This window comes from Lactuca virosa, chromosome 9 (genome assembly GCF_052849685.1).
Source record: "Lactuca virosa cultivar CGN04683 chromosome 9, Lactuca_virosa_CGN04683_v6, whole genome shotgun sequence".
Classification (NCBI taxonomy): Eukaryota; Viridiplantae; Streptophyta; class Magnoliopsida; order Asterales; family Asteraceae; genus Lactuca; species Lactuca virosa.
This window is the reverse complement of record NC_136434.1, coordinates 9,341,709-9,413,797: the sequence shown is the minus strand read 5'-3', so window position 1 is coordinate 9,413,797 and position 72,089 is coordinate 9,341,709. Positions and strand designations below refer to the sequence as shown.

The window sequence follows — 72,089 nt, the reverse complement described above, 5'->3', positions numbered from 1 at the left end:
TCTAGAATACGAGCAAGGATGAGGCGAGGAGGTTAGCTTGCTAGATATATGCACGAAGAGCTCATTCTTCTTCTTCTTCAAAACACTAAAACACCACAAAAAGCTCTCAAATGACAAAATGGAGGCTAGGGTTTATGTTGAGGGTGAATGGGAGGTGATGAAGGCTGAGGGTGTGCAAGCCCTAACACTCACTTCCCTTAAATAGGGACAGAAACCCCAAAATTAGGGTTTTTACATGCAGGGGGGCTGTCACGCTGTGACATCCAATGAGATGCACATTTTACTTGGCTCCGCCACGTCGTGACACACACATGCACACGTCTTGGCCAACAAAATTCATCCTTTAAGACTTAAATTGACAAACTCAAAAGTGATGCTTACCCGGAACTTGATGTTACACAATTAAAACACCATTTATGACACAAGATGAATAGATTTCTATACGAATCATTAAAGGATGATATAAAACCAAAACTAGACATGAGGATATGTTCAAATGTGGGAACTCAAACTTATAACATAATTCCATAATCAACAAAGTTGAAACCCCTAAATTAAAGTAAGGTTTTATTATAAACGTCATAATCTCACCATTTGACAATGATTGTCAAATGGATCTTAGATTAGAATATAAATACATAATATAAGCATAAGATCAAACTCATATCATTGTTTGAAACCATAAATCTTGATATAGAACAGTTAGGGTTTGAAAATACCCAATTCATTACATGAGAGCTAAACTTGAATCAAACCCTAGAAATCTCACTATTAGTCATGAATTAACAAATGAGTCATTGATTTGAAAGAACATAGACAATCCAATAACAAATTCAAGCTCATATAATTGCTTGGTGCATAATTTCAGATTTGAGGGTTTAGGGTTTGAAAACCCACGAATCAACATTCAAATTCACAAATCTTACAACCATTTGTTGGTTGGAGCCTGGAGATGGATTAAGGAATGAAACCACAACATTAAACTTATATAAAAACCATAAATGGAACAAGAATTTCAGATTTGCAGTTCAATAAAACCCTAATTCGATTTTGGGGGGAAAACGGGAAGAAATATACATTTAGATGCAAGATCTTGAAAGAGATTGACCAAGGCTTCATTCATGAGTTCCAACCATCAAAACACTATGGATTATGAGAAGAAAATCGATCATAGAGGTGGAAGGGAAGCTGAAATCGAGTGTAGAAGAAAGGGGGATGAATTAGTGAGAAAAAGAGTAACAAATGGCGTTAAAAGGAATCAGGTATGCGACGGAGGCGCGACGTGTCGTAAAGGGGTGCGACGTCCCACAAGTTTGTCAAACTTGACAGTTTTGTTCCCTCATTCCAAATCCCTTTCAATACTGGTCTCCAATCTGGCTAAAAGCTTAATAAAATTATCTTTAGTCTATAGTTGGCCCTTCTACACCATAACTTAAGCAAACCTAGTCCGGGATGCTTATTTGGTCAAATTCTCGGGTCAACACAAGTTTCTCTAAGTTGACACTATTGGCTCCCTTTTTACAAAAGTCTTATTTAATGCCAAATTTTCTATCATATATTTATTTAAATTAACGACAAAGTTATTATTGTTACCGTTCTAAAATATTCATTTCATTTATTTCATTTCAATTTATTTTATTTTCATTTAAGAAAAGTTTTAGTTTTACTAAAAAGTCCAAAACTTTTAACACTAAAAACATGATGTTACATGAGGCAACCATAAGGGTTACTGCCTTTAAGTATGGTTAAAAGGCCGAAAATTAGGGGTTTCTCCATTCAGCTCAATCGTGCTGTGATTTTCATTAATTGTTGCGTGGTGACCAGTCCCACTGCTCATCCCGCGAACCTGCCCAAATCATAAATCTCTTCCTAATAAAAACCTCTCTAAGGTGCCACATGACATGCTTTCTCCACCTTAATTTGCCACGTGGCATTATTCTATGCATTGGGTTTTCATTTTCCCGCTCATTCAAAAAGCCATTTTTCTTTGACAAAATCCAATACAATCCGTTTTAATTTGAAACTTTCCTATGTTGTAGCCGAAAAATCAGCCACTTAATTAGTCAGGATAGTCTCTCAACTCCTCTTTCTTATTAAAACCCTAATACAATCAATAAAAATTATAAAAGACGTTGATTCTTCCTCTTCCAACTTACTTGTAAGTTTTCTATCTCTCAACTCCTCTCTGTTACTAATCCCCAAATACAATCGATAACAGTTCTTAAAGACGTTGCTTCTTCCTCTTTTTCTTCCTCTTCCTGCTTCTTCATCTTCTGCTCCAAATTTTCTAGGTATTAGGGTTTTCTACGGTTGTTTGTTTGATTTATTTATTATGTTATTCAAAAGAACAATAAAATCGCTACCTTATGTTCAAATCATCTTTAATTGTATATGATTAGGTTAATTTGATTATAAAGATATGAGTTTCATATACTTTTTTTTGAAGTTTCGGAGCCAAACCCACCGAGGTTAAAATATTGTTTTTATTTGCATTTTTTGACAAATGATAGTTGATTATTAGTTTCTTACTTATATTTGAACATGAGGGATGTAATTGTCAACTGCATTTTAGCCTTTTCTTTGTTTTTTATATCCGAAGTTTCGACTAATGAGATTTGGTTTAATAGGCTAATTTTGGATGTTCATATGGATGTCTGTATGAAGGCCTCCATATATTTATGGCGAAAAATGGTAAAAATGTAACAGAGTAACACATTGAATATTGTATATTTCAAAATAGTTACTCTACCTAAGTCCTTTAATTATGAAATTTTTATGTTGTTTTGGGTGCTAAGTACAATATTTTACATGGAGCTTCACCAAATTACCTTGGATGATCGAACTTCTTTCATTGAAAAGATTTTATGTTGTGAAGGTTGCATCTTTTACCACTTTCATGTGACATTCTTGGAAATATCGGTGCTTATGACTTATATCAATATACATATAACAACTGACGGGTTTAACTTCAAGGTCATGGTAGGTAAAGTTTTCAATTAATTAAAAATATTGATGCATTAATGTATCTTAAAAAGTATATTTTTAATATGTGGATGTTCAACCGTAATATAGCTATTTTGAACGGCCTGAATGTTTGATCTTAGACTTGGTTCATAAATATACTGAAAATATGTTACTTTAAAATCGTTCAAGCTTGAAAAGTTTAATGCATACCCATGTTGTCCCTTTTAATGATCGAGATATTTCACATTCTTTCAACTGTTAATCCTACTCTTTTAGTTTACTTTTTATATTTTGTTTTAAATGCAAGAAATAGAAACAAAGTAGCATCCTACTTCCACTTCTTTTTATTATTGTATTTTCAATATTTTTTTCTGCAAAATCGACCAACTTATAAGTATACTTAATAACTTTTTTTTTTTCTTATTAAGACATTAGACTTGAAAATATATATAATGTGTTATCATTGACATTGTCAATTATACCTACAATATTCACATGGTAGGGTTGAACAGTGAAGTGGGGCAGAGCTTGTGGGGGTGTTCTATAGTTTGTAGTATAGAAGAGATGATTAATCAAGAAAACTTAGACCTTGGACACATATAGCCACAACCAAAAGAGAAACATGCTTTATTGCTATGGTATTCTAAAAAATGTAGCGTGTTTCTTTTTCTTATTTTTTAATCAGATTAAAATGCTAAAGTGTTTTGTTTTTTTATCGATTTGTAGTAATGGAAATCAAACCATGGGTTTGACTAAAAACCAAGAGTGATTATTTTAATAGAATTGGAAATACCATGTTCATTGTTTGTCTATTTTAACAAAAATTAAATTAGGATGCTAAAATTATCAAATGAGCGAAAGTATAATGTTATTTCTTAGATTAGATGCTTGGTGGTAAAATGTTCATAGTAATGAAAGTACAATGGAAATTTGGAATAGTCAAATGCAAGAAAGCATGATGTCTTTTCCTAGGTTTGTTAGGGTCAAATGCAATTTTGAAGGTATTGTGATATTTCATTGGTTTGTTTTTAGGATATTTGATGAAATGTGATTCAGATATATAGGATACTTGATGACAAGTTATGGTTTAAGGTTGGTGGAAGACTTCTACACATCTAATTTGCAAGTGGACCTGGATTTAGTTTTGAGTTAAGTGTGGAAATGGTTAATTTTACCCTTTTATATCACATCCTATACAATAATTAATATGTTATTTTGAAGATGATGCTAATAAAGATGTGGTGATAATTTCATTCAAGCGTATATGTAACATTTAGGTATTCTGTTATTTTACTTAATTTTATAAATTAAGTAATTTTATTTATTAGTTCGTTGATATTGGTTTTTTTTTTACTTGCATTTCTTCTTTACCTTTTAAGATTACCTTACTTATCATTTCATGGATTCGTAACCACCAACGAATACATAATTTTCAACAAACATTTGAATTCGGGGTTACATCTCTTTAAATACAATTTAATCAAGTTCCATTTCTCATTTTTGGATCATCATATCCAAATGTGCACATCTTTATTATTTCGTTTATTATTATGAGCATTTGAAACCAATTGTAAGTTTTGTCAGGTTTTATTTTGTGTTAATGAACTTTTGTTCAATGGTTGAAGATTAATGATATTACTGTGCCTTAGTTTAGTGATGTTTTTTCATTTATTTATATCATCTGTATGTTCCGTAGGTCTCCTAAAGTGATTGTGTGTAAGTGATATTATTTTTATTTTGGTAGTTCTATTTAATATATATTTAGTTTGATATAAATTTTATATTGTTAGTGTTAACTCTTTATATACCCTTAAATCTACATAAAAATGAATGCTTTGGTTTACAAAGGTGAAAATTTCAAAAAAATTTAACACTTTGGTTTATAAAAGTGAAAAAGACATCTGAAAATTCAAATATATAGATAATAAAAATTAATCATATCAAACATTATTTGCAGTGAAAATGATGATTATAAATATGGTTGAATGTGAAAAAACCAACAAAACATTTTAATTTTCTATTGTTCTTTTATTGTTTTTACATTTCTCTCATTTGATTTGATTCATGTGTACATACTTCTCGGAAACTTATGTTGAAACATATGTTAATAAGAAAACTATTTTTCAAAATCAAGTATATTTATTTGCATACATTATAAATATATTTTAAAAGTAATGATATTTGACGATATATTACAAGTTATTAATATCCAATGTTCCAATGTTGTATATAAAAAGTGATAGCAATATATGATTAATAACTATGTTGTTTTATTTTGTTAACCGTGTAACACACGGGTTATAACCTAGTTAACTAATATAAAAAATTACACATCGGGAATTATGCGTTATATATATATATATATATATATATATATATATATATATATATATATATATATATATATATATATATATTCAAAGTTGAACATATAATCATGTTGTTCAATTGGTTGGCTGAAGACATGTGGGTTTGATTCATGTTGCTTGACAATGTTTTTAAACCTTTTTTATTATTTTTTATTTTTTTATTTTTTATTTTGGCTTCAAGGAATACTGAATATGGTGAGCTTGGGAGATCATTATTTACTTCAAGTTACACTTTCAACCTTTTATTTATGATTCACTTTTTACAATCTACCCCAAGTACCGAGAGTTTCCAAAAGTTACAAATTTAACCTTTAAACTTTAAATTTGCAATTGCCCCTTTCTTTTTTCAATTAACTGACTTTTTTTTTCCTAATGTCGATTCACCCATTTTAAATTTATTTTGTTTATATAAAAATTATATTGAGGGGTTCATTTTTATTTTTCGTACATGTCTTCAAAATCAACGGACCATCTTTTCTACCAATATATAATACCATCAGTCTAATAAAAAAGAGGAAATGAAGATGAAGATCTTTATAGACCATAAATAGATCCATTTGCCTAGCCACTAAGGTATGTATTCATGTAATGTACTGTTGATAATAATAACAAAAATTATTTGAAAAAAAAGAGACACAATGATGATGTTTTTAATTACCATTTATAACGTTTCATTCAACGACTTAAATCAATTAAAGTAAAATGGCATCACAATAATCGATATGATAACATTTTTTTTACCATATCTATGATCTATGATTTGTGAATAAATGAACAAAATTTTTGTGGTTTAGCGAACCAGAAGTCCAAAATGGATAGAGATCTTGTGGACATTTTTTCCCGTTTGAGACATAAATATGGGCCCTAAAGTTAAGCCTATTATCATAAGCAAGCTCACAATAGTTTTCAGGCCCATGCCAATATTCGCGGACTGCGCACTTTATCAGCAGTCCATCATGATGGATGACCGATGACGAGTCGGTAGGCCACGTGCTGCTTGCACCAGTATCCATACCCATATCGCTCACGTTAGCCAAAGCCACGCACTTCTTCTATTCCCCAAACCTACGCACTCCTAGCGCACAGTAGCGTAATCCCCTTCTTTAAACCAAATTCATATCTGTTTCTTTCCGTATGTGAATCCCCCTCTTCCACAGAACCCACACAAAGCCCCTCTCTCCCCCTTTGGAATTTTAGGGTTTCATTTTTTTTGACACACAGTGATAATCAAAACAGGATTTTTCGTGTTCTTGATCACTTATCGTCTCTGATAATCACAATTTACCTTCAAAAGTTGGGTTCTTGTTTACAAATTAAGTGTTGAACCCTTATTTTGGCTGCCGATTGATCGTTCAATGCCTGTATACAGTTTCGTTATTCGGTTGTTAGAAAACCCTAGGGAGTTCGAAGCCGCTTACTTAGCGGCGGGCGATTCTGCAGCCGTTACAGTGGAAGATTAGTCGATTAGTTTATTGTTCTTGATTTCGTAACATCGTATGGTTTTTATTTGATTTATTGGGAAAGTAGGTTTCTTTTCTCGTGTTTGTATGGCGCCGAGTCGGAGAAAAGGTGCCAGTAAAGCCGCCGCAGCCGCCGCTGCTTGTCGGCAGTGGAAGGTCGGCGATCTTGTTCTTGCCAAGGTGAAAGGGTTCCCTGCTTGGCCTGCCACGGTAGGTTTGTCGATTTCTTTTATTTTAGGAATCTTGTAGAGTTGAGGTCTATTGTTCTAATATTAACTTAGGGTTTGTTAGACTGATCTGAGTTGTTGAAAGATTCACACCAAGTTTGAGCCTTTATTGATATGCTTTCATATATTTGCTATGTTGACCATTCTTTGTTTTGTTCCCGTTTGTAACTGGTTTTCTTTTGTACTTCTTTCATTCAAACCACGTGTTTTGATTGTATCTGAGAACCTAATAGCATTAGTTTGCAACAAAGCAAAATCACTTTTGCATGCTTGGTACATCAACAATCAAGATCAGCTATTTTGTAACCGAATATATAGCAGTGCTTTGTAGAAAGAATATCTGTAAATTTGAATTCTGGTTTCTTGTAATTTGCTCACTGTATGCTTTTATGGACGGAAAGCATAGGCAGTATGGAGCATGTGCTTACTATAAATCTATATGGTGGTTGCAGGTTAGTGAGCCGGAGAAGTGGGGGTATTCTACTGATTGGAAGAAAGTTCTAGTCTTCTTCTTCGGAACCCAACAAATGTGAGTACCTTTTGCTGTTTTAGATCTAGTGTTGATGTTTATCTTAGATATGATTTGTCTCTTACAAATATGCCACAAAGTCATCATTTAGGTGCTATAGGGGGTGGGTGGGTGAGATCATCTAATACATTTTTAGTAGCTCAGACTGGTTTTCACACAACATGTGTCACAACTCACAAATAATGTGAAATGACATGTTGATGATGCTTGATTGTCTCAAGAATAGACCACAAAATAAATACCCACCATAAATGCTTTTTTAGGTTTGGTCTACATAGTCCATTTATTAGAGGGTTGAGCAGATCGTCAACTCATTATTGAGCTCTTTTGTGTTTTTTCCATTTTGTCATAGATTTTGGGATTCGTTGTTTTATGATGCTACAATTTGCCTTTGTTCTCTGATTTCTTTTTTTAGGCAAAAGATGCTATTTGTAGGACATAGGCTGACTAATTTTAGTGCGTTGTTGTACTAGCTAATATTGATGTTTGAATTCATTGAAGCTTGAAATGTTTTTTTGTTTGCTTGTTATATACACTATGTTTTCACCATGGTGACTTTTTAAAATTGGGATCTTTTGACTTCACTCTTAGTGTGCCATTGAGATGTTTGCACTAAACATGGTAATACTAATTTGATAGTATTTAGCATATCCAATAACCATGATCATATTAACAGTATGAAAGCTGTAGTACATACTAGGCAGTAATTAGTTTTACATTCTCAACCAAAATAATCAACCCAGTTTCAGCCATTACTCATACTTTCTTTGACTTTTGAAGGAACCACAAGGAAATACAAATTTATAGGATCTTAACCTGTATATGTGGTATGTAATTTCCATTCTGGTATATTTGAAATCCAAGAAAAGATCCGACTTTGTGGGGACTAGATCTTCCATAGGATGTATTGGCAATTGCTATTCATATTGGTCAACTATAATACGTTTACGGCTATAGACACAGATACGTATATCCTCGTCTTCTTGATGCACACATGTCTAGGAGTACATCTAGAAAATTCGTGAAGGGGCGTTGAAACTTGTGTTATCAATGATTTTACACTAAAATCTATAAAACACTTATACCAACTATAATAATTGGGACCACATCTGCAGATCTGCTAACTCTTCCTTGACTTTATCCTGCACATATTCATCTCCCTCAATATTATTTTAACTTCAATGTCCATAAAAACTATCTTAACTTCAATTAGAAAGCCTATGAGTTGCCATTGGAGATTGGGAACCATCTATTCAACTAAGGTATACCATATTGATTCTTGAGGCTAGACACATCGTCTTTCATCAGTAGCATGTGCCCTTAAAAGTTGTCTTGAGTGACCCTGTGTGAGATAGAGAGCATCACTATAAGTTTTGGATAACCATGTTGGGATATTTTTGATGTGAGGTTGTAGGCTTTGATGTGTACAGAAACATGAGTATTAGTTGAACCTTGTACAACTCCATTCATGGCTTTTGATATTGACTTAATAGACTTTGTGGGAGATGACTTGATGCAATAAGTTGTAGACTTAGCCGGGAAGGCCATGGATGGTTGAATTAAGTCCCAACTTTTTCATGCTTTCCCTTTCCAAACATTAGATTCATATAAGCTCTGCTAAGGCTACCCAATGTGTTGATGAAGTTAAAGATGTCTAAAATGTAACTTTTATTTGAACATGATAAGCACCTTTTTTTATCTCAGTTTTTTTTAGTTGTATTGTAGTTTTTTAGGTCTCGATATTTATTAGTTACATGATAATTGTTTAGTTGTGGATCTGTTTATCTGCATTTTATTGGTTATATGGTTGGAAATTTGAATAAGTTCCACTTCACTTTAATCTGATTAAATATCATTGAATTTATATCATTATGATATTTTAAAAATCTTTTTTAGTAAAATAGATGATAAGTTGGTGCTTTTTTATCATTTAGAATTATAAATTAGACATATTATTGCTTATTCTTTCTGGAGCTGGAGCCAAAGCTACTCCTAGCCCGACTACTATCTGATAGTGAATTAATGGTCATTTATCTTCATTCAGCTCTATAGATGATATAATGGTCATTCATTGTCATTCAACATACAGTACAAACAACGATTTTCATTTACTAATTACTTTAGACCACGCTTAATAAGAAGAAAGACAATCAGGCCATTCACAACCTAACATCTCTGAGTGCTGATATCTTTTCATGTCTAGTATGCTATCACCTAATCTTTATATTGCTGTAGTTGTTTTATCGAACCAAGGAATTTCATTAGATAATGATAAGGGTGCAATATGACAATTGACATGATGCACTTTTCATCTCATGACAAGTAGCAACACCTGGAGCTGCTTTTTTCTTTGGGGGTACTTTATTGTGCTCAACTGAAATAATAGATTCTCAATTGTCAACACCAAATTTGTTATAGGAGCCTTGATGTTCGTTTATCTTTGTGATCACTCAATTACATGAACTATGAAAGTCCTTCAAGTTCAACTTTAGTGGTCAAAAGTATTTGCTGGTGTATATTCATCATAAGAAGGCACACCAACATGATGAATATTTTTGCATCTATTCATGATGGATGTTTAATGTGTGAATCTGTCTAATGTAATTGGTTCATTTTAGATCATTTTCTTCGTATAATGACTTACCAGTTTTACGAGGAGATGAGGTGGTGTATTTTGACACCTGCTGATCATACTTTATCCGGCTCAATGACTTAGTTCTTTTTTAATATGTGAATTTCATTAAATAATTCACTGTGGGGACTTGATGTACTGATTAGTCTAATTAGGTTGTACCGAATTTTTTTTTTTGGATCAACTGTGTTTCTTTTCTTAAGCCTATCTTTGTTGTAACAACTGTTTATTTGAGCTAATCTTTTGTAGTATGTACAAGTACAACTTTCAGCCAGAACTAGTCTTACAATTATCATTATTTAACATCAAATCTGGGGGTACCTGCACTGCTTAAATTACTATTTGCCAAGTGCATTTATGTTGATAGATAAGCACACATTTATGTGAATGATTGGCAGGCGTATCTATGTTATCATACAATGGTTGCTCTTGAGTTTAAAATATGTCAAAACACACTCATTCTATAATTTGTTACAGTCATAGGCTTTGTTGCACACTTCTTGATTATGGCGACAATGTTTGTTGTCTGTGAGTTAACAAGGAAAGAGTTTAAGATTTATGAAAATGAACAAAGAGATAACCGTATATAACAAATCTAATTGGTCCAAGTATACCTCTCTATGCAGAGCATTCTGCAATCCAGCTGATGTTGAAGCTTTTACTGAAGAGAAGAAAGACTCTCTTTTAAGCAAACGTCATGGTAAAGGTGCTGATTTTGTTCGTGCTGTAAGAGAGATAATCGATAGCTATGAGGAGCTCAAAAAACAGGTCCAAGTTGATGATGTTAATACAATCGGTCCAACAAATGGTGTCAAATCAGAAGAATGTGTTGCTAATTCTAAGAATGAGGCTCTCACACCTACCATTGATTCAAACCCAAGAGTAGCAGATTCTTCAAAACCTAATGGCACTACGTGTGAGGGTGATGCTGCTAATGTTCATCACACAGAGGTCAAAGTGTCCGAGACTACTGGTAATTCGGAGGCCACAAAAGCACCTGTGCCCACCACATACTCAAGAAAGAAATATTCTGGTACTCAGACCTCAGGGATCCATGGAAGGGTGCCATCTGCACGGAGATCTGCAAGAACAGATGCTTGCAGATTTCCAAACCTCACAGAAGACGTGGTGATGAGTAATGGTAATTTATCCAGCATACCACAAAGGAGGACGAAAAGGGTGAAGACATCACCTGGTTCACCAGATAAAGATTTACCTGTTGTTTCAAATGCAAGCCCTGAAGAAAACGGTTCTGAAATTGTCACTGCTGATTCTGATACCAAGAGTTTTAACGAGGGAAACTGTGTACAGTCTGGTTATAAGCTTATGGAACAGGATCATGTCATGGAAGACGTGCAGTTGAGTCAGACACTTGAATTTCAGACTAATTCTGTCATTGTCAAGAAGAAAAGAAAGCCCAGTAGAAAACGGGCCATCACCGTTACAACCGAGTTCCCTGATAGAATCGACAAGCAATCGGGCTCTGCCATTGAGGTTCTTAACATTGATTCTGAAAAATCTGTTGTGAAGTATTCTAAGGAAGATGGTGATGAACATTTGCCATTGGTGAAAAGGGCCAGGGTCCGTATGGGTCGGACATTATCTAATACAGAAGAGGTTGAAACTGCAATCAAAATAGATAAACTTTCAGAACCTGCAAATAACTGTGCGGTTTCAAGTGATGCAGAAGATATGTCTGCAGAGGGGAACTCTTCGGGTGGTAGGGAAGAAGTAGAGCAATCTTTTGCATTGAATAATTGTAGTGTTAGCAATAGCAATAGCAAGCCTCCACTATGGGAAGCTAACAAGAATAAGCATTTTGGTTGTCTGGCTGATGGTGAGGCTGCTTTACCTCCTTCTAAGCGACTTCATCGTGCTCTTGAAGCTATGTCTGCTAATGTTGCTGAAGATGAGCAAGTTTCTAATGGAGGACCTTCTACCATGAAAACCATTATTAATGGATCTCTTTCACCAAGAGACTGCTCGAAAGAAACAGATGAGTGTGAAGTAGAAAAGGAGAAACCTCTCAGCAATGGTGATTCTCAGGCTTGTACCATTTTAGCTCCAGAAGTTGAACAGAATAAGTCGATTGATGAGGTCAACAACACCTGTAGTCAACCTTCTAGCCCAGCAAATGGGATTTTGAAAGACGAAAAGCCAGTGGAAATTGCTGATTGTAAAGATTCTGTCATTTTGACTTGTTGTACTGAAACTGTTGAATCAACTGATGTCGTCGTGAAAAGCCCAGAACCTTTGTTGGATGCTATTGAGAAGAGAGAATCTGTTTCTGAATGCAATGATACCCCTGTTGAGTCTAAAAATGAATGTGAGATGGTAACTTTGGAGTTGACTGAACCTAGCAAGAAAGACCCATCAGATGTTTCTGGGGTGAGTTCAGATCCTCTATCAAGCAATCTTGAAAACGGGGTGGTTTCACATGTTAATTTGGTGCTGCCTGCATCTCCCCAGAAAAGCTGCAATGTGGTAGAACAAGAACATCCATTTGAAGAAGATGACAATGCAATGTAAGTAGTGTTTGTTGGTTTTTTTCTGTTGTGATGGATATAGTTTTTTATTAACTGGATAGTTGGAATGATGTTTTGTTTTAGACTGGAAGATGGGGAAGGAGTTAAAGAATCAAACATGGAAGTAGATGAATCTCCATCTTTGACCACCGAGAAAGAAGCGTTGAAGACAGTTGACCAGACGGGTCCCACACTCGAACTCTCTCATTCAAACTCTGTTAATGAAGATGGCTTGAGCGATAAAAACGTGTCAGGTACCCTGACATCTTCTCCTCCTCCTCATCCGAATGATGATGCGTTTGACTCAACTGCACGAGCCTCTCCACCCAATACTACTACTACTTCAATTTGCAACAACATATCCACTTCAGATAATAGTAATTTCCTTGAAAACAGTGGCTGTTCTAGTCCCTCAGCTGTGCATTTATACAATGATAAACAACAAAAGCAAACTGGCAAATGGAGCACTATGTCAGAAGCAAATGCTGCTCTCAATTCCTTTGAAGCCAGTATTGGGGCACTAACACGGACAAAGAAAAGCATTGACCGAGCCACACGCATTGCTATCGACTGTGCAAAATTCGGCATAGCTGTCAAGGTAATTATATTAGTCAGTCATTTAGCTATCTCTTTTTAACTTTTTTACTGTGTATTATTTATTTATATAATATATAATATATAATATATGGAATGTAGGTGGTGGAGACTATTGCACGCAGTTTGGAAGCTGAACCAAGCTTACACAAAAGAGTGGACTTGTTCTTCCTTGTGGACTCTATTGCACAATGTTCTCGAGGGCTTAGAGGTGTGTTTTTTAATCACACTCGTTAGTTAATATAAGATTTATTGTGTGTTTTTTAATCAATGATGCAAATTGATTGTGTTTCAGGTGATGTGGGTGGTTTGTATCCTTCTGCGATCCAAGCAGTGTTACCACGGTTGCTGTTGGCTGCTGCTCCTCCAGGGAATAGTGCTCTTGAAAACCGTAGGCAATGCTTAAAGGTATGTATGTCTTGTCTTTTATATGTTTGCCCTAAACCGTGTATGCAAGAGTTATTAGAATTAAAATATGTTTATTATTTGGTAGGTTCTGAAGCTGTGGCAAGAAAGAAAGATTCTTCCAGAACCGATGATTCGTCACCATATTCGTGAGCTTGATTCCCTCAACAACATGTCTTCTAGGATCAGTAATTCTTCTCGCAGGCCCTTTAGGAATGAAAGAGCGTTTGATGACCCAATTAGGGAAGTTGAGGGTATGCTTGTAGATGAGTACGGAAGGTGTGATTTTGTTTTAAATAATTTCTATTCTTTTTTTTTTTTGGTAAAGTAAGAATCTGAAATATTTCCTTTTGGTTAGTAATTCGAGCATACAGCTATCAGGTTTTGATATCCCAACGATGCTGAAGGATGAAAAAGAAGGAAGCGATTCAGATGGGGAGGGTTTTGAGGCTGTTACTCCTGAACATAACCATGAAACATCTGAAGAGCATGATGGGGTGCCTACACCTGCCACAGATAAGCATACCCATGTGTTGGAGGATGTTGATGGCGAGCTTGAAATGGAGGATGTGGCCCCTTCTCGTGAATCTGACATAACTGCCCTTACTGCTAATAATATCACCTTTCAGGAACCATCCCATCCACATCATCAACTTGCACCACATTTGCCCTTGTTTGCCCCTCCACTCCCCAGAGACTTGCCTCCATCATCTCCACCACTGCCAAGTTCTCCTCCTCCACCCCCTCCAGCCTCCCTTCCGCCACCTCCACCACCCGCCCTTCCTCTGCCGCCGCCGCCGCCTCCTCCTCCTCTAGCCACTTTACCTCCGCCTCCCCCTCCTCCAGCCACCCTTCCTCCTCCTCCTCCCCCTCCTCCTCCATTGCCGGACGTTTATGTAGCTAATCAGGTGAGTGAGAAACTTGTTTTTTATTTTACAAATTGCTTTGTACTTTAGTTAGGTATTTGACACATGCAATGCAGAATGGCAACGATGATCCACAGCCAGTTCATTATCATCCTCCTGAAGGCAGAATGGATATGCAACCACCAGAGTCGTCTAATTCTTCTTTCAGCAATTTACCTGTCCAAGCCACCAATAATAATGTGCATCTGAGGCCACCTCACCCTGCTCCGTCATCACAGTTTTCATATTTCCAATCAGATCAGGCGATTCCACCTCCTTCCTACCCTGGCAGGTTTCATTTTGTCAATGGTACAGATACTGCCAACTTTCATAGCGATCATGACAGAATGCAGCATGTGCATGATGACAGCTGGAGGTTTCCACCCCCTCCATTCTCTGGTAAAGCTCATCAAGATTTATATAGATAATACTTCAGTTATTCTTTTTCACATGTCATGTTCATCCATCCAGTTCCAGTCTCATTAACAGCTAATCATCTTTGTTAATAATATCTCTATAACAAACAGGTCCATGTCATCCTGATGGGCCTAGAGGAGTACATTATCCCCCAAATATGTATGCAGCTCCACCTTGCGATCCACCAATGTCCAACACCTGGCATTATCCCGTCCGACCTGCAAATCATAGAGAAATGCCACCTCATAGACCATACCCTGAAGCACCAGTTCCCATGGCAACTAGAGGTTCTTACCCTTTGTTTAATTTTCTAGTTTTAAACAAATGTTAAACTTGTCTTCTTTTATTGCAGGCCCTAACTTTTGGAGACCTCGATGACCCTTGTCAATTAGAACTCCTTTTAACCTACAAGAGACCAAATTTTCATTTGAATGACAGTTGTACAACAATCATCAAGCAAGACCCTATTGCTGATTAAACAATGCACAGAACATTTCCATTCTAAAAGATGAAGATGCATAATGCAAGAGTGTACATGAAAATATTTCAATATTGAGGATGGCTCCAAAGCTACTGACATTTCTCTATGTCTGCAACATCCTGTCATCTTTGGATTTTTTGCTGTTTTGTTCTTTGAGGGCTATCAAGATGTTGTGGTTCCATGTTTAAGCCAAATGTTGGTGATGTTTTTTTAGTCGTTGGTTGTTGGTTATTTGAAATCAGGCTAAAGTTAGAACTTGGTCTTGGGTGTACATTATGGAGATGTCTTGGGTTCAAATTTGAAATATAATTGTTGCTTCTTTTCACCTTGATGTTGGTTTGTTTCTCATCTCAGGTGCTATGTGATCAAGCTGAAACTTGGAGGGATCAAGTAGTGCCCTAATATTTCTTTGTGCTTTGTTTTATGTTCAGGGGGCATTTATTTAAATGGTCGACCTGTAAGGAAGCTCAAAGCCTCGTATATTTCTACCATTTTATCACTTAAACAAAAAAATTGTCAAAGTATGCTTGCTTTTAGTCAATATACATGGGAATAAGTTTCATGTACATATTTGCATTGGGAAACAAAGGTTTACATCACATCTGTTACGGATTTGCACCATGGTATCTAAACAGGGACTTCACAATTCATCCACATCTGGGTGTTACAACTTACAAATCCTTTAGGTTGGACCTAGTAACCACACATACTTGTCTTTTATATCAAGAGAGAATAACTAATACGCCACCATTCAAGAAACAGTAAAAAAAAAGTCTTATCATCATAATAGCCACCAATTTCGTGGATGTCATCTTGCACAGTGAAATTTATTGTGTCGATATTCTATAAATTTCATGGATGTCATCTGCAATATATATATATATATATATATATATATATATATATATATTAAATTTATTTGTGGTAGAAATCTATAGACCATTTTCATTATAATATTAAGTTTTCTTTTGTTGAAGAAATGGTCTTTCCTATGGTTTCGTAGTTGGCATTTGCGTTTTTTTTTCTCACAACGACAATTGTTTTGAAGGTGGTCTTTACTGTGCCAATTTCGCAATGACATCTATGCATTTGGTGGCTATTTTGTTTATTAGGCTAATTTTTTACTATTGTTTTTTTACGAGTTCACACAAGTAGGTTATTGACATGACAAGACTTGAAATTGAGAAATGATAGGTGAATTATAGCAAAAACTAACAAAACTATTTGCTTGCAACCCACAATTCTACTAGCATTGTAATATAATGTCAACAAATATGTTGGGAGACCATGTGGACGTGGATGTGGATGTGGATTTAAATGTGTGAGATCCTGCTTACTAAATAGTAAATTAGTTTGGCGTAATAAGCTTTTTTTAGTGTTTGGATCGTAAAAAAATAAAACTGCTTATTCCAGTATGGTACCGGTAATAAGCATTTTTTCATAAGTTGTTTTATTTTAACTTATTGAAATATGCTTATTACGGGTTAAACTCAAATTATATTTTTACCCCGAATTTAAAAAAAAAAATCAATATGAGGAGTGCAACGAGCCGAGCCGAACCCGAGCCTGGTCAGGCTCGGCTCGGGCTCGTTTAAGTTATACAAGGCTCGAGCTCAGCTCGATTCGAACTTCTTGTACTGTGCTCGGCTCGAGCTCGTAAGTAATTATACAAGATCGACTCGGGCTCGGGCTCAACTCGTTTTTTGTCCTGACGTGCCTAAATAAGCTTAAGCTCGGCTCGATCTCGGTAAGAAGCTCGTTTACTAATATCCTAAATCCCTAATCCTCAAATATGTTTTTATTTTAATATATAAAAATAATAATAAATTATTTTATATAAAGGCTCGTTTAGGCTCGCGAGCCTAATCGAGCTTAGTGACATAGGCTCGAGCTCGAGCTCGTTTAATAAACAAGCTTAATATTAAGCTCGAGCTCGGGCTCGTTTAAAATCGGTTTCGAGTCGAGCTTTTAACGATCCGATCCCGAATAGCTCACGAGTAGCTTGACTCGTTTGCACCCCTAATCAATAATATATAAATGTCCTTTTCGGTAATTTTATACGTATAAACAGAAATTATCAAACACTAAAAAACAACTTATCAAACTTATCGGCTTATTGCGTTTTGATATTAGATAAGCTAATCCGAACAATTTTTTTATAAACTCCGTTTCAACACCGGATAAGCTAATAAACACTTTTGAAAATAAGCATAAGTTGCTTTAAATAAGCAATCCCAAACACCCCTTAATTATCAAGTTTCTACACAAAAAATAATGTCTTTGTAAAATTCATAATTCATAAATAAATTGAAAATTTTGAACAAATATACATGGTGCATGATGTTGGTATTTACCATGGGCTATATGCAGAAAAACACAACTAATTATACATGATATGCAGAAAAACCCTTATATTATATTTATGTTCAGAAAAAGCCTTATATATTAATAGATAACATTCGAAAAAGACCAAAATATGGGGTTTTAAGAGAATTTGACGACTACAAATATGATGATTACATTTTTGTTTTTTAATATGATATTTGATGTTAATTATGATAAAAAACAATTTGTTAAGGAGGGAAAATCAATCGTATAATTTCATATATGGAGAACACAATAGAGCAAAAGTAATCGAAATAACTATAGGTTTTGACATGTTTTCACATACAATCAAGGAAATATAAGGGGCATGTATGTCATATCATATTTTTAGCCGGTCATTTCTCTTAAAAGTTTACAATTTGGTTTTATTTGAAACGTAAATAATAATATAATGGTTTTTCTGAACATAAAAATAATATAAGGGTTTTTATGTATATACATATATAATTGGTTGTGCTTTTGTGCATATATCCCAACCAAATAAGCAATAACCAACACCCTCTAAGACTGCCTACCTAAGGCGAACCTGGTCTTCAAACTCTTTCACATTTCCTCTGGGGTTGCCTTCAAATCTTCCAAGCTTAAAATGCTTGATGTCTTCGTCAAGTTGTTCTGCTGCCGCCTTCCCGCCGATGGCCAGATCCGTCAGTATCCTCCCAACTAATGGAGCCATCTTGAATCCATGGCCGGAGAAACCACCGGCAACCACCACATCCTCATTGAACCCTCCTCCTAAAAAATCAATAATGTAATCCTCATCTGGTGTCATGGAATACAAGCAAGATTGAGTAATCACTGGCCCATCTTCCCAATCAACTCCATCACCAAACCTTAATTTGATCCATTCTTTAAGATGTCCGATAACTATTGTTGCCCCTTCTGACCCTGTAGCAGCCCACCATGTCCTCTTATCGGGATCACATTCCCGCCCACCATGAACAGCAACTTTGATCAGATCAGGGAACTCCAAAGCCGGTGTTCCATAGATATATGGCTCGCCATAGCTTGCAAATGATGGAAATCCTGCTTCTATGGTGTAATCAAGTTCATGACCCTCTTTGATCTTCCAGTAAAACACAGTTGTTTCCACTGGCTGTATCGGCAAAATCATGCCACCATTACTTACCTTTTGAATCAACTTACTCACCCAAGCTCCCGCTGTGACCACGCATTTCCTCCCCCAAAACTGTTCTCCCGATCTGCTACTCACCAGAACGCCACCGCTATGCTTATCACTCACCAAATCGACAATCTCCGTCTTGTCTTTAAGCACTGCACCATGTTTGATTGCGAGTGTTTGAAACATTGCAACTGCTTTAGTAGGTTTCAGGACACCTCCGAGCTCCGTCACAACCGCAATCCAATCTTCCGGAAACTCAATCTTACGGGTGAAATGTTCCTTCACTCGATGACGATCGAGAATTTGGTGACTAAGCGTGTGTTTTTTGCAATTGGCAATGAGAGCGCGGAGAGAACTATTGTCCACCGGACCTAAATCCAGTTGTTGTGTTTTGAAGTAAACTTTATACCCGATTTCTAATTCTGCTTCTCTCCACAATTTCTCCGATTCAACAACCATTGGAGAATAGTAAGATTCAGGGTAAGTTGCTCGGATTGTTCGAGATTCGCCGTGAGATGATCCACGGTAATGTAGGAAGTCGAATTGCTCGATGAGTAGAGTTTTTTGACCACGTTTAGCTGCTTGATATGCCGCCGAACTCCCCATCACCCCCGCTCCGATCACAATCACATCAAATCGTCCCAAATTCTCCATTTTTTACTAGATTTTGACGTTCACCAAAAATACCTACAAGAAGAATTACAAACTTCGTTTTCAGTAATTTCTCTATCTATTTAAACTATCAGGCGAGAAAGTCATAAGTCATCTAAACTTCCATTTTTTTATTCTTTTATTTTTATTAGAATAATAAAATTTTTGCCAACTCAAAAACTTTATCAATTTATTTATTGGGAATGCAGAAAATAGGAGAGTATTTAGTAAAAAAAACGGAGACCAGTCCATATGAAAGCCAAGAGTATGCTGCAATTTGCCATATCTCACTAGCCCTGAGTTCCCCGATGCCCTATTGGCTTACTACTTGTCACCACCCAAAGGATACCATCAACTCTCATCAAAACCCTTTTTTTCTTCTTCTGAAACCGCCGTTCCTAAATCATACCTGCTTTCCTTTTTCTGCCATCTCGCACTCACACTCACACTCACACTCACAATCTCTTCTCTATTCTTTCTTTTCTTTTCTCTCTCTAGCTGCTCGTACTATACATGTGGTTTTAAAATTTTTGCGTACATGTTTAAAAGTTTGCATCTTGCCTGATTTGTGTACAAGTTCTGGGTTTGGTGTTTCAAGTTGTTGGGTTTATTTTTGGGTGATCAGTAATTCGACAGTCATATTCATTATGAAGAATTGAAGATAAAAATCAGTAATTTGAAGCAAGTAATTGAGTATAGCAAGTAAAATCGGAAATTCGCTATGAAGAATTGAAGATAAAAATCAGTTAAACTTAATCAGGGGCTGGTGGAATGGAGATGATGGTCCGATGGAGAATAGAGAAGAGAGAAATAGAGAAAACACTGAACATACCTGATCAGCACGGAGGTGAGAGGTGGAGCTGTCAGCGGTGATTGCAGATTACCGATTGGGAGGTGCCGAGGTGGACAGGTGCTCCAGCGAACAGCGAAGGATGAAGCGACTGAGCGAGGGTTAGAGGGTCGATGACTTTGGTTCAGAGTTACCTTATACAACTCCATTCGGTGCTTTTTATTTTTGGGCCTAATTTGTGTAAAATTTATTGGGCTATGACTACTTGTATGAAAAAAATCCTCCTGGCCCTAAAGATGCTGTAGTTGAACCTTATACAACTCCATTCAGTGCTTTGTGATATTGACTTAATGGACTTTATGGGAAACGACTTGATGCATTAAGTTGTAGACTTAGCCGGGAAGGCCATGGATGGTGATGCATTCTGAATTAAGCCCTGCTTTCCCTTTTCAAACATTAGATTCAAATAAGCTCTGCTCTTCTTTAAGGCCGTCCTCTTTGTTGATGATGTTATAAATGTCTAAAATATAACTTTTATTTAACCATGATAAACACCTTCTTTTAGATCTCAGTTGCTCTTAGCTATATTCTAATTTTAAAGGTCTCATTATTTTTTGGTTGCATGGTAATTGCTTCGTTTTGGATTTGTTCATCTGCATTTTATTAGTTATATGGTTGGAATTTTGAATAACTTCCACTTCACTTTAGTCTGATTAAATAACATTATGATATTTTAAATCTTTTTATATTAAATAGTTGATAAGTTGATGATTTTTTGTCATATAGTATATATAAGGCATTTTATTAGTTATATGGTTGGAAATTTGAATAACTTCCACTTCACTTTAGTTTGATTACATATCATTATGATATTAATTTTTTTTATATTAAAATAGTTGATTAGTTGGTGATTTTTATAATTTAGAATTATGAGCTGGTCATATTTTATTCTTTGTGGAGCTGGAGCCAAAGCTACCACTAGTTACTCTAGACAACACTTCATAAGGAAAAAGACAATCAGACCCTCTCATAACCTAACATCTCTGAGTGCTAATATCTTTTCATGTCAAGTATGCCATCACCTAATCTTTATATTGATGTAGTTGTTTTATCAAACCAAAGAATTTCATTAGATGATGATAAGGGTGCAATATATACATGACAATTGACATGCATGATGTCATTTTCAACCCAATATCTCATGACAAGTAGTAGCTTTTTCCTTTGGGGGTACTTCATGTGGCACAACTGAAATAATAAATTCTCAATTGTCAACACCAAATTTGATAAATTGATAAAGGAGTCTCAATGTTCTTTTATCCATATGATTACTCCTTTAAGTTCAACTTTAGTGGTCAAAAGTAATTGTTGGTGCAAATTCTTCATAAGAAGGCACACTGACATGATGTATACTTTTGGTCTAACGTACTAACTTTAAGTTCAACGTACGTTAGACCAATTCACCGCGTACTCACCCTCGAAGCACAAGGTACAAACTGTTAAAGCATGTCACCCTCATTACGCTGAGCGCACACCTGTATGCCCAACGTACTCTTCAGAAGGCCAAAACCCCAATAGAGCTCTTAATGGTTAAGACAAAGGCTTCCAAACTCAGATATGACCTCTAGAAGATGTCTTAACACGTAAAGTTGGCAATTTTACTCCTTTGCATGGCTTAATGGGACCAAAACCTTAATACAATCCATAATAAACACTCAACCTCATGCATGCACCAAAATAACTCATCAAGATGACATTTTTATGAATAAGGGACCTCCCAAATGCCAAGATCCAGCATACTAAGCTGTTGGAGTAGCCCATACTCACAATGATGACTCTAAGGACCAAAATGAACCCAAAATACTCCTTAAACTAGATCTAACACCTAGAGTCATCAAGTTAGAAACTTTATACCTCCAGAAGATAGATCAAGATATACAAAGGCTGGATCCAAAAACTACAAGCAATCCATACTTCTCCAAGAAGCTCCTTCTTCTTCAAAGATCACCAAAATGCATGAAATACCACCAAAAACTTAAAAACCACACCAATGGAGGCTAGGGTTTCGATTCTAGGGTTTAAAGAGATGGAGGCTGAAGATAATAGGGTTTGGTGTTGAGTTAAGGAGCTTAAATAGGGTCCAAGACCCTAAATTAGGGTTTGAGTCTGACTGGAGTACGCCATGCGTAACTCTGGTACGCCTAGCGTACTCCAGGGAGCAACTGCGATACCCTTGCCTAGTACGCCCAGTGTACTTCCCAAGTACGTCCCACGTACTAGGCTGGCCCTTAATCCTTCAAACTTCCGAATGACATATCTTCTTCGTTCTAAGTCCGATTGCGACGATCCTTATATCCACGGAAAGGTAACGAGAAGCTCTACACTTATATCAACTCATCCTTGCATTAAAACTTCCTGAACTAAAATCCAATATTCATAAAAGCCCGAACTGCCATTTTACGGTTATACCCTTGGGCTCCAAATCACAAACCGGACACCTGGATCATCTTACTTACATTACACATACCCAAATGGGTCTAAATCTCCCTTTTCCAAAGGCCCTAAGCCTCATGATAACCGATATTCGGGTCACAGCCCCGAATTAGGAAACGATTCGGAACAGGGTGTTACAACTCCCCCACTTAAATTAGATTTCGTCCTTGAAATCACTCCTTACCACCCTCCTGGAAACCAACGCTCCGAACAAAACCTTCTGGTGTTGAAGAACTCACTAATCCCATAACTGTCGATCCAATACGTTACTTTTATAATTCTGAAGCCCCATAACTTGTCTGACCTCCACATAGGTAGAACCATTTCGAAACACAATCACAAGGGCCTCCTTCTACCATCAGAACTGAAAACATCATTTTGACCTTGAACCTTCCAACTGATAACCCGAAATACAGATTCCTTAATCCATAACTTGTTGAAGTGAAGATCTTGCATATACACACTAACGAATCCCAACGTGAGTCTCGACCAAAAGCCAATTAGGCACATAACTCATAACGTGAGATCCAAGGACTTGTACTTGCATTTCACTCGAAATCTTCTGATTCATGGCTATCTTTCACTAAAATGGGATATAAAAATCCCCAATCCACCACTGAGACTGTCAGTCTCACACCTGGTCCAGCCACCAGGTTCCTGAAAGTCCAACTGGTAAGGCTACCCTAGCCTAAGCATTACTCTTATGCCACTCACTGACCACATAGTCATCCCATTCTAACCATGATCCAATACCTTGACCCAATCGGTCCCTATCGGGTGTCACCCGCACTGTCATAACCATATGGTCCTCGCCCATGGGTCTCACCCAGTATATACCAACGAACGGGCCACGCCCACGAGTCTCACCCAATCGAGAGCTACTCAGGCCTAACCTTGCCTCTGACCCCAATGGTCTTCCTCCTATAACAGAGAGATACCCTCCGAAAATACTGTTCGCCTTGCCCTAGGCACGAGCTGATCCTCCTTTATACCAACGACCACCCCACGATGGTCTAACTCAATCTGGAAAATATTACGATCCCATCGCAGACTTACAACATTTCCACAACTGTCTATTATCCTGGTGAATGTTGCGGCTACCTTGTAGTCTTACAACACTTCCATTGGTAACATGGTCCCACCCATGGTCTTACCGTTCATATACTATACCGACCACATTCATCATGAGTCGATCCCGCATCCGACTATACCTAAATCAGGTTTTCGGGTCATGCTTCGAACCCCAAAGCCTTCATCAAACAAGAACAGGAAGAGAGGCTCTAACACAACCCTCAACCTGGATCCATCCACATGCATGCTATACATCTCAAATAAGGCGCCAACCATCTGTTGAAATTTTCCTGAACTCCCAACTTACACAACTTCAATCCAGACAGCCAGTTGAGTCGTCCTCCCTCCCGACTTGGATGTGAAACTCTCCCTAGTTCCACACCTGATTCAACTCCCAGAAATCTGAACGATTCTCCCTACTTGGATTCGTCGAAGATCTCCCAACCCATAAAGTTTGATGGATTCCCAACCCATCTTACATCCTTATAATTCAAACCGTCGACGACCTAAGCTTACCAATACTAGCGTTCCATTACTAGCCAATATCAATGATCGCGTAACCACCCAAAATCCAGATGAACACTTTCCGAAATCTCAGCAACTCCAATAACCCCAATCGTTCCCCCATCGCCAAATCCATAAGTCCTTGATACTAGTGACCAAGACTATATTACTTAACCGGAACTGGCGAATCTTCACTCCAACTTCTCACTCTTCGAAGATCTCTACATTCTAACCATCTTTATCCTTGCGATTATCATATTCGCCTGGCACCTCCAATGTCCAAACAAACTCATGCGACTGCCACCTTCATCTTCTTGCTACCGCTCCTTCCTTAGCAACGTTATTGATTGGGCCCAAAGGTCCTTCCATAGACGACTGCCAATCCTACCTAAACAAAATGACAACACGTCCAAATTTCCGACTTCGTTGATGAACTAATCCTGCTAACTCGTCCATAGATTCTTCCAAGCAATACCCCTGAATTGACCCCCTCAAAGAACCGGACAACAACCAATCAACTGAATCCGGCTCAGCAAGATACGACCCTCTAATAATTCTTGGCATGCAAAAATGACATATAATAATTCTCGATGATACAACCCAGGCAAAACAGAGAACTAAACCCAAGATGATGCTTACACATACCAATACAAGATTCCAAGGCAAATATAAATACTGGCAATAAGCATGAAGAAAGCAAAAGATAGCATACACATAATAACATCTAATGAAACTCTGTCCTCCCCTTACCGTCACTGTAATGCTCAAATCATGTCCTACCCTCACGACCGTTAGTGATCCTCAAAGTAACTGGAGTAGGCGCACTCACTGCTCCACCCCTCAACATCGGACAGTCGTCCTTCTTTTGGCCCACCTGGTTGCGGTGAAAACACATCGGAACCGACCCACGGGGGCAATCCCTACTAAAATGACCCATCTGACCACAACTGAAACACCCTCCGCCTGTCTCCCAACATCCTCCCTCATGGGTCCTCCTATACTTGGCACAACGACCCCGACCCTGATGGCCTCCCAAACGTGAATCTTGAGTCTTGGGCCTCTTCACCTGGCCCACTAAAGTATGAGTCTGCTTTGACTTCCTCTTCCCAAGGTGCTCCAAATCAATCTCACGTTCCCAGGTGTTGGGTTTTGAGCATAACATCATTCCTATGGTGCACATGCAACCCTAAAGCTTTAGATCTAGGTTTTTCTCTAGTTATACATACAATAAAAATATCCAAAGCTATGAACCCTAAACTAGCATGCCAATATCGAAATCTACATTTAATACAAAGTTAGAATATTACCTTTCAATTGTAGCTAGCTTGATCTTTTCCTTTGAAGAGCTTAGTACCTCAAGTGTGATACCTCTAATAAATCACAAACACCACAAGCAATGGAGGAATGATAGAGAGAGAGGGAGAGGCACAAAATCGGCTTATGATCCTTCTAGGGTTTCTAGTGGCCAATTTTGGGAGTGCCTTAGGGTCCTTATATAGCTGAGTTGTTAGGGTTTCAGCCAAAACCCTAATCTGATTGCTTAGGCCTTAAGCAGACGAGTGGATCCTTCCAGAAGGCCCCTTATGGACGAATTCAATATGGGCTTCCATAGAATTCGTCCACCTCCTTCTATTAGGAGTCCACAACCCATCTTGTAATTATCTTATAATTACAATATCAATCCCCTTAATTTAATTAATCTCTTTTGATTACAAAATTAATTCTTGACCAATATCAATTAAATAATATGATTTCTCAATCAATATATTATTCCTATAATATATTAATAAATCACAAAATAACCTCTTTCTCCATTATTCATCCACTCAAGTTGCTATGGTGAAGGCAACCCAAAAGGACCATGCTACTATCGGGTCAAGTACATACCAATTATAGTTATAGGCTTAGACACCTAATCCAACAGTCTCCCACTTGGATAAGTCTAATAACTATAACTGCCAATGCACTTCAAAATCCGATTAACAATCGTAGCTCTTAAAAGCCGCTGTCGAACTCTGACCTAGTCAATAACGCGTCCTTTAGATAAGGGATCATGTAATCCTCCGTTCTCAAGATATCATGTGGAAAATACATGGAACATAGTCATACTTATTGTCCAGCAGTTTGTTTCCCGATTTCCGATTCGTTTGACATATAACTTAATTGAACACATCAACTTAGTCCTGACCGGGACCGACACATAAAAAAAATCATCGAGGGGCCCAAGATATCACTTTTAATCCTCTTAGGATAAAAGGAACAGATAAAATTCGACTTATATGCTTGTACTATTTACTTATTAAATCGTACACAACAATATGTTTTATAACATCAAGTTACTGATGTGTTTACGCATTATCAATGCACAATCAACTTGTAAACAACAACTCATATATCTAGGTTTAAAGACTATATGATATTATCGTCTCACAATCACTCGTGATAAATTCCATGAAGTGATTCATGTGAGCGTGGGTTTAATCCAATACTCAAATCTTATTTCAAGAGCACTCATGAACGTTGTAGCAAACTTTTGCAATGTCTAACTCCTTATACAATCTTACAAACCAATTCATGACAGTCTAGCCTCATTACTACTTCCAAAGTATAATCGACTGTGGATAGTTTGAATAATCTTATTATTCTGGAAGTCGAAACATACAAATGTGAAACAATAGTAAATAATTAACACAAGATAGTAACTTTACTCATAAATAAAACTCCTTTATTTAATCATCAAATGTCAATTACATTTTATCTATTACAAGTTTCTAAATACCTATCTAATCACTAAAACTAATATCGTCCTTCAGCCCAATACTCCTAGCATGCTGCAAGTGCTTAACCCTACTCAGTCCCTTCGTAAGGGGATCTGTTGGGTTCTCCTATGACGATACCCTCTTCACTACGAGGAGTCCTTCTTCTACCCGATGTCTAATGAAGTGATATTTTCTGTCGATGTGCATGGATCTGCCATGATCCTTTGGTTCCTTGGTTAAGGCGACCGCACCCTCGTTGTAACAAAAAATCTCCATAGGCTCCTTTATAGCTGGTACAATTCCAAGGTCTCCAATGAAGTTCTTTATCCATATCGTCTCCTTCGACGCTTCGCTCGCTGCTATGTACTCTGATTCGCATGTTGAATCAACTACGGTCTCCTGCTTGGAACTTATCCAGGTTACTGCTCCTCCATTCAGGGTAAACACCTAGCCCGACTGAGAGCGGAAATTATCTCAGTCGGTCTGAAAACTGGCGTCACTGTACCCTCACACTCTCAAGTCATCACTGCCACCGAGGATAATGTGACAACCCGAAACTTTTCCCGTTATCCTTACCCAGTTTCCGTTAATAAAATTTGGGTTTTTATTTAATTCCGTCAAATTTCTTAATTTGGGAAGGACCTTAAGTTTTAAATAAATAATATGTATTTTATACGATTCGGAATAAACCGGGAATCACGCGAAAAACTTGAAAGTTCCTCGAAAATCACCAAGTTCACGGTCAGGACGAGTTTACGACCGTAAACTCGTGTAGACCGTAAACCAGTTTACAGTCAGGTGGACCCCCTTTTTGTCCGAGAACTCGACCCTATATATAGAGTATTTGGCCTTCATTTCACACTTTAAACACTTCAAAGACTTTCTCTCTCTACTCTCTCTCTACCTTCATCGAGTTTCCTCTAAGATCTTCAAGTTATCTTCAAGATCCTCAAGAACACGGTTGTGTTTTGGACCGAAAACACCTTCTTTGCCTTCAAAAAAAACCGTAAGTATCATCTTCTCTTTCATGAATCGAGTTAAAATCCTTCATTTTGGACTTAAGATCATCACTCTTTGCTTGAACAAAAGAGTTTACGGTCCTATGAATCTTCATAGACCGTAAACCCTTATAAAGGGTGTTCTTATAGCCTTTACCCTTCCTAAGGCTAATGCCTTTGAATGAAGCCCTTGAAAACCATCATTTGTGCAAGATTGATGAGTTTACGGTTGAATCTCCTTAGACCGTACACCCTTCAATGACCGTATATTCATGGGCCGTAAACCCATGAACCGTAAACCCATGAACCGTAAACCAATGAACCGTAAACCCATGGACCGTGAACTCCATGACCGTAAGGTCATTGGACCGTAAGGTCATTGGACCGTAAAGACTAAGACCGTAAACACCTAAGACCGTGAACACTTGGACCGTGAACTCCAATGGTCATACCTCTTTGACCGTAAACTCTATAGGGTGGCCATATACCCTAGTTATGCAATCATATGTGATTGTATCCCATAAATCTTATCCCATAAATCTTAGAGTTTCCTAGCCAATAAGGGTGTTACCCTTCTTATTTAGTCGTATATACACTAAATTCACACACATACATGTCTATATGTGTCTATTAGGATCATTGTGTGCTCAAGGTTACACCTGACACTCTGCACTCCTCTTCCAACCACACGTCAGAACCACTCACTACAGGTGAGTTCATACCCCTACATTTTCCGTGTTTTAATGTTTTCAGGGGGGAATACAAGCCAAACTCAAAGTATTTTATTAAGTTTTAAACTTATTAATACAATTCAATTATTTCCATGTTTAATAAAATATTCCGATATTTTATCCCTTTTGTATTATGTCGAGCATAAGGGAAGCTTTTATTTTGGCAATCTACTTCATGGTTTTCAGAAAGGTTTTACAAAACATTTTCCATGTCAACTCTAATAAACTATAATGGGTATAGTTTGGGATAACCCTCTAGGCAGTTTTCACCAAATCAGATTTCAGGAATAAATATGTATAAACTATGGCAGATTTAGTTTATGTTATATATTTTCTCAGGAGTATAAAGTACTATTATTCAAGGTTAATTATTGTTTTATACTGTTTCTCGCTAGTCAACTAGATTATACAGAATTGTGAGACTCTACTTCAAAACTGTACCCTTTAGTGTACTGAACTAAATCCTATCATAGTATAACCAGAGTCTCCTGGTGGGAGAGCGTGAGATTTGTGAATAGATCTATTCGGGACTGACAATCCCACACCAGAACTGCTAGCTACAGTTAGGCAGACATGCCTGTGGTGGACAAATGTCATTTAGCATAAACGCCTGAAGAACGTTATAAAGGTCTCTAGGTCATATCAAGTATGGTTATACGACTCGCAAAATAAGTATAAACTAACTTTGGTTTACGGACTCTACCCTTCATTTGTTTTATTTTTAGTAATAAAACTACCTTCATATATACACTGATAGTAATCAGGGATTTCTAAACTTACATCTCTACCTCTAGGACGGATAACTTGTTTTTAGGGAAAATATGGGATTTTCCCAGGATAACACTGGCATTTCTAAAACTGATGATTTATCTTCTACTAATAGATACTCTTTCAACAATACTTTTCATAAGAAAATATGAGATTTTCTTGAGGAACACTTTTCAAAAGAATCAAAGAACCTCTTCCACCAAAACTAAATGCTTATGAACTCACCAGCTTTATGTTGATATTCTTTCAAAACTGCTTGTATTCTCAGGAAATCAGTAGACAGGTGCCTGCTGGATTTTGAGAAGCTGGAGCAATAAGAGTCTTATGTTTATATTTTACATACTTTTGATGTACCTAAAACAAGATTTCAAACTGATGCAAACATTTTACTTATATATGTATCCACTGTATTGGTTGTGTTGCTATGTTTCCTATTATTCATTGGTTGTGATGCTAAACATGACGTCCTCCGCCCCTGAACGTTTCCACCGTTTCGGTTTGGGGGTGTGACAGATAAGGACCCAATCCTTAGTCCTTCGCAGGTACTTAAGAATGTTCTTTACCGCAATCCAGTGAGCTTTACCAGGATTCCCTTGATATTTGCTGACCATGCTCAAAGCGAAGGCCACATCAGGGTGAGTACATGTCATAACATACATGATTGAGCCAACTGCGGAAGCATATGGTACTCGGCTCATCTCTGCTATCTCGGTATCGGTACTCGGGCTCTGAGTCTTACTCAACTTGGTATTGCTCTTGATTGGTAATTCTCCTTTCTTGGAATTCTCCATGTTGAAACGTTTTAACACCTTGTCTAAGTAGGTACTTTGACTAAGTCCTATTAGTCTCTTACTCCTATTTCTCATAATCCTTATCCCTAGGATATAGGCAGCTTCTCCGAGGTCCTTCATAGCGAAGCACTTCCCAATCCATGATTTAACCTCCTGCTAGGTTGAGATGTCGTTTCCTATCAGAAGTATGTCATCCACATACAACACCAGAAAACTAACTATACTCCCACTAGCTTTGACATATACACAGGACTCATCCTCGCTTCTCGAAAAACCAAACTCTTTGACTTTCTCATCGAAACAAAGATTCCATCTGCGAGATGCTTGCTTCAATCCATAGATGGATTTCTCAAGCTTACACACTCTATTAGGGTACTTCGCATCGACAAAACCCTCTGGCTGACTCATGTAAACATCTTCAGCTAACTTCCCATTAAGGAAAGCGGTTTTGACATCCATCTGCCATATTTCATAATCATGAAACGCATCTATGGCTAGCATAACCCTTATAGACTTGATCTTCGCTACTGGTGAGAAGGTCTCGTCATAGTCAACTCCAGGAGTTTGAGTAAAGCCCTTCGCAACCAATCGCGCCTTATATGTGTGTACTTTCCCATCCATGTCGGTCTTCTTCTTGAAGATCCACTTGCACCCGATCGTCTTACGTCTTGGTACATTGTCAACTAAGTTCCAAACTTGATTGTCATACATGGACTGAATCTCGATGTCCATAGCCTCCTTCCATTTCGCAGACTCTGGGCCCGCCATGGCTTCCTTGTAGTTGTTAGGTTCATCAATATTTATTAGTGTACTATCACTAATAAACGTATCACCTTCAGTAGTAATATGGAAACCATAAAACTCAGGTGGAACGCTAACTCTATTGGAACGTCTAAGAGGTTAGGACTCGTCAACTGGTTCAACAAGAGTTTCCTCATCGGGTTGATCGCTAGTGTTAGAGGTTCCTTCATCGCTTGACTCTTGAAGCTCTTCAAGGTCAATTTGCCTCCCACTGTCCTCTTGGCATATGAGTTCTCTCTCTTGGAAAACCCCTTTCCTCGTAACAAAGACAACATTATCACTCGGTCTATATAAGCGATATCCAAAGGAATTCTGCAGGTAGCCGATAAAAATACATCGCTCACTACGAGGTTCGAGCTTGTCGTGAGTCTCTCGTCTTACGAAAGCCTCGCAACCCCAAACCTTGATATGTACCAACGAGGGAACCTTCCCTGTCCACATCTCATGAGGTGTTTTGGCAACCTTCTTAGCTGGGACTAGATTAAGGATATGGGCGGCAGTCTCTAAGGCATACCCCCAGAATGAGATAGGTAATGAAGCACGACTCATCATGGAACGAACCATGTCCAACAAGGTTCGATTGCGCCTCTCAGACACGCCATTAAGTTATGGTGTCCTAGGCGGTGTTAATTGTGAAACAATTCCACATTCCTTAAGATACTCGTGGAACTCGATACTAATATACTCACCACCTCTGTCAGATCTGAGCATCTTTATCTTCGTGCCCAATTGATTCTCAACTTCTTGTTTAAACTCTTTGAACTTTTCAAAGGTTTTTGACTTATGTTTGATTAAGTAGATATACCCATATCTGCTATAATCATCAGTAAAAGTCACGTCGAAGCGATTCACATCCCTTGTGGTGGATCTGAAGGGCCCACATACATCAGTATGCATGAGATCCAACAAACCGTCACCCCTTTCACAAGAACCAGTGAATGGTGACTTGGTCATCTTTCCAAGTAAACAATACTCATACGTGTCATCTGATTTTAGGTCAAACGACTCCAACAATCCATCCTTTTGGAGTTAGGCTATGCACTTCTTGTTGACATGTCCAAGACGACAATGCCACAAACATGCTTTGTCTAAACTATTAAATGAATCAATATTCAACACATTATTTCCTAAGTTGTCTACAACCATCACAGTTTCATATATTCAATTACAAGGCAATGCTTCAAAATAAAACTTATCATTAAAGAAAGCATTTATAGAACCAATTTCATTATTAAACAAAAATATGAAACCTTTTTTATACAAACCATGAAAAGAAATAATGTTTCTCGCCATTTCAGATGAGTAGCAACAATTATTCAACTCTAAACCTAACCCACTACTAAGCATTAAAGAATAAACTCCAATCTTGGTGACAGGCGACACTTTCCTATTCCCCATGATCAGGTTCATCTTCCCATGCTCCACATCCCTACTTCTTTTTAGACCCTGCGAATCAGAACAAATGTGAAAACCACATCCTGTATCAAGGACCCAAGAATTAGCATGTGATGAATTGTTAGAATGAATAGTGTATATACCTGCGAAGGTGGGCTTTATCTTCCCATCCTTGATGTCCTGCAAGTACTTTGGGCAGCTTCGTTTCCAATGCCCTTTGTCATAACAATAGAAGCACTCTGCTTCCTTTGGGTTTGAAGAAGGAGTAGCAGAACCACCTTTGGTCCCACTAGAAGAGGATCCATCATGTGGCTTACCCTTGTGGCTCTTAGAAGGAGCCTTCCTCTTCTTTCCTTTCCCTTGTCCAATTTCCAAGACAGGGGCAGCAACAATAGGAGTAGACACAACAAATTTTCCTTTTAGACTGCTTTCAAAAGTCCTCAGAAGGCCTTGAAGCTTGCTAAGAGTGACTTCCTCTTTGTTCATATGATAAGTCATTCTGAACTGGTCATAACAATGAGGTAAAGAGTGTAGGATTATGTCAATCGCCAACTCTTCGTCGAAGTTCACATTCAACTTCAGCAAGCGGTCCACAAACCTTTGCATTTTCTGCAAGTGGGTCGTGATGGACTCTCCATCCTTCATCTTTGTTGTGATCATAGAGGCAATGATTTCATACCTCTCTTGTCGAGCACTTTGATGGTACCTCTCCATCAAGTCTTGGTGTATCTCATAAGGATAGAAGTCCTCATAGGACTTTTGGAGCTCAACAGTCATAGTGGCCAACATGATGCACAACACCTTTTCGCGTCCTTCTCATGGGCCCTAAACTCAACAATATGTTAATGAGTGGCAGTGTTTTCATCAATTTCTTTTAGCTCTTTGTCGAGGACATACTCTTTATCCTCGTATCGAGTCACCATGCGAATGTTAAGAATCCAATCGTTAAAGTTGGTGCCATCAAAGATCACTCTCCCACAAAGGTTCATGAGAGAGAAAGAGCCATAAGCGTTTGATGCATAAGCGTTGTTTGAAGTAGACATCTGAAAAAGAAGAACAAGTTTGATTAGATAGAAATCCTTAATATAACACCCAAATGAAATATTAAGGCTAGGACCCAAACACAATAATTCACAATCTAGAAAAGGGATGTCGTAATCTAATTGTAAATTATTTGAAGGGAGGTAAATGACGATTTACCAATTTCACCACCAAAAACAAAATTTGAAAGAATTAAGTTTTATGAAATTCCTAGTTCTTTGAGATTCATTGAACTTTTCAATGACATGTTTAAATCTCGATCATGCCCTTCAAGTTTGTGTCTGGGATACTGAGGATCACAAACAAGGTGTGAATAACCATGCAAATGTGCTTGGTACTCTCGATGTCATTTATCACCTAATCAATGTGCCGGTTAACCACACACGCTCCATTGATCTATGATAAACATCGAGCTATCCTTTGCCACCCTTGTTAGTTACAAATTAGTATGTCGGTTAACCACACACGCTCCACTAACGACTTGGCAAGGTGCAAAGTGCAATTTCATGGAATAGCATCATTTTCACATTTTTACCTAAAGTAACTAAGATTGGGAATTTTTGAAAACATTTAGTTACTTTTATAATTATCATTATATCTATTAATGAGGAATTAATGTCCTATCCTACCCGTTCGGCTAACGACCCTCCACTAGTCAAGAGTGCCGTGGGTAAGAGTGGATACCCAATGACGGTCATTTTATAGGCCACTTCCTTAAACACCCCTTATAGACCAACTTCGTAAATGAGGCCTACTAACGGTAAGACTGAATCATCTTATACATATATATAATAAATAATCTTTAAATATTATAAAAGTATAAGGGTTGAATTTTAAACTTTTAAAACTCTAGGGTTTAGAATTTAAACATTTCAGAATTAAAACTTTTTAATTAAAATTTAAATTCCAAAACTTGAGGGCAAATTTTGAAAATTTTCAAAAACTTTTAGATCAAGTTTGAAAAACAATTAAATAACCATATTATTAATATTTATCACAAAATTTGACCTTATCCATATTTATAGTAAGATAATTCAAATCAAATAATACAAACAATTAAATTATCATATAAACTAATAATTATCTTAAAATTTGATCATTATCTTTTAATTTGATTAGGATATCCATTACCATAACAGAAAAATCAGATTTTAATTTGCTGTCAGAACCGTCTTCACGTCGTGGCAAGCTTTTGCCACGTCGTGAACATGGTGCAGAACCAAAAAAGAATTTTTTTCAGCTTTGAAAACTTTACTTTTGCATCATATAACAGAAAAACTACCCTAGTCTTTGATACCACTGTTGGGTTTTGAGCATAACATCATTCCTATGGTGCACATGCAACCCTAAAGCTTTGGATCTAGGTTTTTCTCTAGTTATATATACAATAAAAATATCCAAAGCTATGAACCCTAAACTAGCATGCCAATATCAAAATCTACATCTAATACAAAGTTAAAATATTACCTTTCAATTGTAGATAGCGTGATTTTTGCCTTTGAAGAGCTTAGTACCTCAAGTACGATACCTCTAATAGATCACAAACACCACAAGCAATGGAGGAATATTATAGAGAGAGGGAGAGGCACACAATCGGCTTATGATCCTTCTAGGGTTTCAAGTGGCCGATTTTGGGAGTGCCTTAGGGTCCTTATATAGCTGAGTTGTTAGGGTTTCAGTCAAAACCCTAATCTGATTGTAGGGCCTTAAGCAGACCGGTGGATCCTTCCAGAAGGCCCCTTATGGACGAATTCAATATGGGCTTCCATAGAATTCGTCCACCTCCTTCTATTAGGATTCCACAGCCCATCTTGTAATTATCTTATAATTACAATATCAGTCCCCTTAATTTAATTAATCTCTTTTGATCACAAAATTAATTCTCAATTAATTCTTGACCAATATCAATTACATAATATGATTTCTCAATTAATAAATTATTCCTATAATATATTAATAAATCACAATTAACCTCTTTCTCCATTATTCATCCAGTCAAGTTGTTATGGTGAAGGCAACCCAAAGGACCATGCTACTATCGGGTCAAGTACATACCAATTATAGTTATGGGCTTAGACACCTAATCCAACACCGGGATCTAGCAATCATATCATTCAGGGTCTCGCACCCTGAAAAACTCACAAACTACTTGATGTCGTCCCTCAACATGTCATGGTACCTTACCTTCTTCATCTCCTCGTCCGCTGCATACTGCGGAACCAACAAAGCTCTCTCCCGGAACTTGGCAGTGATCTCTGCCACAGTCTCAGTCGTCTGGAGAAGGTCCTGAAACTCCCTTGCCAACTGTTGCACCTCAATAGCTGGTGAAAACTTGGTCCTAAACCAGGTCACAAACTCATCCCAAGTCATCGTCTCCAGGGCTTCACCTCCCAAAGCGAAGTCTACCTCCTCCCACCAATCTCGGGCTCTGTCTTTCAGAAGACAAGATGCAAATCTGACCTTCGACCCCTCGGGGCAGAAACTTATTCGGAAAGGGTTCACCATGTCCGCTGACCATCTCCTACTAGAAATGGGAACCTTCTCCCCAAAGAACTCGGGATATCCACAAACACGGATCTCACGGAAAGAAAGAGTGCGAGCTCCAACAATAGCCATAACCTTAGTACGGAATGCGCCTGGACGCTCATCCAAAATCTCCATAATACCCTCCTTGATCGTACCAAAGATCACATGAGTCTGCTCTAAAATATTACGGGTAATATCCGACGAGATGAACTCCGGCATACGCTTATCGATCGGCTAAGTACCTACACCTGAGCCTGAGCCAGAACCCGAACCTCCTTCCTGAGTGCTCATCGCCATTCTAAAAACAACCATGCAAATGATCAACACATAACCATGAATCCTTATCCAACAGGATTCCTAGACTCTCCGTGACTTTCCTCGATTCGAGTATAGATCCTGTGCTTTTAGTAGTACGGGCCCATTACTACCTTCCACACCTATCCATACTTTCCTCAAGAATCATCCAGAATCCTCCAAGTCACCTTCTCAAAACTGATACTCTACCTACTCACTAAATAGCATAACTAGGCCCACTGAAGCACTTCATAGGCTTTCCTAGGTTTCCGACCTCACCCTGCCATCAGCTGCTGAAGAACTCCCTATAATGTAAGTTAACCACCTCATGAATACAGTCACATGCAACAAAGCTTAGATAATCCTTCGGGTAAAAGACTCATCCCTATAACGGTTAGACTCAAACGAGAGTTGTGCAATAGGGTCAAATCCATCACTCTGAGACTATTCAACCTTTGTCACATGTGACTTAACATATTCACTTAATAGCTAACTCACATCACTTAAGATCTCCATAAAGCACAAAGCAAGCAGCATTCGTGCCACAGCACTCCAATCCATAGAATAACCAAAGAACATTCAAACTCACATGCTACAACTCATGCTAGGAACTTCTACTCTCACTACCGGTTGCCTTATGCATGCAAATTATATACAATATAGGATCAAATAGATTGTCAAATAAAAGACTCTACCCTAGAACCACAACTAAATGAGGAACATGAAATAAGGCCAAATCAATCATTCTAGGGCTATATGATCCTAACCGTATACAATTTTGAAAGCATACACTTAGCAATTACTGATACCAATACATATTCCCAATCTAGCATGGCATCCAATGTTTCCTAGGCTACAAGGCATCACATATCAGGCCAATCTATCATGCAATTCCTAAAAGTATCCCTATCCTTATCCTAGCATATGATTCTCATAACATATAATCATAACAAACATGTATGGGTATTCTGGGAATCACTTACTTGAGCTCAACCGATTGCACACATCACACCCCCTTTGTCTTTATAAAATACCTTTAGAAATTTATTCCCTTTTACAAAGTCTTTTTAGAAACTCAATTTCTTTCAAAAGATTATCAGTTCCTCAGTTTGAGTTCAGACATACCCGAGAGTGTGCCTGAATCCCTCAAACCAAGGCTCTAATACCAACTTGTAACGTCCCAAAAATTATGAGATAAAAAATTCATTTTTAATTCAATCAAAACACTAATTATCTTTATTTTCAAACATCCAAAAGTATTTCATAATAAAATAGTCATCAGAGTATAATCCCAAAATCGTCACAATGCGAAAACATGGGTGGATGTGTTGCAATCAAGCCGTGCCCTTTCCTTTCGAACCAGAAGTACCTGAAACCATAACCATAAAACCGTAAGCACAAAGCTTAGTGAGTTCCCCAAAATACCACATACCATACATACCAATGGGCCTAGCCCTCACACTGGGCCAAGCCGTATATTGGGCCCAACCCTCTATAATTGGCCTAGGCCTGCCAAACCAATGGGCCCAACCCAATTATACAAATGCAAAAGTCACAAAGACAGTTAGCACCTACATAACATACAATGGGTCTAGCCCTTCCTGATCCATGGGTCTAGCCCAACATACAAATGGGCCTAGCCCTTCATACAATGGGCCTAGCCCAGAATACCTATGGGCCTAGCCCAACATACCATGCAAGAGTCACAAAGACATCTAACATATCATAACCTAGTGGGCCGAAATTGGTGCCTTCGACCCACGAGTACAGTGAGGAGACTCACCGCAATCCGCTGATAATCAAATAACTGCTTGGTCGCCGAAGCGGATAACCTCGCACCAACTGACAAAAATACCATCTTAATTAATAATTAATCCGAGGCCCAATCCATAATCCAACTTCCTAAAGGGTAAAAGACCATTTTACCCTTTTCTTACTTGGCCTAAAACCAAGATCCAACCCATTTGTACAAAAAGCCCAAATCTCTAAATGGCAACCCAAAGCCCAATATGGCCCAACTTCCTAATTGGGCCCAAAAACCATCATGGGACCAATACCAAGAAAGCCACTGACTATCCATGGCCCAAAGTCATAAGTTTAATAGCCCACCAAGGCCCAAATCTTTAAAGGCCCAAAATGACATTATGTGGAGTACGCCCCACATACCAGAATGGTACGCCCCGCATACTCACCCTCGAAGCACAAGGTACAAACTGTTAAAGCATGCCACCTTCATTACGCTAAGCGTACACCTGTACGCCCAGCGTACTCTTCAAAAGTCCAAAACCCCACAAGAGCTCTTAATGGTTAAGACAAAGGCTTCCAAACTCATATATGACCCTAAGAAGATGTCTTAACACGTAAAGTTGGCAACTTTACTCCTTTGCATGGTTTAATGGGACCAAATCCTCAATACAATCCATAATAAACACTCAAACTCATGCATGCACTAAAATAAATCATCAAGATGACATTTTTATGAATAAGTGACCTCTCAAATGCCAAGATCCAACATACTAAGCTCTTGGAGTAGCCCATACTCACAAGGATGACTCTAAGGACCAAAATGAACCCAAAATACTCCTTAAACTAGATCTAACACCTAGAGTCATCAAATTAGAAACTTCATACCTCCAGAAGCTAGATCAAGATGCACAAAGGTTGGATCCAAAAGCTCCAAGCAATCCCACACTTCTCCAAGAAGCTCCTTCTTCTTCAAAGATCACCAAAATGCATGAAATACCACCAAAAGCTCAAGAACCACACCAATGGAGGCTAGGGTTTCGATTCTAGGGTTTAAAGGGATGGAGGATGAAGATAATAGGGTTTGGTGTTGAGTTAAGGAGCTTAAATAGGGTCCAAGACCCTAAATTAGGGTTTGGGTCTGACTGGAGTATGCCATGTGTAACTCTGGTACGCCCAGCATACACCAAGGAGGAACTGTGACATCCTTGCCTAGTACGCCCAACGTACTTCCCAAGTACGCCCCGCGTACTAGGCTGACCCTTAATCCTTCAAACTTCCGAATACCATATCTTCTTCGTTGTAAGTCCGATTTCGATGATCCTTATATTCACGGAAAGGTAATGAGAAGCTCTACACTTCTATCAAATCATCCTTGCCTTAAAACTTTCCGAACTAAAATCCAATATTCATAAAATCCTGAACTGTCATTTTACGGTTATACACTTGGACTCCAAATCATAAATCGGACTTCCAGATCATCTTACTTACATTACGCACACCCAAATGGGTCTAAATCTCCCTTTTCCAAAGGCCCTAAACCTTATGATAACCGATATTCGGGTCACAACCCCGAATTAGGAAACGATTCGGAACAGGGTGTTACATTTTTGCAATTGGCAATGAAAGTGCGGAAAGAACTATTGTCTACTGGACCTAAATCCAGTTGTTGTGTTTTGAAGTAAAATTTATAGCCGATTTCTGATTTTGCGTCTTTCCATAATTTCTCTTATTCAAAGACCGTCGGAGAATAGTAAGATTCAGGGTAAGTTGCTCGGATTGTTCGAGATTCGCTGTGAGATGATCCACTGTAACGCCCTGTCCCGAATCCTTTCCTATTTCAGGGTGGTGATAAAAAATCGGGTATTAGCAGGTTTGGGACCTTTGAGGAATTGAGATTTGGACCCATTTGGATGTGGGTGTCGTAATTTAGATGATCTGGGTGTTCGGTTTGTGTTTTGGGAGCCAAGGGTATTTTGGTAAAGTGTCAGCTCGGGCTTCTATGGAAATTGGATTTTTGTTCAGGAAATTGTAAGGCAAGTGTGAGTTGATAAAAAGCGTACAACTTCTCGTTACCTTTTCATGGATATAAGGATCGTCGAAATCGGATTTATAATGAAGAAGTTATGGACTTCGGAGTATTATAAGGTTTAAGGGTAACCCAAGTACGCGGGGCGTACATAGGGAGTATGCAGGGCGTACTAGTGCAAAGTATAGTATGCAGGGCGTACACTGGTGTACGTTTAGCATACCAAGAGGGAATGATCACGACGCCGAGACCTCGTACGTTGGGCGTACGAGGAGTACATTGGGCGTACGAGGGTTTAATGAAACCCTATTTTGATATGTTGCACCCTATTTAAGCTCATTTAGTCCCTAGGGCTGGCCTCTTTACCAACCTCCATACCTCCTAAACCCTAAAATCGACCTTTAGCCTCCATTGTTGTGTTTTTGAGCTCTTGAGAATAAGTTGGTGTTTGTTTTTCTCATTTTGAAGAGATTGAAGAAGGTTGAAGGTTCATAGCTTGGTGGGAAACTTAGAGATCCAGAATCATCACTCATTTTGCAAGGCTTTTGATGTATCAAGTTCGTACCTTGGCTTTTGAATGCTTAGATCTCTTGATGTCTTGATTTTTATGCTTTTGGTCCCTTTTTGGGTTGATTGATGAGTTAAGATGTTTGTGGGGCTTGTCCTTTTAGACCTGAGCATGTTTTGAGGCTCTTAAGCATAAAGGTGCAAGCTTTATGGGTTTTATGGTCACATGCATGAATCAAGTTGTCTGTTAAGTCCTTTTTAGCTTTAAGATCTTCATTAAGCCATGCATGCACGTAAAGGTAGCAACTTTACGTGATAAATCAGCTTAAGGAACTCATATCTAGGTTTTGGAGTAAAGTCTTTATGGATTAAGAGCTGGAAATGAGATTTGGCTGAATGGGTGAGTACGTTTGGCGTACAAGCTCGTACGCGCCGCGTACAAGCCCTAAAGCGTGCACGCTTGGCGTACAAGCTGAGTACGCCCCGCGTACTCAGCCAGTTGGGCTTCGCAAATTGGATCTTCGGTTTGGGCCATTATTTTGGGCTTAGATGCTTAGGGTCTTGTTGGGCCATCAAGTGTTGGGTTGATGCTTATATTGGGTTCTTGGAAAAGGCCCATGAAAGGGGTTGGGCCCAATTTGGGAAATTGGGCCATGATTTGGGCATTGGGTGACTAATTAGGTTTTGGGCCTTTTAGATTGTAAGTTTAGGCCTTAGTCATGGAGCAAACTTAGTAAGGGGTAAAATGGTCTTTTTACCCTATTTATGGATTTGAAATCCAATTATTTATGGGATGTTATTTGGTATTGATAGCTCGGGGATCTGTCGGACCAGCAACTAGAGATCGTTCAGTGTGATTCAGCAGTTCGAGGTGAGTTTTCACACTGTATCAATGGGTAGAAGGCACCAATGTTGGTCCATTACTTGTTTTGTGGAATGCTAGTTGTCTTTGTGATACTTGCTTAGAAGACCGTGGGGGTAGCCCATGGCATTTGTATGGAATACCATGGGGTAGCCCATGACACTTGGATGTTAGACCATGGGGGTAGCACATATCATTTCAAGGAAAGACCATGGGGGTAGACCATAACACTTGGATGCCAGATCATGAGGGTAGCTCATGACATTTCAAGGAAAAGACCATGGGGGTAACCCGTGGCAAATATACGTATGGTATGTGGTATTTGGGGAACTCACTAAGCTTTGTGCTTATGATTTTCAGTTTATGTTTCAGATACTTCAGTTTTCAAATGGAAGAGCTCGGGATGATTGCAGAGCACACACCACCTAGTTCCGTATTTTCTTAATTACTCTGATATGATGTGATGATTGACACATTTGTTTCATCTGGATTTTTATGATGATGTTTCTGGAATACTGGTTTTATTAATTTAAAAATGAAATTTTTGGGTCTTATTTTTGGGACGTTACATCAATGGTAGTGTAAGAAGTCGAATTGCTCGATAAATAGAGTTCTTTGATCTCGTTTAGCTGCTTGATATGTAGTCGAACTCCCTATCACGCCGACTCCGATCACAATCACATCAAAGCGTTCCAAATTCTCCATTTTTTACTAGATTTTGGCGTTCGAAAACACTAATGTAATCCTTTATTTTCTCTCTCTTTCTCGCCACATAGAACTGAAGATATAAATTGAAAAATTCCACAGCGAGATTTGGCGTTTTCTAAAGGCCGGACACATGCTTACGGCAACCGGTGAAGAAGGAGACAAAGAAGAGAGCGATGAATCTTTAGTTGGTTAATGGTTACTATTGTTGTTGACGCTAATGTACACCTAGTGCGTGTAGGTTAACAAATCTATTACGCGGAAGTAAACTTGGCCATTAAAGCGTGAGTTTGCAATATTTTGAAAACAACCCTCTTATTTTATAAGCCCAATCTACTATGAGTTGTTTATTTTCCTACTGACCCATGGGTCGCGGAAGTTTGGACACATAAACGTAATAATATTATAAATATATACATATTAATCCACAAAAGCTTATGAAACAGTATACTTTAGTGTCTTTGGGATTTCGCCACAACAGTTTTGCAAATGTTACACTCTGGGTCCCTTACCACATGTGTTCTACAAATTTTGTCCTTCTTTCAATTTTGACTTTCCATTTGACTATTTTGTCTTCTTACTCATCATAACTAGGATGTGTAATATATTGCCACGAATCATATCTCTTTACCATTTCATCATCCACCTTCTACAAAATTAGTATTTTAAAGACCAAACACACCCTCCCCTAAGACACAACAATAAAGGTGAAAGCTTCAATATAAAGTTTTCTTTTGTTGTGGATATGGTATTTCCAGGGGTTTCGTAGATTGTAGTTTTTTTTATAGTTTTTTTTTTCTTTTCAAAACGACATTCTGATGATGACATCACTTCTTCATAGATATTGTGCCAATTTCGGAATGGAATATGCGTAATTTGAGGCAATTTAGGTGATTAGACTAAGTTTTTACTATTTCTTGGAAAGTAGTTGACGAATTACACATAGTTGTCTTTTATGACTTCATACATCAATGGTTAAGTGTAAGTTCTTCACAAGACTGTTGAAGTTGAGAAACTATAGGTGGATTATAGACCAAAAGCTAACAAAACTACAGGTTGCAACCCACAATTCTACTAGCATCGAAATACAAAGTCACCAAATACGTTGGGAGGCCATGTGTATGTGGGTTTAAACTTGTGAGATCCTACGTACTAAATAGTAAATACCAACATCATGCTCCATATATACAGTATACATGTTCAAAATTTTGAATCACAACTGAAATTATTACTGAATTTCACAAAAACACTACTTTTTGTGTAGGAAATTGATAATTAAAGAGTGCCTACCAAAGGCGAACATGGTCTTCAAAATCCTTGACATTTCCTCTGGTATTGCCTTCAAATCTTCCGGGCTAAAACTGTTTGATGTCTTCATCACGTTGCTCTGTTGTCATCTTCCTGCCGGTGGCCAGATCCGCTAATATCCTCGCAACTAAAGGAGTCATCTTGAATCTATGTCCAGAGAAACCACCAGCAACCACCACATCCTCACTGAATCCTCCCCCTAAAAAATTAATAATGAAATCCTCATCTGGTGTCATGGAATACAAACAAGATTGAGTAATTTCTAACACCCCATTTTTTGTTATTCGATTATTTAGCGCAATTTAAGGATTTTGATCTTTAAAAATTAATAATAATAGTTTTATATTGGATTAATAAATACAAGGAACTATAATAATGCATGTTATGATCAAATAAATCTTAGGGACTAAAATGGGCACTTAAAAACTTAAGTTGTAAGATTAAGGTAGCAAGGGACCAAATATGTCAAAGTTGGAAAAGTATATCTATGGGTCATGCATTTCTCTTGCTGCATACGCGATCATGTAACCCAAAAATAATAAAAATAAAATAAAAAAAGATGGCCCTTCCCTTAGCCCCTTAGTTTTGCTTCATACGCAATCCTACTTTGCGTGTTTTGCTTTGGGCACAAGAAAAGAGATCGAAGGAGAGAATAAGAGTGGGATTGGATCATCGGGAGGGAAGGCAGGTTCCAAACTTCATTCTAGCTATGCATAAAGCGATATCCAGCCAAGAAAATTAGAAATATAAAGGGTTACATGAATGAGAAAGAGAGGTAAAACCTGGACTTCAATAACAGAATTTGCATGTCACAAAACGGGACAAACGATGAATTTAGATCTGCATTTTTTCAAAATCTCCCTAGCATAATTCGTACTTCATAAGTAACACTACGTTTTGGAAGTTTTTGGAGGAAACAAGGTGGAGAAAATATTGAAAGAGACGACGAGAGAGAGAACATATCCAGAGAGATGTTGGGCTAGAAAAAAGAAAAAGAAAAAGACAAGAGGATTGTTTTGACGTAAGGTTTTCTCATGGAATCTGTGATTCCACACATCCTAGGTATGAACTTTTCTCCTTTGTATTTGTCCAAAAATGTACTCATATGTGTTGCCTCTCTATGTCTTAATGGGTTAAGCTAAACCCTAGACAAAGTTATGATTTTATTTCATTAAACTCTTGAATTGCTATATACAAAGAAAGATTATAGATAGTTGTAAATGATGGAAATTTGAACCAAAAGACACCTATTAAGGGGGTGTTTGGCTTAGCTTTTTAGAAGCCAAAAGTCATTTTTGGAAAAAGTTGCAAAATGTCAGGTTTTCCTGACTTTTCCAAAAAGTTGATTTTCCTTATATCCAAAATCCAAAAGTAGCTTTTAAAAGTGTTTTTACCAAACATCTTTTACCTTTTATCTTTTCCTAAAATGACTTTTGGCCTCTCAAAAGCTAAGTCAAACACCCCCTAAGGGGTAAGTGGGATCACATAAGTTTTTTACGGTTTTGCTGCATATATGGCGTTGTAGGGTGTGCTTATGTATAATTTACAAAGTTTGCTTTTAACTGGGATGCTCTACTTCCTGCCTATTGGATTTTCTTCCATTGAATGACGATTTTGCCCTTACACACATCGCCTCTGCTGTTATGGACATTTCAAAATGAAATGTTGTCAAAGAAATTTATACGGACCGGTAGATGTTTGGATTGAGATATCATTTTTACTCTTTTTATTGTTTGTTAATAGTAATATGACTTTTGTTATAAAGCTAAGTTATTGACTATGAAATCAAATTTATAATATTAATATATATCAATATAGTTTTACGTTAAAGATATAATTTAAAACACAGTTCAACCTTAAAAAGATTTATGATGTCAAAAAGTTTAAAAAATAAATATACCTTATAATAAAATAAGTTCTATACTTTTAACCTTTTAAAATTAATCGTAGTTCTTTGTTGCTAGATGAAATCAAAAGATTATGATTAAATTAACCATATTCATATCATATAAACGTTTGTATTATAGAAATTCTAAATAACTATTGGTTAGATTATTGTTTGATTTTGATTGAAACCCAACCCAAAATGACAATATATATATATATATATATATATATATATATATATATATATATATATATATATATATATATATATATATATATATATAGAGAGAGAGAGGTAGGTTATATTGAGAACATGTAAAAGGTCGAGAACTCGAGAACAATTCATAGCCATCGGATGATTAAGATCAATGAATGAGATACTAGGATCAATTATGTAGTTTTTTTAAAGATATGGTGCAAAGTGTAACATTGTTATATATGTCACAAACCAATAAGCGTACAAACAAGATTCCTAAAAATCTGCAGTATTAAAAAGTTTTGCATAACCTCATCAATGTTCTTACGTGAGGAATCAAAAAATATCAAAACTCATATAGATTAATTCAAGAACAACATCGTTCTCACGGAAAGTCAAACAAGAAAGGTACTCCTCCCTTAATTGGATATATGATTAGAAAACAGCTTTACGTAAATTTCAGCAACAAAACATATGCATCCTATTTTTGCTTTATAATTTCATTAATAGAACGTTATATTGTTGAAGAATATATTATTTTATGGCAAATTCAATCTATTTGTTCCTTATATTTATACATGAACATATGGTTTACGATTTTTTTTGTTTGTCAAAGACTTATGATTTTTTATACTTCTAATTTTTTTTTCTTATTAGGTCGTTATTCTTTAAAAGTCGCTTATGGTTTCAATTCATGCTTAAGGTGTACATTAAACATCAACATGCAATCTTCTGTAATTCAATTTCAAATGAATTAGAGCTTTTGAGTGGGGTCATGCATATCCTACATGAAGTTAACATTTTTGGATTCATCGATGACGAGAGAACTTTTGACATCCGATATATCACCTTGGTTATAATCATCGGTACCCTTATCTCTTTGGAAAAGAAAACCGGAGTACTAAAGGTCTTTAGTTGTATTCATCGATGATTATATGCATTAGAGCTTACCGAAGAGGATAAACGGTGATGAATTCACACATATGTTGTAGTCATTGATGAATATATATGTTATTCATTGATGATTACATGGGAAGTTGGGAAGTTATGAGGTTGAACTATAGTCGAAAACTAGGAAACTGTATAATATTCGATTGTATTGATTGTATTTATAGATGATTATATGTGTTACTCATTTATGATTATATGTTTTATTCATTTGTCATACAAATGTTTGCTTGTAATGATCGGTGATTATATGTTATTTATTTATGATTAATTGTAACTATTTTATGTTATTCCATTTATAAATAGATATACATATACTAGTTATTTATGTAATGTATTTTATAATTTCATATTTATAATGTATTGATATGAATATTATCTTTAAATAGTGTTTTATTATTTTAGAATTACAAAAGTATTTATATATGATTACAAATATGTTTTATGCATTTAGGATTATAAATTTATTTTATTCATCTATATTACCAAATTCCTATGAAATGATAGATTTAAAAAAATGCACTAAAAAAACTTACAGGATTAAGAAGTTAATGTGTGTCATTTATTAATTAAATAAATGGTTATATTCACTCATAAATATACATCAAATTTTATTTAACATATAAACATTAAATTTCAATCTAAGAAAACGTTATCATACACTAATTTGTACATATAATAACTTCAGACACATGTTCCTTTATTGAATCATGTTTAATACAAAAATGACTGTTACATACACACCAAGAAAACGTCACAAACCTATTTAATAAAGATATGTTACTTTCCTATTAACTAATTACAATTAATGTAATTGTCAATTTTTTATAATGCCCTTTATAAAATGATTGATCTATAATCGTTCTCGAGTTCTCAACATTTTTCCGTTCTCAATATAACCTCTCCCTATATATATATATATATATATATATATATATATATATATATATATATATATATATATATATATATATATATATATATATATTACTGATAAAGCTAACTTATTTATATATTTAACAAAAAATAATATGACAATATATCTATTTTGGTTGATAAAACTAACTTATTTATATATTTAACAAAAAATAATAACATGTTTATATTAAATTCAGAAAGTAATATTGTATATGTTAATTTTAATTAACCATTATAAACTTACCGATAAAACATCACATCAACAAAACATTTATCGTTACAAATTAATAAATATTTTGTAAATATTTGATTAGTCATTACAATTTAAAATTATATTGTCTTATTTAGAGTTCAAAGTAAAGAATAATTAAAATTGTTAATTTCAGATAATGATGGTAGTATTACAAACAAAACGTTTAATGTTGTGTGTAAGGAAGTTTTTAGAAATTTATAAACAATTTGTAATTTTAAATTAGTAATTTATTATGTTATATTTAATTATTTTTATTACGTTCCTTTCATATTTATTTTTTCGTATATTAATGTTATTTCTATGATTGATTGTGTTTTCTTACACTCTAATTAAATTTATATTATGTTCAATAAATCATAATTATATTAAATATCTTCACATATATAATGTACATCAGATATTCAAATAAAAAATATATATTAATTTAAAATAATAAATATAAAAGTCTAAACAAAACTTATATCTTATTAATTTAATAAAAATTTATAAATCTTTTACTCGTGGTTTCTACGAGTTTTAAACTAATATAAAATATTTTAAAGAAAAAATTGCAAAAATGGTCCCTATGGTATGCATTTTTTTGGGGGTTTTAGTCCAAACCACGACTTTTTTTGATTGATGGTCATTTTGAGGTAGTTTCGTTGCGTTTTTAGTCCCTCGGTAAACTGAAATGACTGTAATGCCCTTATGCTATTTTTTTATGTTAAAAAGAAAATAAATAATTAAATTGGACCCACATTTCTCTCTCTCTCTCTCTCTCTCCTCCTCCTCCTCCTCCTCCTCAAGGACATCTTCAAAAATCTTTATCCCTAGGATGTCTTCTAATCAACAACACCAGATTTTCATTTACAGAATTATCAAGTGCAAAAAGACCATATACTTTTTCCCTAATTTTCCAGTGGATTAAATCCAAAATTAATCAAATAAGAGTAAAGACATCAAGTGAAAACAACACCCCTGAATTACGAAGGATCCAACACTACCAGCATCATTAAGAATAAGGATCAGTTGACCTTGAGTGAAATTGTCCCTTCCCAGATCTACATATGTAATCTCAATTGCAAGAGGAAGAGCAATAACTTCTACAAACCACTTCTAGATTTGCAACTCCGCGTCTCCTTCCTCTATTCTGAAACCTGCAACTCAAACCACCATCACCATTGGAGAGTGTCGCCTCAAACCTGCAACTAGATCAAAAAACCCACCATTCCTCCGATCTAAATCCCTCAAACTGTAGAAAAAAGAAACACGAAGAAATTATAGATCAAGCGTATAATAGGGGCAAATCGATGGCATCAAGCGATCCCTTAGTTGTAAGACATAAGGGTTTTTGTTGTAGGGCCTCTGTTTCCATATCATCTTTAAGGTTTATCCGATTTTACCCCATGTGAAAAGAAATCGATAAACATCTCATGCCAAGCTCGGATTTTTATAAACCTTGTCTGCTTCAGTCCACGAACAGAAAAAATGAGTTTTTTTTTCTAAAATCCCGACTGCTGCTTTTCTTCTTCGTTGTCGGCGACTGATGGGTAGCATGACTGGATGGTGGCAGGGGGAGGAGATGCTGAGACAAATTGCTCTTCTTATGCATGTTCTTTTTCGGGATTCTGGGGAATTTCTCCCAACCAAATGGGATGCTAAGATATCGAATTGTTGTGGATGAGATAGGATTTGTGACAAAAGAATCATCAAATATCGAGTTTCAATTTGGGGTTAAGGGTAAATGAGAGAGAGAGAGAGAGAGAGAGAGAGAGAGAAAGAGAGAGAGAGAGAGAGAAGGTGGGGCCCTTCTTATTTAATTAATTATTAAAATAAATATATTAGTATTAGATTTAAAAAGAAATGAAAGAAAAATAAAAAATAAAAAACTCAAGGGTATTACAGTCATTTTACTATTCAGAGGAACCAAAAACGCAATAAAACTACCTCAAAAGGACTACCAATCCAAAAAAGTTATGGTTTTGATTAAAACCCCCAAAAAATGCATATCACAGGGACCATTTTTGCAATTTTGTCTATTTTAAATAATCGTATGCCCTCCATTGTCATTAATCTCAAAAGTTTTTTTACAAATACATCTTAAAGACCTCCTATAACTTTAATACCGAATAAAAAAACGATATTCAAATTATCCTTTATCTTAAACAATATGACAAATACTATTATATGTTAAATCAAAGTGGAAAACACCCCTGATATATTATATATAGATATTAAATTTATCCATCCTTAGCTACAGTAAAGTAAAGTGGCTAAGGAATGGCAAAAATGGTCCTTTAACTATAAGTGAACAGCCACTTTTCTTTTGTCTATTTCGGCCCTCTCCTACTTGCAATTGTCTAAATTGGTCCCTTATATTTGAACTTTGAAACTCATCTCATTTATTTGAACACGTGTTGCTAGTAATTTTTCTAAGCAAAACCTCCTTTTTATTTATAATTTTCTAAACAAAACCTCCTTATTATTTATTCATTTTCATAAATTTCTTTTTATGAGCATTTTATCATTATTTGTTAGCTCGGAATGATTATGGTGTACACGACTCTTGCTTCCGCTACTATAATCGTTTTGTGGTATAAGTAGGTCTAGTATCATATCATTATTTATTGGTTTGGATTATAGAGTCCATTTAGTATAACTTTTACATAATAAATATATTATTTTTATGATTTTGTGAAAATTTTACATATACTGAATATTTTTATATTACATGAGATTGATAAATCGATGTCTTACGCTTTCTTTTTAAACTTACGCTTACCTTATATAAACTAGAAAGTTCCCCCCCCCCCCCCCCCCCCCGCGTCGCGGGGGGCGGAAGGTGTTGCTTTTGCGTCAAAGTAAAGTACATTGCCTAAGTTGTTAGCCACAATAAAATACGTTGCCATTGTAGGAGATTTGTCCATTTACAAACGTGTAAATGTTATAATAAGAAAATACAATCCAATAATTGGATAGAATTTCCACAGGACAATGTGTTAATAAGAAAAGATATCAAAGTGTTGCAGTATGCTATAAAAATAAGAATAAAAAAAAAGAATGTACATTAGCACAACAATCTCCCTATACGGAGATTTAATGACCAGATTCACATTATTAGAATTATAACAAATTTTCTTACCTTGAAAAGCTTAGGAGCATAATATTTAGATCGGTAACATTCTCTCTTCTCGGAAGATTGCACTTATGTTAGTTCTACTTACGTTAGATAAATAAAAAAAAGAAAAAAAAGAAACGTAGCTCCTTGCCCACCCTCGAAATGGCCAAGGCTTTATAATCGGGTATAACTTGGAAGCCGGATTGTGCTGGATTCCTGCATATATAAGCTGACCATACCATTATAAATTAATGCCACAACTATTAGATAACGAAATGATGTATATTAAGGAATTAAGGGCCAGAAAAAGTTGGAAAATATTACCTCATTGCGTTTAATCCGGACAACATAAACTCTGCTACCTGACCTGCACAGTAATTACATGAAAACATTAGAAAGCAAAAACCCATGATAAAATCTGAGCATACACATTCATATCATATGACACACACATACAAAGTGGATCAGACATACACACATCCAAAATTTATTATGCATCAATAAGTACTTTTCAACATCAAAATTCAAATAAATTTTGAAAAAAAGGATCATTAATCATTTCAACTCCAACTCACCCAATAAACAGGATAATCTGAGCGGTTCTCTCTTTTTCTAAAAACACATATCCTTGTCAAAATTGAAAAACATGGATGTCTTGCCTGCAATATATAAATAAAAAGGTAAAACGAATGTTTATATAAAATTAGAATTCAATTTAATAAATATTAAAAAGTAATAAAACAAATCTATCTTGCGGCCTTGACATCATCCGAAGGAGTGTCCCCAATCATGCAAGCATTGCCAATATTTATTGCGATATCACATGGGCGGATACGACTTTTCAACATTCCTATCTAAACAACAAAGATAAAAATCATGATTTAATAGTTTACAATACAAACTTTCATAACATGGACATACTTGTCGTTTAACCTTCAAATGCTCCCCACGACCTTAGAACAACTCAGGCGGCTCAACCTTAAAGTTTCCAACAGGGACAGAGTTGTCATTTCACATTCGCCACTCTTGGTTAAATGTTCAAATACCTTTGTGAAAACTACCACCGAATTCAACGTCTTTTCTTCCTAAAAACATTTGTGAATCAATTTTAAGTAAAAGGAAATCGAAAATTGACCATATAGTAAAATACAAAATTTTAGTGTTATTTAACATTTTCTAAAACCTGTAAAAATATTTCATATCGTTAGTAATTTATTATACTTTTACCATTTTATATGACCAAAAATGAAAAAAAAATCAAATTTAGACTAAATCATAAGGCATAAACCGATACACATATGGTTGAAAATATTTTCTTACTATGCCTTGTATATAACTTTGATGTTGTAAAATGGTTGTCTTCTAAGTTTCTGCACGCACACGGTCCTGCAAAACTATAATAATTAGCCTAAAGTTTAAAGAATAAGACCAAGTGGAAGTAGAAAATTGTAGAAAACGTAAATACCTTGATATGTTAAAATGTGAAACATATCGGTTTCATAGTATTCTAACAAACAACATTTAATATTGAAGTGCGACATATATACAATAATGTTGTAAAAAGAACATACATGTATCTCCTCAAAGATATCCGGCCATGTGATATTCTTCTCCCGCATAAAAAAAAGGTTTGATGTTACTTTTTTTAATGCAAAAGACAGAATATGAAGCCGACTTCTGAGTTTTCTTCAATTGTTGCCTGCCACATTGCACTTCAGATCTGTAAAACTATGTTCCATACGGTGTAAATGTATTCTACAACAAAATTTCAAAGGGTGAATTTACCTTTTTACATGATTTTCACAGCAAAATGGCCAAGATGCTCTGTTCATCCTGTTGAACTAATGCTTTGGAGGTCCCGAGAGTTTGAATTCCAGCTCTTCTTGCTACCTCCTTCCTCATGATGCTCTCTTACTTCCCCTGTCTCTAATGTGTAAAATTCGAAACATTAAAATTGATTAAGAGAGAAGGCGGAAGATTGAAAGTAAATAATATCAAAAAACTTTAGGATTTCCTTCAACAACTTTTCGTCCAGTACCCAGAACCTCACAACAGAACCTCTCTGTGAGGTTGGAAATGGATTTTTTTTTTCAAAAAGCCATGAAACTACGTTAGTAATAGAGGCGAAGTTTCAGAAGAATTAAGAAATCGCTGACCACGGGGTAAACGAAACTTCGATTGACATCCCCAAATGTTTATGATACAACACAGGTAACGATTTTTTTTCCTTTAAATTCCCCAAAATTTACAGAAAACAGGAAAGAAAACATGGATAAAAGAAGAGAATAATAAAAAAATCCAAAACTAACCTTCATGAAATTGAAGAAATTGAGGTGTACATGAACTAATAGGGATTTAGAGTAGTCTTAGGATAGCAAAACCATCGATGGAATCGTTTGGCCTATCCAGAAAGCCGGAAAATGGAACCATAAGATAAAAGATGGAGAAAGGCGGTGGACGGTGAAGGGGGAAGCCGACTACCAGAGCGGAAATGGAAGAATAAGCGTCGGTTTTATCCCACCGCCTTATAGCAACAGGAGTAAAGGTATGGAGAGAGTGGAGGCGGTGGATTGGATGGCGGTGGCGATGCACGTTAGCAAAATTGATCGGTGGGGTGGGGTGGTTTTAGGGCTTCTAGACGATTTTGATGGGAGAAGAAAAGATTGGATAAGAACAAAGAAACTGAACGACGGATATTTCTTACCATGGTCGAGGAGCGAGCCCGATGAACAGTAACCTAGTTAAAGTGACACACAAACAAAAATAAAAGGACCGGAAATGTAATTTAAGGGACCAAAATTGGCCAAAATGTCTCAGGTTTACTGTTAAAACTTTTCACAACTTTAATATATATATATATATATATATATATAATAATAAATAAATAAATAAATAAATAATCAAGAAGTAGCTCAAAAAGTGCAAAACATCTCAATATCCAAACAACTACCCCATTTTGGGAAACCTCCAAAGAATCAAACAATCCGTTGATACATATTCCTTTTTGACCTTTTTTGTCCACACAGGTCATCTACCCTACGTGTACCCCAACACAGCCCTGCACGTGTCCCATACCACCAGATATTTTCATCCACGTGGTAACCCACAGCCTCCTAGACTGCCACGTTACCCCTTAAAAAGATATTTCGAGCAACCAACTTTTAACATCCTCCTGGACGCGTGGCTGGCAGTCACTTGATAACCTACTTTCTTTCCTTTTAAGCACCAATTAAAACCTCCACGTGTCCATTTTTCACAAATTGAAACCGCCCACGATCATGATTCCAGGAGCAATATCCAATAGAAAAGTAATCATCCAATAATCACCTGACACATTTGGACTAGTATTCTAGTCTCTAGAAATGGTATTGTGCAACTATATATAAGCGTGTAATACCCCTTTTTTCGCCGGAGATCGGATAAAATGAGTGCGAACCAGAGAGTGAGGCTGAGCACGTCCATTAGCGGTGGTTCCGGTTCACACGAATCGGATTTTTTTAACGAGAGAGTGCTTCTGTTAGTTATGGAATCAATGAAATGGGACGTTCAGGTGCTTTGCCGGACGGCGTCAGTGTGCCGGAGACTCCGCGCCATGGCGAAGCGGTTGTTATGGCGGGAGCTCTGTTTGTTCCGTGCGCCGAGGATAACGGAGACACTATCGAACGGTGTTCACAGTAGCCGGATGGGCGGCGGTTGGCCGGCGTTAGCTAAGCTGCTGTTTTTTTGCGGCGATTGCGAGTCTAGTCGGAATTTTGTATTGAGCCGGCCAAAACCGGGGCACTTTGTTACAGAGACCCGGTTCTCGAAAACGTCCGGTCGGAGCTTCTTGATGAAACGGTGTCGTGGGGACTTGTTGTTTGTGAGCGACCCCTGTGAACACCGGGTTGGTGATCAAGAAGATGACTTGGGTGTTTTCCGAGGGGTATTCCGGGGATTTCGCGAGTCGAGGACACGTGCTTGTTTGATAGCGAGACAGGCGGCGTTAGAGGAGCGGGAGAGGTGCCCTTATTGTGGGGCCCGTGTTTGGAGTATGACCACAGCCGGCTTAGTTCCTAGAAATGCAGCTAAGCGGCTCGGCTCACACGACGGCGCACTTGAGTATTTTGTGTGTGTGAACGGACACCTTCATGGCACGTGCTGGTTAGCACCGTTGTCATCTGATGAAGGATTGAACGGTGAGGATGAAGAAGAGTATGCAATGGACGGTAGTGATGGTACCGGAAATAGTTCTGGTGGGGTCACGGATGGATATTATGATGATCCGACGGTCACCACCAATGGTTTTGGAGATAACGGTTTTATTTGATGACATCTGTTGACTTGATCTACGCTATCATTTCGTGGTCGATCTTTTATGTGCACGTATTCCTTTTTATACAGAGCTGAATTTTTTTGTTCCAGATCGATCTATGACCTTTACAGTATTAATGTAAAGTGACTTTGTATTGTTGCTCTGATTTAGCAACAATTTCCCCTGGAAGAGGAAATTCAACAAGATTTTGATCGACGAGTGCAATTATTGTTAGGTTTTGCATTGTTTGGTTGTACAAATTTTGGTAGAAAATTGTAGTTTGGGTTGTGTTATTATGAGGTTGAGACCAGGGAATGTGATGCACCCAATTGCTTTAGTTTTTCTACTTTTTGTATCATTCCACTTTTCCAATTTGTTTTGTTGGCCCTTATTTTATTGTTCCGTTTCATGTGGTGTACCGTGTACGTTTTTGAATTCTCACACTGAAAAAATAATTGTCGTGTTCCACAATTTGTTCCTTCACATATGCACGTTAAGCAGATAAAATCTATAAATAAAATTTTCAAGTTTAAAGTTAGAAATTATTGGTTTTATGAAAATATCACACCATCCTTATTCCTTTCGAATATCGATGACTTGACGACGTCTAAAAATAATGTTTCATCCTTAAAGTAATGTTATTATAAAAATTAAAAATATTATAGAAATCTATCATAACATTTTATGAAAACATCATACCATCATTTCATCGCTCATTATATCGAATATCGATGACTTGACGACATCTAAAAATAATAAAACCAAAAGTTAATATTTGCCATTATTATTATATATATATATATATATATATATATATATATATATATATATATATATTAAGATTGTGAAAAATTTTAAGTGACACATTTTTGGTCTCTTTTCGTCCTCCACTACTTACAACATTGACCATTCACCTTTATGCTTTTGTTCACAAACAACCCTTTAACTTTGGTTTGAATTTTTCATAACCCTCGCATTTTATTACATATTATTAGTATTTCTACTTACAACATTGACCCTTCATCTTTATGCTTTTGTTCACAAACAACCCTTTCACTTTGGTTTGAATTTTTCATAAACCTCGCCTTTTATAACATGGTGTTTTTTTGGCAGAAATGATCCCTCAACTATATTTGGGTCATTTTAAAGTTGCTTCCTTTTTGTCTTTTTCGGTCCCCGTGGTTTACCAGATTTAACACATTGAGGACAACGATGGAAACCGAAATTACTCTTTTACTCCTAATCCGATTTTTTTTATTAATTTATATTTCTCTTTTTCGTTTTAAATTAATTTTTTATTTATTAGAAAATACCCACCAAATACCATAAAGCCACCCACCATCTGCCATCACCACCACCACCACCGCCAAAATTACATAAATGGTCCATATGGTTTACCCGTGGTCACAAATTCAGTCCCTACTATCTGAAAAGACCAAATTACTTTCACATTAACGGACAAAAAACAACGGTCTATATTTTCCGGATTGGTTTTCCGGCCGCTGCCATACATGGCAATAAAGTTCAATTTGTGACATCATTTCTTTATTTTCCTCATTTATTGTAAGAAATAATTATTTAGATTTCTTTACTTATGTAATTAGATGACATTGTTTATCTTTCTTTACTGAATTATCTCAATTCAATTCAACATGCTACTTTACTTTACAAAACAATACCTTCCGACCCCGGCAACGCCGGAGAATCCTTTCTAATTAAAGACATAAAGTGATGTGTTAAAGGAATAAAAGGCATTCTCAACGACTATGATTCATCGTAGATTAAGGTGTTGTTTGTTTTTTCTGAGGTAAAATGTTTCCAGTCTGTAGGCCATATTTGTAGACCTCTGCAGTAGAAAACGTGGACCAAACGTGTGCAGTCTGAAAAAAGAAGACTGTTTGTTTTTTTAACATCTGTATGCTACTAAAATAAACTAAAATCAGTTTAAACTTCAAAGTGTTTTTTTAACATTTTTATGACTTTGTTATAAAAAATAAACAAATCTAGATCTACTTTTATGTATTATTATATAAAAGGTGAAAAGAAAATTATACAAATTAACGTATATATTTGATAAAAACCAACAATTTTGGTCGCAAAGTTATAAATAAACATTGTAATTATCAACCAAAGAATTTTATACATAAATGGATGGAAAATAAACTTTGATTTTTTCAATTAAATCAATTAAAAACGTACCATAAATATTTTCCCAACAAATTGACGATATTTTATTAAATAATGTTTTATAAAATTTGACACAAAAAATATAAGAATATATTATGACTTTTTTTTCATATTTATATAAACAAGTTCAACGACCATTATTATAATAAATCTTTATTTATAAATTTATCAAAAGTGTTATATTTGTGTCGTCGAATCTTTTTTTTTTAAATATTGTAATTTTTTTTAAAAATTGTTTATCATTAATAAAGTTGGAATAAATATAAATTAAAAAAAACAAAAAAAATTAAAGATATATATGTTTTTTTAGGTTAGAAAATGTTAAAAGAATTTGGTCCACATCTGCGCCAAGAAGAGGGCGCGCAGACATTTTTATGTCTGCAGTGTTCAAAAAAACAAACAGTCTGTGAAGGCTAATGTCTGCACGTGATCTGCGGCGCAGACAGAAGAGGCCAAGAAGATGTGCAGACAAAAAACAAACAACATCTAAAATTCATAAAAATGGTTCATATTGCTTCACCATTTTTTTTTGTAAAACTAAACTAAACCATAAAAAGTCGGTTTTTTCTGTTTTAAAACTCATATGCATTCGATTTCTGCATATGTCGGTTTTCCGGTTTTAGTTTATGAGTTTTCAGTTTGAAACCATGGGTTTTGTCGGTGAACGGTTTTATGGTTTTTTTGGGTTTTCCGGTTCAAATCCACTAAAAGTACATTGATACCCAATTTAAATATACTAAAATAATTACGTAAGAGTAAGACGGGTAAGTGTATTAAAGTAACTTTAATTTTATCTCGAAACATAAAAATTAAACATAGTAACATAGTTAACATTTCTTAAACATAATATATATATATATATATATATATATATATATATATATATATATATATATATATATATATATATATATATATATAGAGAGAGAGAGAGAGAGAGAGAGTATAAATAATATCTAAAATGCAATAAATATTAAATAATAAATATATTATCGGTCGGTTTTGGTCAGTTTTTAAACCCATGAGTAGGTTTGGTTTTACTGGGAGAGTTTATAATATAAAACCGAACAGAACCGCTAATATCGGTTTTTTATAAAAATTCAAACTCACTCCGTCGGTTTTTGTTGGGGTTTCATTTTGGTCGGTTTTCGGTTTCCGGTTCGATTTTTGCTCATCCATATATTCCGTCAACAACTGAAATTCAGTTACATTTTTCTTTATGAACATTTTACCTTTATGTCTTTTTTTTTTTTTTTTTTGTCTTTCTTTATGAACCTAACTCTATGGGCTAGGTTCAAATGTGGATGACATCTATTATGCGGATATGTGTGACAAGTTATTTTGTGAGAATGACTAAGAGAATTGGTTGTTTGGTAATTTGAATATGTTCAACCTTACATAATTATTGTCATTATCATGCATTCTCACTAATTTGTATTCATTCTTTTTCACACACATAGTTGTACATTCGTTATCTTTCTTACAAAATACGATTATCAAGACCACATTCTGATATAATGAGAATCATATAAAAAAGTCCATACTACCCTTATAGATGATTTAATTAGTGAGAATGCATGATAAAGATAATATTTAGGCAAGGTTGAATGTATTCACATTACCAAACAACATATTCTCTTAGTCATTCTCACATAATAGCATTGTCCACACTGTAACGCCCCGATTCTCGAATACCAATTTATGGTTATAAATTCTCATGAATTCAAGATCTACTCGACGAGTTGGTTGCCTGACTCGTCGAGTAGCAGCGGGTTTGGGCCACGTGTTTAAGTGACCAACTCGCCGAGTCGGAAGAATGACTTGACGAGTTGGAGCTGGAGGGTGAAACCCTAATTTCTGGGGTTTGGCACCCTATTTAAGGGATCATTAGCCTCCCTTAGTCCCTTTGTAGCCTCTTGAGAGTCCAGAAAACCCTATTTCGTGAGAGAGCTTCATTTAAGTGTGTTTTTGAGCTTTGGAAGGTGGAACTTGTGAAGGGAGCTTGAAGGTCAAGTAGCTAGCAGCAAGGGACTCGTGTGGATCTGCAAAATCTATCTCAGTTAGCTTCATTTGAGGTATCAATTCATGATCTTGGCCTCATTCCTTTTCTAGATCTCCTTGGATGAAATTAGGGCTTCTTGGTTTGGTTATGAAGCTATTTTTGGGTATGAGCTCAGATTTGAAGTTGTAACTTCAGATCTGAACTCTCTTTGATTTGTAAGTCCATAAAGCTATCAGCTTTGGCAAGTATGAACCCCTCTTTAAGTGTAAAACCCCATTTCAAGCTTGGATTTGGCATTTTGAGTCATTAGAGCCTTGCATGCACGTAAAGTTTGCAACTTTACGTGATAAGCATGCCTTGGGAAATTGGATCTGCAGTATGGAGCCTTGGCATGGCTTAAAAAGCATCTGTATGGATGAAGGACTGAAAGGACTCGACGAGTCGCATGGTAGACTCGGCGAGTCATATGAAGATGGTCTTGAACTCGACGAGTTGGATGAACAACTCAGCGAGTCCGATGAAGATTGCCTTGGGCTCGGCGAGTGGCATGGTAACTCAGCGAGTTGGCACGTTATGCAAGGAACTCGGCGAGTAGCTGAGGGTACTCGACGAGTTGAGGTCAACATGGACCGTTGACCTTGATAGTTGACTTTGACTTTCACCAAGGGTTGACCATTTTGACTTTTGAGGATAATTGGTAAGCGGGTATTTATGAATTGGATCATTGATGGTTATAGGTGTTGGAGTTTGGGGCAGTGTTTCGGGAGCGTGGTTTCGTGGTTCAATCCGACATTGCAAGGTGAGTTATCCTCACTATATCAACAGGGTCTACAGCACCAAGGCCGACCCTTTATCGGATTTGTATCCGGGTATTTGGATGATATGTTTACTGATCTGTTAGATCTGCTTCATGGTAGTTAGGACGGTATTATGTTTAGTGACCTGGTTTAGGTCGGTATCCTGGTATATAGAAGGATGTTATGTTTAGTGACCTGGTTTAGGTCGGTATCCTGGTATATAGGATGATGTTATGTTAGTGACCGGTTAGGTCGGTATCCTGGTTAGAGGATGTTGCTATGCTATATGATATGTTAGATCGGTTTGTTTGCCTATAGACTGTTATGTGATTATATGTTATATGTGCACATGGTTGTTGATTGGGGGTTGGGTTGAGGCGGGTCCTGCTTCGTGCTGTAGACCAACATACCCAGGGCGAACCTGATAGACTGCAGACCCGGGAGGGCACATAGTCAGGCCGAAGGCCCGGCGAGCGGTCCGGATAGGCTGAAGGCCCCGAGAGGGCGGTCCAGACGTGTCGAGGCTCGGAGAGTGGACCAGATAGACTGAAGGCCCGGTGCGGGCGGTCTAGTCAGACTGTAGACTCAAAGAGTGGACCAGGTGGACTGAAGGCCCGGTACGGGCGGACCAGTCACACTGTAGACTCGAGATGCATGTCTGTTCTGTATTTGTTGATATGATATGATTATGGTTATATGAGGTTGGTATTTTGGGGGTAACTCACTAAGCTTTCGGGCTTACAGTTTCAGTTTATTGTTTCAGGTTCAGCGGATGGCCGCGGGTAGGCAAAGGCGTGACCGTACACTTCCTCGATTGATGATTATGATTTCTGGGAACTCTAATGTATAAACTCTTTTGAAAACTAATTGTAATAATTGAATGGTTTTAAATGATTCAAAAAGTTTAAATTGGCTCGAATTTTATGGGTGTTACAAGTTGGTATCAGAGCCTTGGTTTGAGTGAATTGGAGGAACACTCGTGTAAATCCAATCTCAAATCAAGGAAAGATTTTCAAAATGATTTTAAATGGTTTTCAAAATAAGTAAGAGAGGATGCGAAGTGTACGATCAGCCGGAGCCAATAAGTAGACCCCAAAATACCATACAGTTATTTGATATTGTGTTATGTTAGAACAACATGCTAGTACTAGGCTAGGGATCTTCAGGAATTGCATGATGGGTGGGTAGGATTGGATATTCGAAAGTCTATAGGGTCCAGCGTTATGTATGGCTAGCATACACTAGTGCTGCAGGGGTTGATGGAAGTTTCATGGATGGGTGGGTAGTGAGAGGCCGGGAGGCCAGTTATGAGATATTTAGCATTCCTCTGGGAGTGAGGATTTAAGTGCTCGCTATGTCTATGTATATTGTTAGGGTGTTGTGGTGATACTTGAGACACATATGGGTAGGTGTGGAAGGTAGTATGGGCTCGTACTACTGAAAGCACAGGACCTATACGTGTATCAAGGAAGTCACAACCCCTAGGGTTGGGTTGGGAGTCGGTTCCCAGTTATGGTATGGAATATTCAAGACGTCTTGAGACCGGATCCAGGTTAGGATCGGGAGCGGGTAGCCATGATAGGCCAGCATTTTCAGGGGATCGTGTTAGTGAGATCATCCGGGAGTAGGTGATCAAGATTGTCCGGGGGCAGTTTCCGGAGATGTCAGGTCTATTAAGACCGCCATGGTTGAGTATTTCGACGAGCGCTACGCAGCCATTGCCGAGACGGTTGTCGCGACAGCTTTAACAGCTGTAACGACGGCAAAGGGAGGAGCTGGTCGAGCTTCCTAGTTCTGGGACATATTCTGATAAGCAGAGGGTTGCGGTTATTTGGGATCAGGAAGATGATATGTACTCGTTATATTTTCGCGGGTGGAGCGGGAGAGGTTAGCGCGCAAGTTTATAGATTTGAGGCTCAGGGGTTTGCTCGAGGCCGGAATATGGGTCGCGGGAACTCCGGAAAGGAGTGATGATTATGTTCAGCTGGGGTTTTGCAGTTGGAAGTGGAATGCTTAATTGATGGATTGGACCGTCGTTTTGTAGGGCAAGGATTGCGCGCTCTCAGTTTTTCGAGCTCGAAGGAGTGAGCAGGCTTGTGACCCCAGGATCAGGTTGTATTCCAGCTCGGGGTCAGTTGGTTGCAGGAATAGACAACATTATTTCCGCGCCGGTGAGCGCAGGACGGTCGACGTGGCATAAGTATTGTGAGGTCCGGTTTGCCTTGGATCTCTTGTATCGGACGGAAAGTAAATGTGATGTAAGAGGAATATAATAGTGAAATTTTGAAAATTTTGAAAGTAAATCAAGTTAGGGGTTGAAATTTAAGAACATTGTAATGCATATATGACACAAAACGACGTAGTATTGTGGGTTTGTGTACCTAAGTTTATATACTTTGTAGAGCATATTCATTTTTCCCATATATATATATATATATATATATATATATATATATATATATATATGATGCTACACCCTTTTTTCCGATCATCGTTAAGATTATGTTGGGTACTCCTTGCATGTAATCTGTGAATATAAAAAGCTATACCGGGGTTGCCCCTGATATTGCTCTCTAATGCTTAAGTAAGATGGGGATTGCATGTTTTAAGTATGGAAGTTAACAATGTATCAGATACAGTCAAAAGAATAACTAGAATAACATAACATAATGTATGTTGGCGTCGTCTTCACCATCACCATCTCTATTTCTCTCTCTCTCTCTCTCTCTCTCTATCTATCTCTATCTTTATTATATATATATATATATATATATATATATATATATATATATATATATATATATATATCTATCTATCTATCTATCTATCTATCTATCTATCTTCTATCTATCTATATTTATCTATATCTCTCTCGCGAATCAAGTTATCCTTTGCCACCATTATATCATCCTTCACCACCTGCTACTACCAAATCCTACCATTGTTTCCTCCGGTAACCACCTCAACCATATCCAATCCTTCTCCAGCAAGCAACATCTCCATCGATCAACAGAGACCTACAACTCGATTTGAATGAAATCTATCAACAGAATATCAAGCATCATCGCCATCTATCAACGTCTCCATCGATCAACATCTCCATCTCTCTCGTGAATTAGGTTCTTGTTAGTCAGCTTACCACCATTGCAATTAAATATATCGATTGTTGATTTTCGAATGAAGATATTGATGATTAATTTCAATTAATGGTGAAAATTATTTCATGATCGATGGAGCTGAAGCAACAATATGTGAATTCACTGAAAACATATAAGTTTATGGAAGAATATGGCATGCACAACATATTTTTTACTAGAATGCTTTATTGGAGCGATTATTACTTCATACATTATCTTCCTCCTTCTCTAAAGGATCACAACAGGCGCCATGCACAACAGATGGGCTTGGCTTATTCAAATAATCACCATGGCATACACCACCAACAATCAGACTAGTAAATACAATCATGGACTATTTTTCTTTTTTTTTATCGATCCCGATTGCATAGATATAATAACATCCTCGATTAGTTATCAGGAGGCTTATAATGCTTCTTATGTGTAGTGACCCTATTATGATGACATGTGCGGAATAGTAAATATCAAGTGAATCAATCAATCATTAAGAACACAAAAGAGTAAATAAAATTGTTTAAGCTTCATTAGAATAGAAAGAGTTTACAAAGTGGGTATTGTAATGGTTTCTTTCTCTAAACTAAATCTCACACCAAATGGGTTTCATAATGGTTCTTATATAATTGGGAGTCACTCACTTCCTATTTATAGGAAAAACTCAACCCATTACACATCACAAGAGGGTAAGCCACATCCAATGAGAACTTTGCACCCTAACATTCTCCCCCTCAAAGTTAGGATTGGATGTCCCGCCTTCAATTTACAAACGAGCTCGCGATCAAGACCAACTCCCCCTCGAAGTAACATCGGTCTTTAAATCTGCAAAATGAATATCCAATAATCTTTGAATACCCATTTCATCATTCTCCCCTTTTTTATAATCAACAAATGATTATAAAACCCACAAGGGTATGAGAAGGGATCGAGGAATAAACATGACGAAACTCCCCCTCGATGTGTGACAAAAATAAAACCACGAAAATCTTGCACGACAAACAATCACAAAAAGCCGAGAAAATTTTCCAAATTTTGTGAAATTTTTGACTTTTGGATGAGAGTTGCAAGAATTTCGAAAATTGGGTAAAAACTGTCAATTTTGCAAATTCTGCAGGGACCCGTTGCAAAAAATCAACTTCAAATGCTAAACTTTACCCCGAATGCGAAATTGGGCATAAAGTGTCAATTCACATCAACTGCAGGGACCACATTTGAAACTTCTCCTTACTTCACAGAATTATATTCCCAATTCGAAACTGGGTATAAAGTGTCAAAATTCTTAAACTTCAGGGATTCGAAGTGAAACATCTTCACTCTTCACAGAATATTACCCCAATTCGAACATGGGTAAATTCCGTCAAAATGTTGAAACAATAAGGACCAGATGCGAAAATTCTGCCTTCTTCCCCAATTCGTTCGCATAAGCGAACAACATAGCAACGACAGTCGAATTCGACCTCGACTCCAAATCAAACCAGTCGAAATCGATTTCGACTCCAGGCAAGTACATTCGACTCCAAGTAAATACGATCGACCATTAACCACAATTCCAAATTTGGTTCGACTCGATTCAATTCCCGACTCATCTGCTTTCAAAAATGAACCACAAATCTCGTTTACCATCCAAATCAATCTTCTCGACTTGAACAACTCAAATCAAAATTGTCATTTATCACAATCGATTCCAATCTTCATCCCATCATTGCTAATCAAGCCTTCAATGTCGAAACTGAATCCTAATACCATCGTTCAATATCGATATCTGACATCAATCTTGCCTCAAACCTTCATTATCAACCATGAATCCTTCGACAACAACTATTGCCATCTAACTTGCAACCATTGACATCGAATCTCCATTCATCAAATTCGAATATCAAATTTCTGATATTCAGTCATCAATCTTCACTATTCGTCTTCTCAAAACATTACAGATGCCAAACTCAAATATCAAATTTGAAAATCAATTAATATCAAATTCGAATCGATATTGAATTGCAGTCTCTTGATTCGAAATCCTCCTATTCTCTTTGAATATCAACATCCAGAATCAATACGAGACCTTCTCAATCAATCAAGTTCCGACTCCTCAATGACAAAAACCAAAGTCATCGGCTATCTCTTTTGATTTCAATTTTGTTAGGAAAATATAACTCAAAAATTATACGAAAGAACAAAACTGTAAAATTGTTGACTGATACTTTTGTTTAACACAGTTTCCTTAAAACAAATTCGCCCTATATGGGTGTTTGTTTCCCAGGACACAACAGTGGAAAACAATTCTTCTAGATTTCTCGAACCCTCACTTGGCCCGGATTATACCTTTGTTGCAGCAAGAGAAAAAATATGAAGCAGAAGCGTAAGAGAGGAGGAGAGTGGTTTCGTTTCATTCGGTGTATTGAAGCAGTCACATAAGTGTTGTATATATACTACCCAATGTAACCGATGTAATTAAAACGAAATCGTAACTGTCACAATTAAATAAGAAAAATAATCAAGAAATCAAAACCGAAATCTATGATTAATAGCTCTTAATTTTTTTTGTAAGTGTTTAACCAAAAGGAAAAAATGCAAAAAAAATGTCCTTGAACTTTTCTGGTCGACCGGTGGTGCATTCGTGCCCGCAGGACGCGCGCTCGCACACAAGTTCAGTGGCCTGAAGCCAATTTGTCTCGCATTTGCACCCCCTTGCGTGCACACGCAAGAGAGAGCCTTGGTTTTAATAAGTCTTACAAAGGTAGCTAGTCTTTGTAGTTATAAACCAATTTCCTTTTCATTCTCCCACCAGTGTGGGATGAGTTTTAAAACCTACTTAACTCCTTTATTTTCTCTTCCAATTGCCCTACTTTGACAAGTAATTTCTCAATTCATTTTTAATCCGTTTTGGACGTGTGATATATCGAAACGAAGATATCACAGAGGAGAGCACGAATATATAATCAATAACTCAATTTCAAACCTTTTTTAACCAACTGCTAGTATCTTCATTTTGATTACAAATCAGTCGCGAGATTGTGATGATATACGAGATCCAATCAACATCGTTGCATCTCCTTCTTTGTTTCCGAATGAACAAGAACGAATTTTGACTTTTTATGTTGACTTTTTTCTGATGCGTATGATTTTTGGATCGAATGAATAATGAAACATCGAGAATCATGGATTCAATAATTTTGGGCTCAATAACGAACAGTAACAAGATTTGGTTTGGACTTGAATTTTGGATCAATGAATAGTAGTCAGATTAATTGATTGATGAGCAGTGAATGTCAAAATAATATTTGAATCGGATGAATAGATTTTGGGCTTGATCTAAAAAAATATATTGTATCATAGCAATCGGGTTGAAGCAAATTTTATCCAACGAATCAAAACGTTCAAAAATCAATAACGAAAGAACAAATTGAGAATATGATTGAATTTGAATTTCGAGAAAACCTGGATCGTTCATCATCGGATCTTAAAAAACAAGGTATCGATCTCAGCATGAATTTTTTGGAATCCATTTGAAAATTTGAGAAACCTTCCTGATAATTCTTTTTCCATTTGCAATACTCGAATCAATCATTGAAGATCTTGGTTCCTTGGTTGGAATCAGAAAATTACCCAATTGCACATTGTACCACCCATGATGCATATTGTACAATTCCTGGAACTTCTCATTTCTCCAATATCTAACTTCATCTTCATAACGATTTTGAGAATCTTCAACAATTTCGGGTTTGGAATTCAAATTCATTGCAACATTTGATGATTGTTTCTTTGGAACCCAAATTTGCTTGATTGATTTCGCTTCAAGACAACATTTGAAGAATTATGTTTAGAAACCTCAATTTACTTATTTTTGATCTTCTTCTTCTTCTTCTTCTTCTTCTTCTTCATCTTTTTGGATCTTGAATATTTGAATTCAAGAACAACTTCATTCTTCACAACTTAAACTTTGCATTTTTAATCAAATCTTTTGGAGTTTGATACGTTTGAACTTCTTGGATTTAAGGCTTTCTATATGGCACCATTCCTTCAAACGAATCATAAGAACACAAGAAATCATCGGTTTAAACTCCAATTGAACAAAAAACTTTCACAACTTCTAGAGAATCACATTGAATTCCCTTATCTTGAACATCATGAGCATCCGGGGTAAAGTGCAAGAACATTGACACCATATTTGCATTCATCAAGACGAATTCCTTCAATGACTTCATCTTCTTTCTTCTTCTTCCTTCTTTCATGATAAGTTGTTACCAAACAATTAAGTGTCACAACTAGCGTTTTAGCTAGGAAATTCTATTCTCATGTAAACATTCATCCAGTGTAATAACTTGTATTTTAAATGAATATCATACACTATGCTCAATTAATGACAACAAACTTAATCAACACTCTTCAGTAAAGCTCAAAATCTTATTCAATACACCTCTTATAGTCAGTTATGTGTTGAAAACCCTAAAATTCCAGTTCAAGTTTAACATGAACTAGGATTCTCTTATTGGGCCTAATGGACCAATAAACCTTCAACTTGACTATCTTGGGCCTAGGAACCCTAATTGGGCTCTAAATGGACCCACATTCATAATATTTTAGCAGTTTGGGCCATGTGGGCCTAGAATGAACCTTCTTATTTCTAATGGGTCGTGAACCCATTTTAATTGGGCTTCATTGGGCCGTGACCCTCATAAGGGCCCAATGGGCCGAAAAATAATTATTAGGCTTCATAAATTCGAACAATACCAATAATGGGCCAAATTATTTCATCCTCCTCTCTCTTAAGCCCAATTCTCGGCCCATTATGCTTATTAGACAAAAAAAAGGAAAAATGGGGAATTTTGTGCATTAGACACCTCATGTTTGCATGGTGGTCTTCCATGCAAACATCACCTCACCATCTCTCTCTCTCTCTCTCTCTCTCTCTCTCTCTCTTCTCTTATTATCGGCCGAACCTTCCTCCTTCACCATCTCATTTTCTTTCACAAACCTCTCAAGCAATCTCTCAAGAACACTTCCTTCTTCCTCTAGACTTTTCGAGTTTTGTGGGTAATTCCAAGAAGGTTTTTCTCCAAGATCATTATCTTTGGTAAGTTCTCACTTGGATCTATGGTTTAGCTTCTTGATTTCTTCAAAAATATTTTCTTAAACCATAACATTTCATGATTTATACATCTTTGCTTCATAGAGTTCGAAAATCCTTCAAGGAGCTTGCTAGGGCCGAGATCTTCACTTCATTCTTCATCAAAACCGAATCCAAACCTCAAAGTGAGTTCATACCCCATTGATTTTGGTTTTACTTTGTTTTTGGGGGAGAATACAAGTTATTAACTTATTATGTGTTAGATCTATGTATTTGTGCATGTTTATGTGTGTTTTCTAAGTGTATGTTGTGATTGGGTAAAGAACTTCATAGATCTAGACAATATTTGGGAACTACAACACTTTATACAACTTACTACAAGGATAAATGTGTTGAACATGTGAAGATTCATAAGAAACTAAACAAAATCTTGAAAAAGGACCATTTTTGACAAATAACCAAAAGAGATGAGACTTTCTTGGCATTTACGGTTTTACAAGGACTAAAAGAGTCACTTTTATACAAAAATGAGCTTTTATGATATTATTGGGAATAAAAGGGCCAAAAATGCAAGTTTTTGTATATTGGGCCATAAAAATGGGCTTTTCGGTTTTATTGGGCCTAAATTGTAAAAATCTCGATTTTTATGGAGTAAATTGTCATTTAACTCAAGTTTGAGTCAAAAATGCAAACCTACGGTTTCATGGGTTAAAAATGAAATTTTTTCCAAAACTTGGGCCAAAAACGTAAATTCTATGAAACGAGAGATAAAAATGCAAATTTTTACAATCATGGGCCGAAAACGTCATTTTTATAAAACTTGAGTCAAAAAGTGTCATTTTATTTAAAAATGGACTGAAAATGTAAATCTTTACAATAATGAGCCGGGAATAACATTTTATATATTTTGGGCCAAAAATGTCAAGTTCTGTAAAAATGGGCCAAAGATATTCACTTACATATATTTGGACCATAAACGTTAATTTCTTGATATTGGGCCTAGCATATTCATTACATGTCTATTTGGGCATTTGCGGCCCATTTACATGTTTGTTGGGCCTAATATGTTTATTACATGTAAATTTGGGTCTTTGTGACCCATTAACATGCTTAATGGGCCCAGTATATACATTACATGCTTAGTGGGCCATAGTTGCTCCCTTGCATGTCTGTTGGGCCTTATACATACATATACCTATTTTCTGGGCTTTGCAAATCTTACTATATATACGAAAACATTATACATAGCGAAATTCAATACTCGTGGAAAAACAATAAATGATCTAGTGAGACTTGTCGGTTGACACCTCTAGAGTGTATGATCGTAGCTTGTAGTTATAACCAGAGTCTCCTGGAGGGAGAGCGAGAGTTTGTGTATAGATCTATACAGGGTGACTCCCCACACCTGAGCTGTTCGCTACAGCTAGACTAGGCCAGTATAGGGTGACAAACCTTACCGTCAATCAAACCGGCGCCTAAGAACGCCACGACAGGCGAACTCGTCAAAAATCAAGTATGGTTAAAACGGCTCACTTAGAAATCTTCTCCAACATAATTTTATAGAATACCTATAAAATCTTGTGGATACAGAAACATACATATACTGCCATTCGGTCTTGGAGTTGAGACCACAACACTTTTATAAATAGAAAATATCGGATCATCTGGAGTATTAACCGTTAAACAATATCTTTTACGTTACTACGGAAAATACAATGTTTTTATCTGGATTACATTTTTCTATACATTCCAAATATAGAAAACACACTTGCATTAATATTTGATTTTGATACATCACTTTCAAACCATTTTCAGAAAATATCGGATTTTCTGGTGTTTACAAACTATTCAAAACTTTTCATTCCAATATGCTTATGAACTCACCAACATTATATATGTTGACGTTTTTCAAAATAACTTGTATTCTCAGGGAATCGTTAAGAATAAAGGTCAGCAGGAAATGGTGGAATTTGTTATATTTTGTTATCAACATACATTAAATATTTTGAGCATGTAATATTATACTTGATGTAAACAATGTTGGTTGTATTTGATATGCATGATGATGATGTTGTCTTGTTTCAATTATATACAATTGTGATGATATTACAAGATGAAGTCACACGCAAGCCCCCGGACGTTTCTGTCGTCTGGTTCGGAGGTGTGACATTAAGCAGCACTTTATGATTATCATGATCAAGAGGATAACCAATCATCTTTCCATGTTCATATTTTGCACCACAACAAATGAGTGAATTTTCTTTAAGATACCTGGTTGTAAAACAATGAATAAGTCCTTCAAAACTAAATGGATATGGATCATCTCCAAGAAATACAAACCATCTTTCACAAGATTCTTTTTCCATTTCAAATCAAACACGAAAAGATCACAAGAACTTGAATTTTTCTAGAGAGAGAAAGTGATTATGAATGAAATTCTAGAGAGAGAAACAAAAATCACTTGAATTCTAGAGAGAGAAAATCGAATTTGAAAGAAGATCAAAGAATAATTCGATTTTTAGAATCAAAAACACTCTCAAAAATGAAGAACTGACAACAAATTGTGATTCACCCAATCATGTTGTCACCATGGATCAATTTCTTGAAAATTTAAGCACCCGCTCTGATACCAATTGTAGTGACCCGATTATGATGACATGTGCGGAATAGTAAGGATCAAGTGAAACAATCAATCATTAAGAACACAAAGAGTAAATAAAATCGTTTAAGCTCTATTAGAATAGAAAGAGTTTACAAAGTGGGTCTTGTAATGGTTTCTCTATCTAAACTAAATCTCACACCAAATGGGTTCCATAATGGTTCTTACATAAACGGGAGTCACACACTTCCTATTTATAGGAAAGACTCAACCCATTACACATCACAAAAGGATAAGCCACATCCAAGGAGAATTTTGCACTCTAACATTATCTAAGTCTCAGACTTAATTGTTACAACCTACAGGTGATCAAGGAACACTTTAGAGTCTAGGTTAGAGAGTTAAGAGAGTTTAGTATTGTAACATCCGGACTTCGAGGTATATTATCTATTCATTTATTTTGAGGACTATTGGGCAATTCGACGAGTTGGTGCTACAACTCGTCGAGTAGAGTCGCGATGTGTCATGTGGGATTAATGATCTACTCGACGAGTCAGAGAGTCGACTCGCCGAGTAGACGCTGTGAAGAGAAACCCTAAATTCCCGGGTTTGGCGCCTATATAAGGACACTTATAGCCTCATTTGCAGCTCATCAGCTGCTTAACCCTACTGTGTGAAACCCTAAACGATTGTAGTGAGCTAAGAGAGTCTCCAAGCTAACCTTGAAAGATTTTAGTGCATCTTTAAGGAGGAAGAGGAGCTTGTTCAGCAAAAAACAATAAGGAGTTGTTGGGATCTAGGCCATTTCGTCCAGAGCTTCAAGAGGAAGGTAAAAAGCTTGAACCTTCCCCCTTTATTTGGTTAGATCTCATGAGTTTGAGAGATTAGGGTTTTCATCACAATTTATTTGGGACTTGGAGCATACTAAGTTATCA

At 36.6% G+C, this 72,089-nt stretch overlaps 3 protein-coding genes and 2 long non-coding RNA genes across 6 annotated transcripts; 3 read left to right on the top strand and 2 right to left on the bottom strand.

Moving 5' to 3' along the window:
• Positions 1–6,431: 6,431 nt before the first annotated feature.
• Positions 6,432–15,833, top strand: LOC145139211 (protein HUA2-LIKE 2-like). Its single transcript, XM_079073120.1, has 11 exons — positions 6,432–7,003; positions 7,473–7,549; positions 10,808–12,706; positions 12,791–13,304; positions 13,403–13,511; positions 13,596–13,708; positions 13,794–13,984; positions 14,064–14,613; positions 14,688–15,009; positions 15,138–15,314; positions 15,380–15,833. The coding sequence occupies exons 1-11, from the start codon at positions 6,881–6,883 to the stop codon at positions 15,403–15,405; spliced, it is 4,101 nt and encodes a 1,366-aa protein (XP_078929246.1). The 5' UTR covers positions 6,432–6,880; the 3' UTR covers positions 15,406–15,833.
• Positions 15,834–18,231: 2,398 nt separating this feature from the next.
• LOC145137479 (FAD-dependent oxidoreductase family protein) lies at positions 18,232–20,634 on the bottom strand. Its single transcript, XM_079071609.1, has 2 exons — positions 20,497–20,634; positions 18,232–19,700 (listed from the first exon to the last, which is right to left on the bottom strand). Exon 2 carries the CDS (start codon positions 19,665–19,667, stop codon positions 18,405–18,407), a length of 1,263 nt encoding a protein of 420 aa, XP_078927735.1. The 5' UTR covers positions 19,668–19,700; positions 20,497–20,634; the 3' UTR covers positions 18,232–18,404.
• Positions 20,635–44,373: 23,739 nt separating this feature from the next.
• LOC145138497 (uncharacterized) lies at positions 44,374–47,034 on the top strand. The gene is made up of 2 exons (XR_013721552.1): positions 44,374–44,842; positions 46,521–47,034. It is a non-coding gene; the product is annotated as an uncharacterized LOC145138497 (long non-coding RNA).
• A 5,368-nt stretch (positions 47,035–52,402) lies between these two features.
• Positions 52,403–53,496, bottom strand: LOC145141084 (uncharacterized). Of its 2 annotated transcripts, XR_013722433.1 has the most exons (4): positions 53,389–53,496; positions 52,865–53,005; positions 52,651–52,778; positions 52,403–52,465 (listed from the first exon to the last, which is right to left on the bottom strand). It is a non-coding gene; the product is annotated as an uncharacterized LOC145141084 (long non-coding RNA). The 2 variants fall into 2 exon arrangements; XR_013722432.1 differs by lacking the exon at positions 53,389–53,496 and having other exon boundaries at positions 52,865–53,139.
• Positions 53,497–54,429: 933 nt separating this feature from the next.
• Positions 54,430–55,479, top strand: EDL3 (EID1-like 3). Its single transcript, XM_079072750.1, has one exon. The coding sequence runs from the start codon at positions 54,504–54,506 to the stop codon at positions 55,383–55,385; it is 882 nt and encodes a 293-aa protein (XP_078928876.1). The 5' UTR covers positions 54,430–54,503; the 3' UTR covers positions 55,386–55,479.
• The last annotated feature ends 16,610 nt before the right edge of the window (positions 55,480–72,089 follow it).

Excerpts from the sequence above, each read along its gene's own strand:
- LOC145137479 (XM_079071609.1), bottom strand. The coding sequence starts at position 19,667 with ATGGAGAATTTGGGACGATTTGATGTGATTGTGATCGGAGCGGGGGTG.
- EDL3 (XM_079072750.1), top strand. The coding sequence starts at position 54,504 with ATGAGTGCGAACCAGAGAGTGAGGCTGAGCACGTCCATTAGCGGTGGT.
- LOC145139211 (XM_079073120.1), top strand. The coding sequence starts at position 6,881 with ATGGCGCCGAGTCGGAGAAAAGGTGCCAGTAAAGCCGCCGCAGCCGCC. Across the intron at positions 13,305-13,402 it reads AATTCGGCATAGCTGTCAAG|GTGGTGGAGACTATTGCACG; the intron begins GTAATTATATTA and ends TATGGAATGTAG. Across the intron at positions 15,315-15,379 it reads AGTTCCCATGGCAACTAGAG|GCCCTAACTTTTGGAGACCT; the intron begins GTTCTTACCCTT and ends CTTTTATTGCAG.